Source organism: Molothrus aeneus, unplaced genomic scaffold (genome assembly GCF_037042795.1).
Source record: "Molothrus aeneus isolate 106 unplaced genomic scaffold, BPBGC_Maene_1.0 scaffold_98, whole genome shotgun sequence".
NCBI lineage: Eukaryota > Metazoa > Chordata > Aves > Passeriformes > Icteridae > Molothrus > Molothrus aeneus.
Genome location: NW_027099250.1, coordinates 12,139 through 84,227, shown reverse-complemented (window position 1 = coordinate 84,227; position 72,089 = coordinate 12,139).

Sequence of the window (72,089 nt, the reverse complement as noted above, 5' to 3'; positions counted from 1 at the left end):
ATGGGATGGCATATACTGTTTAGGACACCTGTGGTAGTAGGAGACCACCCGAACAGGGTATCCCACCACCTGTGCTCGCCATCTTGCTTTACCCTCTCTATAACCCGGTGTATTTTTCCTACGTCATGATGAACAGTCACTAGGGTTTTCTGTCCGCTTTCCTTGATTCTCTCGAGGATTTGGATCAGGTCTTGATGGAGCATCAGTTGTCTCACTAGAGTGAAGTTCATCCCAATCGGAGTGGGCATTAGCTTGTGAAGCAGTGTGTAGTTGGATTGTAATAGGTGGTGAGAGGTGACTTTTAGCTTCATGAGTAATATCACACCCTGTAATCTTAGTGAAGTTACAAGCACAGAAGTTTGAGTGATTCTTTGTATCCACCGCAATATCATCTACAAGCACAGAATAACAAATAGTTCTAAAACACGCAAATCCATTGCCTATGTATATAAGAACTGTTTTAGAAGTCTCGTTAGGACGAATCTCAAAATGACAAATGTTTTGCTCCGTGTCTAAACAGATATCTTGAGCTATAATTCCATTGCCTTCACAGATGAACCCCAGTTGTTCTCGGATAATGCAAGATTCCAAATCAACAGTTTGCCATTTGTCATCAAACTGACGGGCCCATCCCCTATGTTCTATAGGATAGAGGACAGCTCCGTCATGGTTTATTCCTAATGCAATACCAGGAAAAACTAGATGTACAGAGGCATTGTGTATGGTCAAGACAAAAGCAGTAGCTGTATTTGAAATAGCATTCTAGGTAAAATTTACCAGTTTCCACCAGGATTGGAATTCTCTTTCAAAATCATTGGCATTGTCCCAGATTATTTTCCGAATTTCTGTGGGGAAAGTGCCTTCCTCGCCCTCTCTTATAATCAAGGCAGAAACTGACTGCATCCACAATTGTGCCTGGATACAGCTGAGGGCTAAGGAAACATTATTTTGTGCAGCACTGAGTGCATCAATCACCAATTTGTGATCGTTCACATTTACTCTTTCCCACTTTGGCAAAATGTTTGACAGCATCCACTGGTGTGTCCCCAAGGCTAACAGAGATGACTTCAGTGGTTGCTGTAATTTGGACAGATCTCTAGTCGTAGCAGCCAATTTGTTCATTAGTACTTCTGAATCAATGCTATTCAGGATTCCCAATTCTGTACCTAGAACACCAGTCACATCTCTAAGTTTCCTTGGTTTAAAAGAGCTGTGTTTCCGCAGCCAAATGGTCCAGCCTTCAAAGGATGTTTGCAAAAACGGAGAACAAGCTGGCTGGATGTCTGAAACATTGGTCTGCATCAGCAGTTCGACCTGTTTGAGAGACCATGCTGGATTGAATAATACTTGTTGTTGACCAGTTTTCCTGATTATATAAGGTCCAATTTTGAAAGTTTTTGGGGTGAGTATAACTGGTGGTACAGATGGAGTGATGATATTATGAGGTTCAGAAGTGGTAGAGTGCGTTTTAGTATCTATTATAAATTTAAAAGAAAGGCCCTGTGTATCATTCAACCAGAGACAGACTACCTCTGCAGTGTGAGTTAATGTGAAGTTTTGCCAACAGTCTCGTGTTATTGGGTATGCACAATCTGCTATTTGTTTATCCTCCTGACCCATGGAAACACTGATTGCAATCGCGTTAGTATGGTCAGACCCATTAACCATTCGACATCCAATATTAATTTGTTCTCCCACTACTCCTTGAAGCTGCCAGGTTTTCTGCTTCTTCCATTCGTGTCTAGCGTACGGCAGACTGTCATGCAGTCTAATGTTAGTAAACCTATACCTGTGGTATTCCCCATAGATCCGGTAGATTGCAAAAAGGCCTGAGACCAGTCAGCGGTCAGGGTCCCTTTATTGAGGGGGATCATGTTCTCTTTGTAAAGCTGATGAGGGTTTCCCCAGGCAGCCGGGAGGCTCAGCTCGCCAAGCAGGCCATGGGTCCTAGCAACAAATTTCTTTCTCCTTTTGTACTCATATCTCTTTTACCTGGGGCTTTCCTGTGCTCCGTTCCTGTTCCTGTGCTCCGTTGCTCTCCCCCACTACTCCTTACCTCTCTGCCTCACCTGCCAGCCCGGGTGCGTCGCTCTGCAGGGATCATTATCTTCTCGGCAGTAGGGGTAGTCTTCAGGGGTGCATTATTTGGGCTATCTCCTTAACTCCTGCCCCCACTCCTAAGGGCAGGCTGTCAGGCCTCCAGGCAAAGGGTCTCCTGTAAAGGATTTCTTTGATTTTATGACAGACTCTCTGCCGTCCCTAGCGAGCTTTACAGGGCCTGAGTCCCACACCTACTTAGGGTCCACCCTCTGCCTTTTTATTCCCTTTCTCCTGTCTTCCTAGAGTTACGTCGTTCTTCCCTACGTTCTCTACGTTTTTGTTGTTTATAGACTCGGGAATAGCGACGAATCGTGCTATTCCACTCGTCAGGCCTCACTTGCCACCCCAGAGGAACGTGGATTCCCTTCTTACACAAGGTAGTTAATATGACTGTCTGGTTTTGGCATGTGATCCTATGCAATTGGTGTTGGAATTCCCATGCCAGGGCTCAATCTCTTCTCTGTTCTAGATTTTCAACTAGTGACGCTGCTTCTCTGTCAGGGATCTCCTGCTCTCCAGGGATCCTTATAAATTCTCTTAAGGCCCTTAATGGATTTGCTCTTCTCCAATCCCAATCACAAGTAAGACACCATGTGCTCCCCACCAAATGTGACTGGAAAATCCACCATTTGTCTTTACAGCCCCCGCAAAAGATTTTTACCCATGCCCAACAAGAAGATTCCTGACATTTAAGACACTCGGTGTAATTTAATAATTCTCGCCTCACTTCAGCCACTACTGAAAGAGCAAGCGTCAGTTCATTCCAGGTTTTCCACGGCAGAGGGCACTTGAACTCCTGTTCCAGTTCCTGTAGGGGTTTTCTTACCAAGAGTCTCAATCGGTATAGTTCTCTGTCCCCTAATTCAGCCATTCACGTTCCCAGCTGGCGCAGGTTCCTGTGCCTTCTGAAGGGTGAGCTGTAGATCTCCAGGGCGACTGGTCACCTCCCAAGGGGTGTCTGCAGTGCTGGGTCCTTTCACTCGACTGGCATGTGTCCAGCCTTTTTCAGCAGTTGGGATGGCTGTTTCTGTGGTAAACAGGACAACATAGGGACCTTCCCATTGGGGTGTTAAGGATGTCTCTTTCCAAGTCTTAATTAGGACCCTATCTCCTGGTTTAAGCTTATGCATTATTATATCCAAAGGGGGTCTTTGTACCAGTAGCCCTTTTCGTCTTAATTCCTCCCTCCATTTCATTAACTGTTGTATGTAACCCTGAATTTGACTATCTTGGATGCAAGGATGGTTCCCCGGAAGTTCTAAGTCATAAGGCATTCCATAAAGCATTTCAAAAGAAGAGATTCCCACATCCGTCCTAGGTTGGGTTCTAATGTTTAGCAATGCCATGGGTAAACATCTGACCCAAGACATTTTAGTTTCTACCATGAGCTTGGTGAGTTGCTTCTTGATTTCTCCATTTGCCCTTTCCACCCTCCCTGAGCTTTGAGGGTGCCAAGGGGTGTGATATTGCCATTTAGTGCCTAAGGCCCTGGTTACCTCTCTCAGTACTATGTTTGCAAAATGGGGACCTGTATCATAGTCTAATATTTCTACTAGTCCATACCTAGGGATTATTTCTTCCAGCAGGGTTTTAATCACCACATTTGCAGTAGCCCGCGATGTAGGATATGCTTCTACAAAGCGGGTTAGATGATCTACCAGTACCAATAAGTACTTGTATCTCCCTACTTTCGGTAGCTCGGTGAAATCTATTTGTATGTGTGAAAAAGGTCGGTATGCTAATTCCCTTCCTCCTGGAATCCTTTCTCGAGCCTGATGTCTGTTAACTCTTTGGCATGTTATACATCCCCTAACTACTTGTTTTGCTATATCGTAAATTCCTATACACATGTACTTAATAGTAAACTGATCTACTTGGGTAGGCTTGGGTTCCCCAATGAGTCTGGTCATGCAGCTGCTGCACTATTCTTCGGGCCATAGATTTTGGCAGTACCTCCCTATCGTCTGGCAATTTTCGAATACCCCCATTCTCTTTTATTCCCATTTTGTCTAATTTCTCCTTTTCCTGGGCTGTAAAGCTCAGGACTCGAACTTTCTCATCATCTCGCATTCTCCTTATCCCCTGATCCTGGAATTTTCGGAGGGCAGCTTCCTTTGCCTCTCTGTCTGCTGTGTTGTTTCCTCTGATCAAATGGGAGAGACCCTTTTGATGTCCTTTAACATGTACTATTGCTATTTTCTTTGGGCCTCTTAAAGCTTGTAGTACCTGAGTAATCAGTTCCTGATGTATTAATTCTCTTCCTCGGGAGTTTATTAATCCTCTTTCTTCCCAAATTTTCCCAAAGGTATGTACCACTCCAAAGGCGTATTTTGAGTCTGTGTAGATGGTCCCAACCTTAGCTTCCAAGAATTTTAGAGCCCGCAATACTGCATACAGCTCACAGGCCTGGGCTGACCAACTAGGACTCAAAGGTCCGGATTTTATTATTTCCAAATTTTTACCTCCTACAATTGCATATCCAGAGGTTCGCTTTCCCTCAACAACTCTAGAGGACCCATCCACAAATAACTTTTCTCTCTCTTCCAGTTCTTCCTCTTCGAGGTCCGGCCTAATTTTTGTTTGTTTTTCTATGCTATGTAGGCAGTCGTGAGTTAAATCCTCCTGTGGATCTCCAAACAAGAATTCAGCGGGGTTTTGCAGAGAGGTGGTTTCAAGTATAAACCGAGGGGATGAGAGTGAAATGCCCTCGTATTTCAGAAGTCTTGAGTCTGTTATCCATTTTTCTGCCTTTTGTTGCAATACTGCCCGTATGTTATGGGGGGTAAAGACTTTCAGTTCTCCTCCATAGGTAATTTTGAGAGCTTCTTCCACTAAGAGGGCTGTTGCCACTATAATCTGCAAACATGTTGGCCATCCTCTACTTACGGGGTCTAGTATTTTAGAAATAAATGCTACTGGTTTTCGACTGCCGGCCCAGTCCTGAGCCAGTACCCCAAATGCTACTCCTGCCTCAGTGTTAACAAACAAATAAAAGGGTCTCCTAACATCCGGGAGGCTTAGCACCGGGGCATTAGCCAATTCCTCTTTTAATTGTTTTAATGATTCATCATCCTTCTCAGTCAGTTTTATCAAACCTTCAGCAGTTAGTTTTTCATACAAAAATTTTACTTTACCCCTAAAGTTTTCAATCCATTCTCTGCAGTATCCTACAAGACCCAATAGCTGCCTGATTTGTCTCGTATTTCTTGGGGGAGGAAGGGAGAGGATTCCCTTAACCCTCCCTGGGTCTAGTGTTTTAGTTCCTTTACTAAGTCGGTGTCCTAGGTACTTCACTTCTTCTTCTACGAATTGCAATTTACTTTTGGACACCTTCAGCCCCTGGATGCTTAAAAAGTTCAGAAGCTTAATGCTTTCTTCTCTAACTGATTCCCCGCTTTTTCCAGCAATTAAAAGGTCATCTACATATTGAACAATGGTTATTCCTTGGTTCAGGGTATAGGATTTCATTATTTGCTCTAGTGCCTGCCCAAACAAATTCGGGGATTCTGTGAATCCCTGTGGGAGCACTGTCCACCTTAGTTGTTGCTTTCGGCGGGTATCGGGATCTTCCCATTCAAATGCAAAATAATCTCTACATTCTTCTTTCAAGGGGCACGCCCAAAAGGCATCTTTCAAATCTATAACACTATACCAGTGATCATCTGGTTTCAACTGACTGAGCAATGTGTGGGGGTTCGCTACTACAGGGAACCGGGCAATGGTTCTCCTATTTATTTCCCTTAGATCATGTACTAATCGGTATTTTCCGTCTGGTTTCTTTACAGGTAAGATGGGGGTGTTGAAGGGAGACATGCAAGGTTCCAAGAGCCCTTGTTGTATTAACCGTTCTACCTCTGGTTTTAGTCCCCTTCACCCCTCATCTGACATGGGATATTGTTTTATCCTTACTGGGATTTCTGGGCTTTGAATGTTGACTGTGAAGGGCTCTATATTCAATCTTCCTGCTGTATGGCTCTATATTCAATCTTCCTGCTGTATCAGGGGTATACCAGACTTCTGGGTTGATTTTCTCTTCGTCAGTGACCCGTAAGAGGCACAACCTGACTTTCAGCTGTTTTTCTTCAATAGTTATGTTTATCCCTAATTCCACCAATAAATCTCTTCCTAATAAATTGTAATCAGCTTCAGGGACCAGTAGCAGTGATCCTACCCCTATTTTCTTCTCTGATTCTATTAAGACATCTTTAATTACAGGAACCTTGAAGGGTTCTCCTTTTGCCCCAATAACCTGTAGTGTGGAAGATGAAATCTTACATCCAGGGGACAAAGATTGAACTGTTGATCTCTCAGCCCCTGTATCTACAAGGAAGGTTATGGGGGTTTGTTGGGGACCCACCTTAAGTTTTACCAAGGGCTCCGATGACATTTGCGTCCCCAATAGACAGAGCCCTTGACCCCCCTAATCCTCTTGGAACATTTTCTCATCCCTAAGCCTCTTTCGACATTCCCTCTTCATGTGTCCTTTTCCACCACAATAGTAGCACACTGTTCCTTCTCTCCCTCCAGTTGGGGGTCCTCCTAAATCCCGGGGACCTCTCCTCATGCCACTTCTTTCTCGTGCTGGAAGGTTGTTTCATTGTCCCTCCCTGACTGCCGCCACCATCATCCGAACCTGTCTTTTGTGTGCCTCATCCTCCCGTCTAACATATACCTTCTGAGCCTCCCTGAGCAATTCATCAAGTCCTCTGTCCTGCCAATCCTCTAACTTTTCTAATTTCTTTTGAACATCCTCCCATGATTTGGCTACAATCTGTGTTTTAAGGAGCGCTTGCCCCATTGGCATCTCTGGGTCCACCCCTGAGTAGAACTGAAAACTCTTCCTTAATCTTTCCAACCATTCAGTGGGGATCTCATCTTTTCCTTGGCACTCTTTGAATGCCTTGCTTATATTTTGTCCCCGGGGCACAGCCTCTCGTATGCCCTGGATTATGATGGTTCTTAAATCCTGCATATGACCACGATGGTTGGGGTCCTGATTGTTCCAGTTGGGATTTTGCAAGGGCCATTTCACATCAGCCACGGGACCTTGAACATGTTGGGTGTCCCAAATCCTCATTCCTGCCCTTCTAATCATCCCTCTCTCCTCTGTTGTAAATAGGATTCCTAGAATGGATTGCATCTCTACCCAAGTATATATGTTTGGCCCTAGGAACTGATCCACTCTTTCTGCTACTCCTATGGGGTCTTCTAATAATTTTCCCATCTCTTTCTTAAACTCACGGACATCTCCTGAGTTCAAGGGGACAGTGACAAACCCCATCCCAGCTTGAGGTCCTCCTAATGCTATTTCTCTGAGAGGGAACAACCCACTGCTCTCTCCTTCCTCAATTACTGTTCTCATCTGACTCCGAGTACGCCTCCTGCAATCTGGGGAGTCCGTGACCTGCTGTCTATTAGGGGCCGATGCCAGGAATGCGTTTAGGGGGGGTTCAGGGGGAGCTGGTGGTATATACGGGGGAGGATAAATAGGAACATATTCCTCCGGTCGAGACTTTTTCTTTTTTTCCTCCTCCCCTTGACTTCCCTTAAGGGGGAACAGCCTAGCTGTTTGTTCATTACTTTCTACCAACCATAATTTAGCATATGCACTCTCCTCCGAGTTCACCGGCTCTTTAGAATTCGCATAAATGTTCAGGGCTTGACAGACCCAATCCTCGAAGGATCCGAAAACGGGCCAGTATATACTTCCTGAATCCAGATTCTTGCCTCCCCACACTACCATACAATAATTTATCATTTTTGCCTTATCCTTCCCCTTTCTGGAGGGGAAAGTCATCCCAATACTTAATCATTAATCCTAACGGACTGTCCTTAGGTATTGGGGGTAACTGGGGACCCTCCCCCATGGGATCAGAAGGCTTGCTTTTCTTCTGCCCCATCTTCCAAGGCACCTCCACACACACACACACACACACAAAACCCCTCGGTTGTGGCTCGCTCCCTCGTGGGCTATGAGAACCGCACTACTAGAGGGTCCCTCTCACGTCGTCCGCAGTTGGACATCTCATTCACCGTGCCCCGGGATCCCAACCCCAACCGAGCGGTTCACCTCGTATACTCACGCGTCCTGCGTTGTCGCTCGGATCTTTGTGCACAAAGTTTACAGGGTTACCGATGTTTTCCTTGCTTATTCTTGAATTTAGGTTCGTCAGTCCAGATGAGGGGTCGGGTGAGAAGGCCAGGGCCACCAGGTGGTGGGGCGCCCCGCCAGGATTCTCAAACCAACCCCATTTTCTGGATCCGAGTCAGGGCACCAAATTGTGATAAATGAATTCACTGGATTCAAGGATCATACAATTATAAATTTATTATTATTATTATGCAAGCAAGAATAAGCAAAGTTCAGCACTGAGCGGCCGGGAGTCTCCACTCCTCTAGGCTCGCACCGTTCCTATCCCCAAAGTCCACTTTTTATTGCCTTTTTCTCCCGGGTCCAGGGATGACGTGGTCTGTCTTTTGCGCTTGCTCGTTCAGTTGCTAGGGGGTCTTTTTCTGCCTTCTGGTGGTCGTGGGATGAAGGCTCCAAGTCTTCCTCTTTTAACCGCTGAGTGAACTTTTCCTTCTAAGGCATACCTATACAGTGGAATTTTCAGAACACTATACGATTGCTGCAAGCCTAAGCAATTCTTGTGAGTTTAGGGATTGTTATTACAGCTCTCCTCTGTGACCTCTTAGGTGAATTTTTCTTTACCATGGAATTCCCAAAGCACTGTATGATTCCTGCAAGCCAAGCAACCATACGTGAACCATATGTGGCTATACATTTCAAATCAAGCGGTTTTAGCTATTTAGTTATTGCTTTGATATTGTATAATTAATTAGCTATTGATTAAATTAATGAACAAACATATTGCTACTTATTACAATTTGGTTCCAATAATAGCGCATAAGCAATGGATAACTGCGGGCCATGGAGTGCAGGACCCTTGCCACCTCACGTACGAGCTTTCCAAGTGAAGATTCCCCCCTTTTATGCCATGTGTCAATGTCATCTCCTCCCATTTTTGATTCATCACACTTCTACCTCCACCCTCATCACCACCTTTACCACGCATGCTCCACTACTCGTTTTGGTTGTCGCACAAGTCCTTGGGGGTTGTTGTTTGATGAAGGCCTCTCTTCTTCCTCAATGTCCTTTAATTCACCTTTGGGTTATACATGCACACCAAGCCAGTACAATGTAATCCAAAACTAACATATTACTACATTTAAGAATCAAAGCAATAAATCTCCTATAGCTGGCATTTTCCTGGGACCCAACAAGATTTTCCCTTCTTTCTGTTAATTTTTAGTAACTGTTATCTCTTGCATTTTCCTCCTGTCCTTGAACCTCTGCAGGGAGGGGGGGGGGGGGTGGAACCCCTCCTCTCCCTTTTTTCTTGGCATTACAACTTTTAACTGTTTTATTATTATTTCCAAATATTAATTACTGCATCCATATTGATTACTGTTTCAATTTTGTCAGCACGAATCATACCTATTTACCACAGCTCTGTTCCTCTCTCTTGCAGCCCTTGAAAGCCTGACGGAGGACATGAGCAGTGCTGTGTCAGAGCTGGCATTTCAAACACTGCATGTCCTCCGAGCAACAGCCAGTGGGTGATATTCCATCTTCCAGAGGCTGCACGATCAGCTGCGCAGGGCATGGATCACTCGGCCTCGTCTGTCACGGCTCGGCTGGCTGCACTGCTGGAGCTCTGAGGAGAGCTGATCTGGGAGGCTCTCTTTGCTGGGACAGCCTGAGCCAGTGGGGATTTTTAGTTTTCTGTAAGATTTTTCTGTTCTTCCATTCTATTTTTTACCCTATGTAAATATAGACTGTGTTATAATACAAAGAATCTCAGGAGATTTTTTTTGCTGCCCAGGGTCTGTAGGGCAGAGGGGAAGCAGGGGAAAAGGGTGCTTGTGCTCAGCCAGCTCCCAGGCATGCGGTGGGCAAGGGGAAATGGCCAGAAGCCCCTTGGCCTTTGGTGGTTCTGCTGAAGCCTTTGTGCTGCCCACAGAGCGGCTGGGCCGGGGCCGGAGCTGCGGGGATCCCTGCCAGAGCAGTGCCTGGAGATGGCCACAAGCCCTGTGCCAGGCAGGAAGCGCCATCCGTGTCCTCCCGCCTGTGTGCTGCTGGCTGCCTTGCCGAGGGCTCCCAGGTGCCTCTGGATGGGGCTGCTCTGGAGCTGCTGTGGGGCTGCGGTGCTGCTGCCGGGCAGCTTGGCCGGGCTGGGGCAGGGCCTGAGGGGCTGGGGCGCTGGCAAGCCCTGAGCAATGGGCTGTCAGAGGCCACAAGCAGCCCCCTGGCAGCCGCCTTGCTCCTGACAGCTGGGTGCTCTGGCACTTCCACAGTGGGCGGTGTGAGGGACCCTCTGGAATCAGGTGTGGAACCCTGGCCCTGGCCTTTCAGGGCTGTGAGGCCAGGAGTTGTGGGGCTGGGCGTGTGCCCTCCCTGTGCTCCAGACTGGAGCCCCCGGCCCGTCAGCCTTAGGCATGGAGCTCCACTGTCTGCTCTCTGAGTCTTGTTCCTGTTGCTGTAGGGGAGGCCGGGTTCTGTGGCTATAGGCCCCATTGAGCCAGAAGAGCAGCAGCTTTGAGCCCAGAGGGGCCACAGAAAGGCCCTCTGGACAAAGGGCATTGCTGGCATTCCCAGGGCAGGGACACATGAGAGTGGCAGGCACTTTCGGGTGCCATGCTGGCTTTGCACTGGGCCACCTCCCTGTGTGCAGGGCTGGCTCTTTGCTTTGCTGTCCTTGGCCTTTTGCCGTCGTGCTCCTTTGGCTGCCTGCAGTGAGGGGCAGCCCTGTAAGGAGGGTGAAAGGCCCTGTCTCCAACATCTCAAGGGGGAAATGGAGCTCTCCCGGCCCTCAGCCCACGCTGTAAGCAGAGCAGAGCCTGTTCCCCAGCCCTGATGGATTTCTGCCTGCTGCTGGTCCCTGGCCACCATGACCCACTGCACTCGCTCTGAGTTACCCATAGGATGGCTGGTGCCTCTTGATTTGCTGACGGGACGTGAGGGTCACTGAGAGAAAAGCGGGTGTCCCAGTGTTGAGGGCACATGGGGTCACTGAGCAGACTTGAGGCTTCCCCAGCAGGTTGCAGGTGCCTTTCTGTCACTGAAGGGAAGGCAGATGCCCCATGGGTCGCTGATGTAATGAGTTAATGTCTTAGTTTGTTCATCAAGACTATAAGAGGGGGGAAAAGCCAATAATAGAAAAACTGCAAGAATAGATGTGACCAACTAATAATGTTGCAAGATGATTAAAACGGGCTAATATATTGCAAAATAACTGTCATAAGGCTTAAACCACAAACTGTCAGAAGCTAATATGTTGAAAGGCTAACTAAGCAAATGTGTAACTATATGTAGCTATGTACCTATATATGGTAAAGGCTATTGTAAGACCTCGAGGAAGAGGATGGGAGCCTTCGTCCAGACGACCATCAGAAGGCAGAATAAGACCCCCTAGCAACTATCGGCGCAGATGCAGAGAACGCCGGAAGGACACCCAACAACAACAGATAAAAAGGAGGACTGAACTGCAGAGTGGTGTGGGCTGAAGGCGGAGCGGTGACTCCCCGGCTACACCCAGCGCTCCCGGGTGGGTGCAAGCCTTTTGTTGGCTGCACCCAGCACTGTAATTTGCCTATTATCGCTTGCTCTATCAATTAATAAATTACATTTTATTTGGACTCACTTGTCGGTGGTTGGTTCCTCACCGCAACTTATAACAAATTGGTGCCGTGACTTGGATCGGGAAAATTCTTGGAGAAGAGAACCTGTCGGGGAGGCGCCCCACCTCACGGTGGCCCCAAGGTTGCCATTCTCCAGGACCCCTGACTGACGAACCCAAATTCAATAATAGGCAAATTGAAGGCCGGCAACCCCATAATTTTTGTGCACGAAGCCCGGACAAGACGCAGCGAGGAGCGTGAGTATAAGCCCTGGGTAGCGCCCGGTTGGGGTTGGGATCCCAGAGTGTAGCACTCCCGGAGTGCGGTGTGTGAGATGTCCTCTGGACGGTGCGAGTGCGGACCCCTTATAGTGCGGTTCCCAAGTACCTGCGAGGGACTGGGCCACGAACGGGGGGAAGCGAGAGAGTGTGTGGAAGAAGACGCTCTGGGAGGGGACAAGGGGAGAGTAAACCCTCTAAAGACACTCCGGAGGATGGGACAGGGGAAGAGCAAGCCCCCTAATTCCATAAAGAAAGGACTTCGTATAGGGCTCCCCTCAATACCTCCAGATAGCCCTTTAGGCTTGATAAGTAAGTATGATCCATTATTGTATGGAGGTTTGGGGAGGGAAACAGATCATGGCAGATAGCCTTTACCGGCCTGTGTTTGGAGCATTTGAGGATTGGATCTGTCAAGCCCTGAACACATATGTTAATTCAAAGGAACCATTTAGTGCAGAGGAAAGTGAATATGCTGCCCTGTGGATTGTTGGTGAGACCCGTTTTTCCCTATTTGTACTAAAATCTAAGAAAAAAGAAGAAGAGATCAGGAGATAATTGGGAAATGCCTGATCTTTCTCCTCCACCTTATTTACCACCCCTACAAAATCCTGATCTACCACCCTCTCCTGTTGGGCAAGCTTTGCTGAAAATGCAATTTGTAGCCAAGGCATGGGTGGATATTAGAAAGAAGCTAGAGAAGATGGAGGATTGGCAGGACAGGGGCTTAGATGAATTGTTAAGGGAGGCCCAGAAGGTGTATGTTAGAAGGGAGGATCAAAGTCACAAGCAAATGAGGATAATGGTGGAAGCAGTACGAGAGGGTCAAGAGAGGGGGCAGATGAGTCAGAGGGTTCCAGGTATACAAAAGAAAGATCAAGCAAGAGAAAAGGGGGGTGGGGTCGTTTGCTATTACTGCGGGAAGAAAGGACACATGCGACAGGAATGCCGCGAAAGGCAAGCAGATGAGAAACAGTTTCGGGACTAGGGGTGTCAGGGGCTCTACTTGCTGGGGAAAAGAGAAACAACAGAGCCCCTGGTAAAGCTTAAAATAGGTCCCCAGCAACAGGTATACGAATTCCGTGTGGATTCGGGTGCCGAACGATCTACGGTACAAACTCTCCCTAAAGGATGTAATTTGTCTGTAGAAGTAGTGCAGGTAGTGGGAGCTAAGGGGGAACCCTTTGGTGTACCTATGATAAAAGATGTGGTAATTGAAGGGCCTTCTAAAATAGGAATAGGGTCCTTATTGTTGGTCCCAGAAGACGATTATAATCTTTTGGGGTGGGACCTTATGATTGAATTAGGAATAGGGATAGAGATAATTGAAGATAAATTAAGCATAAAATTATGCCCTTTAAGGATCAGTGATGAAGAAGAAATTAACCCAGAAGTTTGGTACACTCCAGACACTGTGGGCAGATTGGATATTCCTCCTTTTGAGATAACCATTAAAAATCCCAAAATTCCTATCAGGGTAAAGCAGTACCCCCTATCCAGCGAAGGGAGGAAGGGATTAAAACCAGAAATGTAACGGCTATTGCAAGAGGGGTTGCTTGAACCTTGCATGTCACCCTTCAATACTCCCATACTACCTGTTTGAAAATCAGATGGGAGCTATAGGTTAGTACATGATTTGAGAGAAATTAATAAAAGAACAGTTGAAAGGTTCCCTGTGGTAGCTAATCCATATACCTTACTCAGTAAACTGGGGCCTGAGGACAGATATTACACAGTGGCAGACCTTAAGGACGCATTTTGGGCTTGCCCACTTAAGGAAACATCATGAGATTTTTTTGCATTTGAATGGGAAGACCCAGACACACACCGCAAGCAACAACTTCGATGGACAGTATTGCCCCAGGGATTTACAGAATCCCCTAATCTGTTCGGACAAGCGTTAGAACAGATCCTGCAGGAATATCACCCCGAGGAAGGGACCACCTTAATTCAGTATGTGGACGATTTGCTAATAGCAGGAAAAGAGGAAGAATCAGTAAGAAAGGGAAGTATAAAGTTGTTAAATTTCCTTAGCCTAAAAGGGCTAAAAGTTTCAAAATCTAAATTGCAGTTTGTAGAGAAAGAGGTAAAATATTTAGGACACAGGTTAATTGAGGGAACAAAAAAGTTGGATCCTGACAGGGTCCAGGGTATACTCTCCCTTCGTGCCCCAAGGAGTAAAAGGCAAGTTAGACAACTGTTGGGGCTATTCGGATATTGTAGACAGTGGATTGAAAATTTTAGTAGGAAAACCAAATTCCTGTATGATAAGCTCACAAAGGAGGGACTAGTTAAGTGGTCTAAGGAAGATGAGGAACGACTGGACATATTAAAGACGGAGCTGGTGAACGCTCCGGTTCTCAGCCTCCCCGACCTCAGAAAGCCTTTTTATCTGTTTGTCAATATAGAGGAAGGTACTGCATATGGGGTATTAGCACAAAATTGGGCAGGGAGTAAAAAGCCTGTGGCATATCTTTCCAAATTATTGGATCCTGTTAGTCGGGGATGGCCAACTTGTCTCCAAGTAATAGGGGCAGCAGCACTATTGGTGGAGGAAGCCAGCAAGGTTACCTTTGGAGCAGAGCTGCATGTACCATCTCCACATAATATTAGGGGACTTTTACAACAAAAGGCTGAAAAATGGATCACGGATGCGAGGCTCTTGAAATATGAAGGGATACTAATAGCATCCCCAAAATTAAAATTAGGCACTACATCCCTTCAGAACCCAGCCCAGTTCCTTCACGGGGAACCTGAAGAAGAACTCACTCACGACTGTCTGCAGAACATTGAGGAACAAACAAAAGTTCGCCCCGACCAGAAGAAGAGGAGTTAGAAATGGGAGCTAGGCTGTTTGTGGATGGGTCCTCTCGAGTAGTGGAAGGGAAAAGAAGGTCAGGGTATGCGATAGTGGATGGCAAAACCCTTTCAGTGGTAGAATCAGGACCCTTGAGCCCTAGCTGGTCAGCCCAGGCGTGCGAACTCTACGCTGTCTTACGAGATTTGGAACAGCTTAAGGGCAAAACCGGAACTATCTATACAGATTCTAAATATGCGTTTGGCATCGTGCACACTTTTGGAACGATTTGAGAGGAAAGGGGATTAATCAGTTCCCAGGGCAAGGGGTTAATTCATGAGGAACTAATACGAAGAACCCTTAAAGCCATAAGAGGCCCTGCAGAGATAGAGGTCGTGCATGTTAAGGGCCACCAAACAGGAATTGGAGCCACTACCTGAGGGAATAATTTAGTGGACCAGGAAGCTAAAAGAGCAGCTTTGATGACACTCCAAGAACGTAGTATTGTGAGATCTAGAGAAAATTGTTCTACATGTGGTAAAGACTTAGAGGAGACCCCCTGTTATGCTTGCTGGAAGACTTTTGGGACCGAGGCTATAAGGTGTTCTGTTGGTATCATGGCTCAAAATATATCCTAACTTTCTCTGCAAAGGAACAGGAGAAATTAAAGCAGATGGGAATACAAGAAAAAGAAGGGAGTTGGTTGTTGCAGGATGGGAGGGAAGTGGTCCCAAAGGCCTTAGCCCTAAGAATACTCCAGGCAATACATGAGAAAACACACTGGGGCACACAAGCATTAATTGATCAGTTTGCTATAAAATACATGTGTATTGGGTTGCATAACTTGGCAAAGGAGATTACTCACTGGTGCCTCACCTGTCAGAAGGTTAACAAACAGCACCAGAAGTCCCGGGTAATGGGGGGGAGGGAGTTGGCCCATAGACCATTCTCCCATGTACAGACAGATTTTACAGAATTACCTAAAGTAGAACGATACAAATACTTATTGGTCCTGGTAGATCACCTGACCCCCTTAGCAGAAGCCTTTCCCACTGCTCAAACAACAACCCATGTGGTGGTTAAAACAATACTTGAGGAAATAATTCCTAGATATGGCTTGATTGAAGTAATAGATTCTGACAGGGGCCCTCATTTTGCTTCCAAGGTAGCAAAAGAAGTTTTTACTGCTTTAGGACCACAATGGCAATATCACACCCCATGGCACCCTCAGAGTTCAGGCAGAGTAGAGAGAATGGATGGAGAAATAAAGAGGCAATTGACTAAAATAATGATAGAAACGAGAATGTCCTGGCCCAAATGTTTACCACTGGCCTTACTGAATATCCGTACCCAGCCACGGACAGATGTAGGGATTTCCCCATTTGAGATGTTATATGGAATGCCATATGACATGGAGGCACCGGCAGATCATCCTTGTCTGGAAAATGTACAGATAAACCAATATCTAACCCATTTGATGAATAGGAGAAGGGAGCTCCGGGATAAAGGGTTACTAGTGCAGAGACCCCCCTTAGATGTTGCCCTCCATCAAATCAAACCTGGGGATAAAGTGTTGATCAAGACCTGGAAAGAAGCTTCCTTAACACCTTGTTGGGAAGGTCCGTATGTGGTATTGCTTACCACAGAAACTGCCATTTGAATGGCTGAGAAAGGGTGGACTCATGCTAGTCGAGTAAAGGGACCAGTTGAATCTGAGCACACATGGAAAGTAATGAGTCAGCCCGGAAATCTAAAGGTTAAGCTCAAAAGAGACTAGTCCTCACCTAGATCAAGAGGACCTTTTGGTTCTCCCCAGCAGGAACTGCAAAAAGAAAAAAAAAAAAAAAACAAACCAAAAAACCAGGAACCAGCGTAGTGAATGTGTTGAACAGATTTCGGCCAGTTTGGCTTGGACTCTGAATATTAAGACATTGTACCCTAGAGACTTTGAAACAAAACAAATGTATTGACAAATGGAACTACCAATGTGGCAGCCTGTCCTACTTGATGATAGAGTGTGTCCAGAGGCACGTGAGAGGGAGCAATTTTGCTGGAATCTCTTGGAAGAACGAATCCTCCAATGGTGTAGGGATATGCTATCTTTAGAGTCTGAAAGGGTAACCTTCAAGACATACAATCAGAATATTTTTCAAAACAGTTCAAAACATTTAAATATTTAAAATGTACAAAATGCACCTTTTGTACCCCTCGGATCCTGCTCGAATGTGGTAAATGTAGAGCACTAAAATTGATTTATGCTAGACGTTTATTTTATAATTTATGTGCGGAGTTATCATGAACACCGAAGGAACTCTATGTGGGAAAGACAATTAGAGTGGTTTATTGGTGGGCCCGGGTCTGTTCAGAATATACATCAATTATTCGAGAACAGAGAAGAGGCTTACCGGGCAGTCAACGCCAACGCAATCTGCACATATGTTACTCTTTTAGTTTATTGTAAGAAATCACACATAATCACTTTTGAGTGTGATAAAAATGTATTTGTGCCTTATCCTTATTCTGTACTTAGCATTAAGTGGTATGCCGAGAACGAATATTGGCGACATCGTCGCCTGCGGGTTTATTCCCGAAGACCAACAAAAAATTATGGATGCTAGATATATTGCAGAATTGGGGGGTGGGAATGTTATCCTTTTGTATGCCTTTGTTTGCAGGATTTGCCAAAAACGGTGGTGGGTCCAATACCGCCGAGAAAGACCTCCGGCTGGTATTTCTAGAGGGTGTTAAAAGGGGAATTAACAGAAACCATTCTAAGATTAGGGGAGCTTTTGGGGGAGTGGGTAAGATATGAATTTTTACAGGCAATAGGGAATCTTTACTAAGGGGTCTAAATTCAGAGGCACGTTGCTCTCATGCTAGTAAACCCACTCCCTTCATAAAAAGGAATTATGCTGGAAATGGATGCCCCGTATTATTGCAGTTCTCCTTTGGAAAAGGAATTGGGAACTGTATTGAGAAAGGCAAGATCAAAATTGATCCCTGAGCAAATACCTCTGCTGCCAAGAAGACGGTTCACCCCGTGGCCCGATGCAACCGGATCGACGGGTGAGGCAGAGAGGAAAAGGTAAAGGGACCTGCGACCCACGGTGGAGCGTGCTTACTGCCTCTCGAATACTGAAGTTCCCTTGAGGACTAACACACTCCAGGAATCCGAAAGGACAGCTCCCCAGGGAAATTAAAGAGTATGTAAAATCTTTAGAATAGATCCCCACCCTTTTTGGCAAATCTGTGATAGGGAACATAGGAATAAGTAACTAGAAATATAGAGGGGGGGAGAACATGTAATTCAAGCAGCTACGAGATTCACTTAAATCTATTATAAGGGTTTTGTTTGCAGAACTGGATCCTTGAACGCTCCCACAACCCGTATATCCCAGGTTTTTTTAGAAAAAGCAGCCAATCATCAAGCAGATCAGCAATTTTCAAGGAATCTTACAAGCGGCAATGGTACCTCTATGTGATCTTATTTTCAAGATTAATCAGCAGAGGGCAGACTGATACAGAATATGACCCTTACCAGCCATTTAAGTGGGTTCTACACCACCTTTCAGATGAAATTGTTATCAAAGAAACTATTACATCAACCGACGCATCTTTTGAATTTAGAGTAAAGGACATTTTTCCCCTACGACTGGGATTTCCTCTTTTTGGAGAACAAGCACTGCACCAAACCTATTGGTGTCCTGCTTCTAACCCAGGCAAAAGTTACTGTAATTATCCTGGATATGGGTACTGCGGATATTGGGGTTGTGAGACCATTGTAACAAGTAATAGATGGCAACCACAGCAACCTGATAAGTTCCTGCAAGTCAAGTACGCTCCCCGTGGCTGTCGCGAACCACTGTTCGATAGTAGCAAACAGATATACACGCCCCGGGATGGGAGAAAGCACACTTGCACGGGTTATACTATGACAATTCTGCAACCAACCCATAAGAGTTGGGCCACGGGAAGAGTAAGGTCGGTATTTGCTCGCACCTTTCGCGATATTTGGGTGAACATACAAATTGTCCGACTTTTACCATCGGTACCCCGACCAATTGGACCCAATCCAATTCTTACAGCAGGTGGGCCCAAAAAGGGAGCCACGGCTAGTCACAAGGTTACTTTTAATAATCCCTTAGAGACTTCAGCTTTTTACGAGCCGTTTCTTAGTGTATTAAATGCTCCCTTTTTATCACTGAATCAATCTAACCCAAACCTTACGAAATCATGCTGGCTATGTTATGATGTGAAGCCCCCCCTTTTATGAAGATATTGTCCTCAATATCCCCTTTAACTACTCAACAACGGAGAATCCACACCAGTGCAGGTGGGACACTCCCCGGAGAGGAACTACCCTAACTCAGGTCACAGGCCAAAGCAAATGTTTCGGTAATGCAGCCTCAGCAAGGCGGATGGGCAATTTCTGCACCGAATTTATCATGCCTAAGAGTAAGAACTATAAATGGGCAATTCCGGCCACATCAGGAATGTGGGTTTGCCAGCGATCTGGGGTAAGCCCTGTATACTCCTTGATAGATTCGATAATGCTAATGACTTTTGTATTCAAGTTTTAATCATCCCAAAGGTCTTGTACCACAAGGAAGAGGAGATGTATCACCCCTTAGAAGAACCAGACCGAATCCAAAAAAGGGAGGTAATAACGGGAATAACCATAGCAATGCTCCTCGGTTTAGGTGCTACCGGCGCAGCCACAGGTATCTCAGCCCTTGCAACTCAACAGCAAGGGCTCTCCCAACTACAGATGACTATTGATGAGGACCTACAGAGAACAGAGAAATCAATTTCCTTCCTCAAAAAATCTCTCTCTTCACTTTCAGAAATCACCCTGCAGAACAGACGAGGGTTAGACCTATTGTTCATGCAGCAAGGAGGGCTATGTGCCGCTCTAAGAGAAGAGTGTTGTTTTTACGTGGACCATACCGGAGCGGTCCGAGACTCAATGGCTGAATTGAGGGAAAGGCTGGCACAAAGGAAGAGAGAAAGAGAGGCCCAACAAGGATAGTTCCAGTATTGGTTCAACCAATCCCCATGGTTAACCACCCTACTCTCTACAATAGCAGGACCAGCAATTATGATAATTCTTGGGCTAACTTTTGGACCCTGCATATTTAATAAAATACTTAAGATAGTGAAAGGAAGGTTAGAGGCAGCCCATCTCCTTTTAATCAAGACCAAATATGAACGGGTAGAAAATATAGAATTGGGAGAGGAAGCTACCTTGAGTCAGCTTGCATTAAGACGATTTGATGAACAAAATGGGTAAAAGAAAAAAAGGGGGGAATTGTAATGAGTTAATGTCTTAGTTTGTTCATCAAGACTATAGAAGGGGGAAAAGCCAATAATAGAAAAACCGCAAGGATAGATGTGACCAACTAATATGTTGCAAGATGAATATAATGGGCTAATATATTGCAAAATAACTGTCATAAGGCTTAAACCACAAACTGTCAGAAGCTAATATGTTGAAAGGCTAACTAAGCAAACGTGTAACTATATGTAGCTATGTACCTATATATGGTAAAGGCTATTGTAAGACCTCGAGGAAGAGGACGGGAGCCTTCGTCCAGACGACCATCAGAAGGCAGAATAAGACCCCCTAGCAACTATCGGCGCAGATGCAGAGAACGCCGGAAGGACACCCAACAACAACAGATAAAAAGGAGGACTGAACTGTGGAGTGGTGTGGGCTGAAGGCAGAGCAGTGACTCCCTGGCTACACCCAGCGCTCCCGGGTGGGTGCAAGCCTTTTGTTGGCTTCACTCAGTGCTGTAATTTGCCTATTATCGCTTGCTTTATCAATTAATAAATTACATTTTATTTGGACTCACTTGTCGGTGGTTGGTTCCTCACCGCAACTTATAACATTGGCTCTATTCCTTTCCTATCTTCTAATCTTTAAGGCTATTGCTTTCTGACTGCTGGCCTAACTCTTGTCTGTAGCTCGATTTTTACAGGCTCTGCTCGTTTTGATTTTCCTGGCCTATCGGTATCCCCTACTCTTGGGTACATCTGATTCAATACTTGCTCTAAAGAGTTGTTATTGTTTGTTGGTCTTGTGTCAATTGTCAGTCCTAATGCTAAAACCAATTTGTCTTCAGGTACCTTAAATTTCATTTTTCTTTTTTTAAACTGAACTGTCGCTTCTAAATTCTCCAGCTAATCCCTGCCTAGTGTAGATTTGGGTGAGTTTGGTAAATCAAGAAACTGATGTATTCCCATTTTCTTCTTGATTTTACATTTAAGCAGTTTCAGGAAGAATGCATTGTTCTGGCTGGCCAGTGGCTCCTCTTGCTTGAAGACAGTTTTCACTTTTGGGTATCAATGCTTGATTCAAGAGTGAAAATGTGTCTCCAGTACTTACTAAAAATTCAACTTCTTTATCATTCTTCAGCTGTATTTTAACCAGTGGGCCTGCTAGGGTAAGATCTGCCAGTCTTGGTCATTTCTTATCACCTAGAGTGGCTACAAGAGTTTTGTGTACTGTGTCTGCTAACTCTGGGCACTGGCATTTCCAGTGTCCTTTCTTACAATATGCACATTGATTTGGCCCCAGCTTGGCCTGTGGCTGGTTTGAACCTCCTCTGCCTCTGGTATTTTGGCCCCTGCCTCTGCTTCATCCACGCCCGCATCCTCTCCCTGGAGCTGATCCAGAGCTGCCACCATGGCTGCAGGGAGTTCTTTTTCTTTTTCTCAGTCTTTATTATCTTACACCTTCTATGCTTTTTCATTAATGCCTTTAAGTCTCTCCTTACAGGCTCTTTCAGCTTCTGAAGTTCCTGCCTGACATCTGGGCTAGATTGCCCAAACATCAGGGAAAGGAACTGCTGCTTTCCCATATCCAACCAGGGATCCAGGGCTGTGCGTTTCCGTGCAGCTGCTCAGAGCCTGTGCACAAAGTCAGTGGGTGACTCGTGCTGTCCCTGTGTAACATTATATATTACTGACCAATTTATTGCTTCTGGAATGGCATTTTTAATACAAATTTGACTAGTTCCTGGTATCTGGCTAACATTGCACAGCTGCCTGCATCATTCGGGTCCCACAAAGGGTTTACAGTAGGAAACAGCTGGTCCACTGTACCTTGTCAGGCTCCACTAGCAATTTGTCCCTGCACATGGGCTCTGGCTACCTTTATCACCAACTCTTTTGCTGGTTTTCTTAGCTCTGTCATCATGAAATCAGTATCACCTCGGTCTGGGTCTCGATTCTTGACTATGAACTCAAATAGTTTGGCTACTTTGCTGGGGTTTTCTCTATAAGTTTTAACTTTTTCCTGCCAACTCTTCAGGTCACTAGTAGAAAAACAGAAGTTCACCCACATGGCTTCTCCTTGGGGACCCACTGCTTGCCTTAAGGGGTGACTAAAGGCAAAGCTTTCCTGGTTTTATTCCTTGTATGTGTTGTCGCTGGGGTCCCTGAAATTGTCCCCTCACCAGGATTATTCATCTCATCCTCACTGCCATTTGGGTTTCATTCAGGGTGCGGAGTGGTTGGGTGAGGGGGAGTGTACCCAAGCTGGCCTGGGGTAACTCAGCTGTAAGGCTTGGACAGCTAGAACACAATCTTCCTCATGCTTTTTAGCCAATTTCAAACATCTCTGCCCTATGCTACATGATGAACAACATCTCTTTATTTTCTGCCTGTTATTTCTTTCCAAAGTTAGGACTAAAGGGTCCTGTGGGGCCAAATCAAAGCCACATTCTTTCTGCCACTCAGGTTTATTCTCCAGGGTAGAAACCATGTCTGCATATATCACATGATCTCATTTTTCTTCTTTTCATAAAAATAACATCAACTGTCACAATGTATGATAATTTAAAGTTCCATTAGGGGGTCACTTTTCACCACTTTCTAACTGATACCAAGGCTACTACCATGGGGTAGAGTATTTAATCAGATTACCTTTCTTTGAAAAATTACCCTCTGGGATTCCTCCCAAATCTTTCTCATGTGCTAAAATACATTCCAGTGGGCTCTTTTTAATAACATTTTTACTTCTTGTGTTATTCATTCTTAATGCTATCTTAATTTCCAAACTTACCAGTATGTATTACTACTTCTTCTCTTTTCCTGCTCTTTATCCCCTGTATACTGCACTTACACACTGGGTGTCTCTGAGTCACCCAGCACCAATATTCTTTTTTATAGTCCTAACAAGCAATGAAAACAAAAGGATTACACATTCCACACAATCTACAAGGAACTGGGCTATGATTGGACATAAAACAAGTTCCTTAAAACACTGCCTAAAGTAAAACTCAGGAGTATATACTCATGTAAACCTAGAGTTCACAACCCTTGACTTTTGATGTAGTGTCTAAAAGCTTGAGTGACTGCTCGATGTTGTTCAAAGACTTCTCAGCCTCAGACGGGCTTGGTGCTGTGCCCATTTCCCCGGGACGTTGCAGTTTGTGTTTATTTATCAGTTACTGTATAACAGTTTGTTTTCATGTACCCTGTGTTTTCCCCAAGTTGATTTACCCCTAGGTTTTGCCCTCCCTCAAAGCTGTCCCTCATGCCATTCCCCACTCTCTGTTCCAGCTCCTTCCCTGCCTGTCAAGGTAACCCAGCTCTTTATTCCTGAACCTTCCCTGTCAGTTTTGTCTTGGACCAATCCCTGACTGCACCACCCCTTTGGAATTCCCCTATTGCAGGAAACCCAACTGGCCCATGGCACCTACCCTCTCCTCCCATCTGTCCTAATTAGTCCCAAGCAACTGATGTAATCCCCTCGCTCCTGCCCTGCAGATTCCTTCTTGGTCAATGGTTTGTATCCACCCCCTGAGTTGTACCCCTATAAAATCCCGTGCACAGAAGTGCTGGTGGCTCTTTGCTTCTGAATCCTTCCCTTGGGATAAACCTTTGCCTGTGGAACCTCACAATGGAGGAGCCTCCTCCTTCTCTTTTGCCTGCTCCGTGCTGCAGTTATTAGATCCTGAGCCACTAAGCAGTGGCTCATCAGGTTCAGCCGCAGGCAGAGCCCACGCCTTGGCCGTTCCCCACTCCTGGCACAGCGCCGGAGTTTTCCCCAGAGCCGGCCCGGGCTCCGCTGGGCTGCGTCATTGGGGAACCTGTGCCAGTGGTGCCTGACCATGCTCTGGGTGAAAAACCTTTTCCTGATATGGAAATGAAACTTGCCCTGTCCCAGCTCCCTGCCCTTTTCTCGAGTGCTGTCACTGCTCCCAACAGTGACGAGAGCTGCAGCAGCCCCTCTGATTCCCCTCAGGAGGATGTTGAAGACCACAGTGACGCCCTTTACTCTCTTCCAGGCTGAACAGATTAGAGTGGCCTCAGCTGCACCTAGGGCTGCCCCTCCAGACCACACTCCATCCTTGCAGTCCTCCTTTGCATTCTGGATAATGGCTTACTATCTTCTTATATTGTGGTGCCCAAAACTGCCCCTGTCTGCTTACAGCACTTCTCCTGGCTGCTGCTTCAGGGTGCAGGCACCATAATCAGAGACACTGAACAGCTTCTCCTCCCAGAGTTATCCTTATCCTCTGTACTTCCACGTGTCTGCCTTCATCTTCACTGGGGAACCTAACTATTTGTGGCCACCCATTGCTGTGCTCAGCAGGGACACAGTTTTGTTTGGACATGAGCTGCCACAGCTAGACAGGCAGCAACTGAAGCTGAGAATATCAGAGCCTGGGCAGATTCTATTTTTTCCAGAATGGAGGAAAGAGAGTGAGAAAAGCACAAGGAAACATCACAGTGTTACTTTGAAATCTAATTGCCCGGGGAAACTCAGAAATGGATGGTGTTGTGGTGCTACTGCAAATGCCTTCCATGAAAATAATACATTTCAGGAAGGAGCAACATCATCTGGCAGAGACCAAGTGTTGCCAGCAGTTTCTCCAGGTGCTCCGGCCATCATCCCCTGCAGGAAGGAGCACAGCCCCCAGTGCAGGTGGGCTTTGGCTCCCTGTGGCACAGAAGACGCCCGGGGGCACAGGTCTCTGGGGCAGGAGACGGGCACCAGCACTGCCAGGGCTCGGGGGGTGGCAGGTCTGCTTGGGCGGGGACTCTGCCACAGCTGCGGCTGTCAGCGCTGTCCGGGCCCCAGGGCTCAGAGCAGCATTCGTGCCTGGGCCCACACGTTCCTTGTGCGTCTCACACCCGCGGGTTTAGGATGGCCACGGGCCAGGACGTGTCCCAAGGAGGCCGTGCCAGCTTCCCTGGAAGGCCCCGTGCCCTTCCCAGCGTGGCTGCATCGGCAGCCCTGGGGGCTCCTTCTGCTGCCCTGAGCCCACAGAGCAGGGCAGCGTTTGCTGATGCTCTGAGCCCTTCCTAAAGATCCTGTGGGGATGCCTTAGACACCTGGGGCCAGGCATTCCTTCCAGCCTGGGCCACTTTGGCTGGGCTGGAGGCAGCCCCAGGGCAGGTGGCAGTGTGTGCAAGGGCCCTTTGTGACACGCTGCAGCACGGTCACCGTGCCATGGAACGGAACCCGGTGTCCAAGGGCCTTTTGTGACACGTGGTGACAAAGGAGCTGGTGGTGACAAGAGCATGCCACAGTGCTCGGAGCATGCGCCGGAACAGGACGGGACAGAGCAGTGCCGTGAGGAGCCCCAGCACAGCGCGCTCGTTCCTGTCCCACCCGGAGCTTTCCGAGTCGTTGTTCCTACAGGTGACCTCGTGGCCAGACTGCGGGACTTGGTGGCTCCTGGCCTTCCCGAGACATCTCTTTTGCAGGCATCTGTGGGGCCAGACTGAGGGACTTGTTTACTCAGAGCTTTTCCGAGACATCTCCCATCCCTGCAGCCGGTGGCCTCGAGGCAAAACCGTGGGATCTGGTGACCACAACAGTTTATGAGGAGCCTCCTGTCCTTGTGACAGGAGCCCTCAAACCCAGCGTGCAGGACTTGCAGTCCACCACTCTTCCTGACGCTTCCCTGTCTCAGGTGCCTTCAAGGCACAACTGCACAACTTGTTGACTTTGAGCTTTCCTCAGGCATCTCTCTGTAAGGTGCCCTCAAGGCCAGACTCTGACATGGCAGGCAGATTCCTCAGCCTGTTCAATGTGTTCAGGGGGAAAGAAAAGAAAAGGTCTGGAGCTGCTCCAGCACAACAGCCTGAAGATCTGGAGCAGATCCAGACACTGCAGGATGGTGAGCAGCAGAGCTGGGACACAGGGCTGATGGCTACAGCCAACTTAGCCCCATCCTATCCCATCCCATCCCATCCCATCCCATCCCATCCCATCCCATCCCATCCCATCCCATCCCATCCCATCCCATCCCATCCCATCCCTTTCCATCCCATCCCATCCCATCCCATCCCATCCCATCCCATCCCATCCCATCCTGTCCTGTCCCATCCCATCCCTGAGGACATGCTCATGGACAGGATGGAACAGGGGCTGGGCAGACACCCCGCAGTGGCCGTGCTCCATGCCCTGGGGCATCCCGGGGCTCTCCCTGCCTGGGGAGCGCAGGGCTGGGCTGTGTTCTCCGGCCTCTGCTGCAGCCCCTCAGCTCTGGCTGCGCTCGCTCTTTGCCAGGTGCAGCACTGGACAAGACACAAGAGCAGGAACCCGGCCCTGGCCACTTCCGCAAAACCCTGAAGGTACCTGCACCCACCCCCAGCTGGGCTGGGCCTGCTGTCCCTGCTCAGCCGAGTACCACGCTTGGAGCATGCCATGCAACGTCCCTGCCTTCCCTGTCCTTTGTTCTGCTGCAGAGGTTCCGGAAATTCTTGCACATTCGGCATAGGAAGACTGGCACCACAGCAGCTGAGGGCCCAGCCCAGCCTGACTCCAGGCTGACCAAGTTCCAGGCAAAGCCTCACGCCAGCCCTGAATGGACAGCACACTCAGGAATTAATGCAATGAATTATCAAAGGGTGAAGGCTGTTCACATGGCAATGACTGGGAACATGGCCATCAGAAACACTGACACCAGAATGACTCAGGGCATCACAAACACTGGCACCAGGTCAGCTCCCACTGGGATTCATACTCCCACTGAGGATTTTTTCAAGGAGAGTGCTATTTCTCCTCAGCAGCAGGTAAGCAGCCCGAGGCCAGGCCTGGAGGCCTGCCAGGACCGTGTGTCCCCTCAAGCCATGGTCACTGGGGCCCCTCAGCCTTTGAGGCCAGCACAGTGTGACCAGAAGGGAAGCCCTTCTTGGGGGAAGCTGGGCAAGTTGCTGCCTTGGACAGCACTCAAAATCACCCCCATGCCTCCTCCAGGTGCCAGCCATTGTGAGGAACATTCACCAGAGGCTGGTGTCCCATGGCACTGTGGATGCCAGGCTGCAAATTGACATTGTGAGGCTGGCTGAAGAACACCCTGCTGACGTGGTGCTGACCCTCCTCCGCTGTGCCCCAACGTGTGACAGGTACGGGGCCCACGTGCCTGCACAGCTCAGGGCTCACCAGCCTTTGGGGCCCATGGCCCTGCACGGCCTGTGCTATGGACTCTGCCAGACAGGCAGAGAGGTCCAGGACCCTGGGGCCCCTCTGTTTCCCGAGCCTGCTGCCAATGCTTCCTCCCTGCTCCTCAGGGCACCGGGGCTCTGTCACCTGGGCCCCCACAGCTGCACAGGGCACGGTACTGGGACTGAGATGCCCCTGACACAGAGCTCTGATCCCACAGAGCTGCTACAATGATATGGAGAGCCATAGGGTCATCGGGACCAGCAGTGGAGAAAGTGCTGCCAACACTGCTCTGTGTGATGGCAGATTGGCCTCTGCACAGCACACGCACCTCTGATGGGGACGACAGGGACGTTTTTGCCCTGGCTGTGAGTTTCTGGAACTGTCTTCTGCTTGCCCCTCAGTCACCTCCCCAGCAGCTCTCTGTCCTCTCTATGCCTCAGGCGCTGGGCTGAACCCTGGGCTAGGGGCAGGCTCAGGGGGCACCAGGCCCGCTGCTCCTCCTGCATCTGCCCTTGAGCCCTGCCCCATGGACACCTCGGCACTGAGCGCTGTCTAGGGCTGCTTCTTTTGCAGGCAACTCTGGTGATCTGGGTGATTGTCCAGGTGCCCGAGTGCCATGAAGCCATGATCCTTTATTCCTCCCGCCTGTTTGTGGCTCTGCTCTTCCATGTTGTCATCGCCACACAGCAGATGCCACCAGTGGAAGCTGGAAATTTCTGGAGAGCATGCCAGGAGGAGCACTGCCTTCCCAGCAATTCCAACAGGTCCCAGTCCTCCTGGCCTTCCCATGCCCTTGTGGCCAGTGGCAGTGCTCCCAGTGTGACCTGGGCTTTGCTCTGCACACAGGTTTGCAGTGCAGGCCATGAAGGCTCTGCTGTGCCGGCTGCGCTGTGACAATGAGGTGGTGGCTATGGAACGCAAGCGTGGCTGGGACACGCTGCTGTGTGCTCACACCCAGCACTATGCCGTGGGTCTGCTGGCCAGGTGAGACTCCCTGCTCCCCACTGCCCCCGGCATTTGTGCCCTGTGCCCCACTCAGTCCCTGTGGTCATGGGCCAGAGAGCCTCGTCACTGAGGGATGGCCAAGGAGACTGGAAAAGGCTGGGAGAGGAGGGTGTCCAGAAGTGGCCGCCTGCCAGAGCACCCACATGCCCTCCAGGGATGCTGGGGAAAAACCAGACCTCTGTGAGTCAGTCCTGGGAAAGGTTTGCTTCCCCACCTCAGGGTCTTGGTGCCTTTTTCCTCCTGCCAGGGAGATGCGCCTTACCTTGGTCCCTTTGTGCTCTCGCATCGCACTCCACTTGCTCAGGCAGCTCAGCAGGCAGGACCCATACCGGGATCTGCCCTTCCTGGCATTCTTTGTGGAGGTGAGCCTCAAGGCCAGCACTGCCTCCCAGCTCTCTGCCCTCTCACAGCCACAGCTGCCAGGACGGTGCCCGTGCCCTGTGCTGCTGCCTGGGCCCAGCCCTGTGTGGCTCTGGGCTCCTGCTGGCCAGCTCCCTGTCACTGCCCTGTGCCTTGCAGGTCCTCCAGTGCCTGGACTTGAGGAAATGTGGTGGCAGTGTCCTGAAGGTCTTGTTGAGGTTCCTGCACAGCAAGTGCAGGGAGAGGCATCGCCTGGCAACTCAGAGGCCTCGTGGTGCTCAGCAAGGATCCCTCGATGGTGAGAAGGGGGCAGCGGCTGAAGCTGCGCTGTCGAAAGCAGCTCCATGGGCAGGCAGGGCTTCAGGAGCTGAGGCAGCTGCTCCCAGCTCTCCTGCCTCACCTGCCCCAGGGCTTTGGCTCAGGCCTTTGGCCTGTGGGCCCTGCAGCAGCAGGGTGGCCTTGCAGTGCCAGGGTGGTGGTGGCGGTGCAGCCGTCCGTGGCTTCCCAGCACAGCCTTGTGTTCCACACAGGCCAGGAGAATGTGCTGTCTGTCTCCAAGCCTTCTGGAGCTGCTGGATGATGCAGAAGGAGAGGTGGTCTGCATGACCCTCTCTGTGTTCACGAATGTGCTCCAGCACAAAGGCATCCTGGTATCCAGCACCACTGCCCCAAAGCTGGCTGAGGCACTCCTGCTGCTCTTTGGCCACGTAAGGTTCTGCATCCTGAGCCACAGGCATCAGGTGTTTCCCAGAAACTTTGTGCCCTCTGGATTTTCAGGCCTTTGCCCAGCTGGGACTGGAGCAATTGATGTAGGTCTTTTGTTTCCTCTAGGACAACAGCCATGTGCAGGTGCTCTCCATTCAACTCTTCAGCAAGGTCATAGAATTGGTAGTGGATGAGGGAAAAAAGCCCCTGAGGACAATTGTGAGCAAGAGCCTGTATGAACTTTTAATTTACTGTCATGATAAGAACTGGGACGTGGCAAATGTGAGGTTTCCTGTGATGCTGGTGGATCTCTGGGAGGGGGCTTGGCTGCCTCCTGCCCTGGTGCCTCACGGGCTGAGGCCTCCTCCAGGCCTTGGCACAGGGATGTGGGTCCTGTTCCCTGGGCTGTGGGGCCATCTCTGGGTCTCTGCTGCTCTGCAGGCCTCTCGGGAAACGCTGATTCGTGTGGCTGAGTTCCTGAAGAGGAGGAAGCTCCTACAGCTGTTGAAGAAGCAGCCACCCTTGAGGGTTGATGAGTGCCTGGTAAGGAGGGCCTGGAAGTCCCAGGCTCAGCCCGGAGAAGGCCCCTGAGGGCGGTGCTCAGTGTGCGGGGCCGGGCAGCTGTGCCCCTGCCCGCTGCTGCAGCCAGAGGCCACGCGGGCTCTGCTCCAGGCTCCCGTGGGCCCCAGCCGGGTGCCCATGGAGCCCTGGCCTGGCGGGGCTGCGGGCCGGCACTGCGGCTCCCCGGGCAGCAGCCGGCCCTCTGCCCCCTGCCCTCGGGAGCCCTTGGCTAGCGGCTGCTGGCCGCACCTCAGGGCTGTGCGGCCAGGGGAGGCCGGGGCCGGGCGCAGGAAGCGCCCGGCCCACGGGCTGAGCCTGCGCCAACACTTCCCTCCTGCTGCTCTCTGCAGCTGGCAGAGCACAGGAGCAGAGCGGCCGAGCACCTGCGCCGGGCCCTGCACTACCTGCGGAGCCCACAGGAGCCCCTGTGAGAGGCGGCCATCAGGTTCATGGGTGAGCCACGAGCCCAGGCTCCCTCCCCGGCCCGGCCCGCCGCAGCTCGGTCCCAGCCCCGCCTGCTGCCCCGGCAGCGCCAGCCGGGCCCGGCGCTGTGGAGCCCCGCCCGGCCTGGGCATTGCTGCTGCCACCCTCTGGCAGCCGTGCCCTTGGACGGCAGCGTGCGGCAAGGGCCCGGGCTGAGCCCTGCCGGGCCAGCAGCCCGTGTGGCCACAGCGTCGGCAGCGCCGCCGGCAGGGAGCTATGCCGCTAGGGCCAAGATGAATTCTTTGTTCTCAGAGATGGCCAGGTTTCCCAGGATGAGGGAGCAGCAGCAAGAGCTCCAGGATCTCAGTCAGAGTGAGTGAGGGCAGCGGCCTGGGCAGGCGAGCTGCAATGCCTGAGCAGGGAGCTGCAATCCCTGTCCCGGCTGCAGTGGGCTTCCTTCCATGTGTTGACAAGAGGTGGCATAGGAAGAGCACACAGAGATTTCAGGGACACAGGCGGAATTCCTGGCCCGCAGCTTGCTGCTGATCCTGTTGGCAACACCTCTCTCTCAGCCATGGCAAGAGTTGGGTGGGGTGGCCCTGGCTGGATGCTTTCCTCAGGTCACTGCAGATCCAGGCTCTGACCATGGCTCTCTTTCTCTCTGTTCCAGGCCTAGAATCCCCAAAGAACAATGCCAGCCCATCCTGCTCTAACATTGAAAGTCATGCTAAAGTAGGCCTAAGACCTGAAGAAATAGGGGCCTTTTCTGGATCCAGTGAGCCAGTATCCCAAGAACAGCACCAGGAGACACTGAGGAGGACAGCATCTCCCATTGCCACTGGAGCTCTAGACATAGTTGAGGATTGGTACAGCTGAGCCTGTGGGAAGCTTGCGTGGCTTCAGCCCTCTCCCTGCCTGTAGATAGCTCCCTCCCATCAGACACTGTCCATCCACTTTTGCCCCTCCACCCTCTCTCCCTTTTGACAGTGTCATCACACCAGCCCTCAGACCATGCCTATTCCTATGTTTTCCTTCCACTCTTCCTTTTGATAGCTCCATTTCTCAAGCCCTCAGACCCTGCCTGCCCATTCCCTTTTCCCCTCCCATATCATCCCTTTTTTTACCTTTCATTAATAAACAGTTTGGCTTCTTCACTTTGCCTGCATCTCTGTGGAGCTGAAGCAAATCTGGAGCCCTGGGACACACAGGCCCCTGCTGCCGTTCTCTGCCATGCCGTGTTTTGTGCACAGACCCAGAGGAACTGGGGCAGGTCAGGCTGGAAAGGTCCCTGTGCTGAAGGTGCAGTTCCACAGCACCGTGCAGTTCCACATCTTGCTGAGCACACTGAAGGCCAGCAGTGGGACAAGGAGCCTGTGTGTGTCAGGGACCAAAGTCGTATCTAAGACCCTGCCATATTTGGTCCCCTGTTATGCTCAACAACAAGATAATGAAGAGCAGAGAATGAAGGAAACCTTATGGTTTAACTGGTGGGAATTTGACCCTTAAGGGAAACAATCGATTGGTCAATCAATGGGAAGTGAACCTGTGAAAGAGGAGCGATGCACAATGGAGCTGTGGTTGGCATGGAGGTGGTATCACAGGTCACTGCAGCCTCATCTCACGCACTGGCCAAGTGTGAGATGACCTTGTAACTGGAAAAACTCCACTCCAGAGGAGGAGATGTCAGGCCTGGTTCTGGCTAGGAGGGATGAAAAGGACAAAATGCCCATCCTTTTGGTGCAGGGGATGCCCTGAATGTGGGAGGCCTGCCTGCCCTTCCCACTGGAGCACCGTGCTGAGATACGCTGAGCACAGCCCAGTGCTCCTTGCTCCTCTCTGCTGACCCAGGAGCATTTGTCTGCTTTCGGGATGGCCCTGGCTGTGTCAGGGCTGTTCCGTGGTCATGAGACAGCCGGTCCTGTCCCGCTGGGTCCCAGCAGTGCCTGGCAGCAGCCCTGCACCCACGTCAGGATGCTGGCCAAGAGAGGCCCTGGAAGCTGAGGCAGCTGATTTGAGGCTTTTGCAGATCCACACAGGGGATGGCCACACACAAGAGATGGCCAACAGCAGTCCTGAGGGGCCTCCCCCATTCAAAGAAATCGGCAGACAAATGCATTGTGCGCCAAAAGCCCTTTTATTGAGCTGGCAGGAGGGCAGGGGTCTGCACCCCACTAAAATGCTGCTCTGCCACATGTAAATTTCAGTGGGATGATGTCAGAAATGTATATCAAAAATACCATCCATCTTGACTCTGCTGAGGTGATTCGATAGGCAGGGGGTTAGAAATACATTCTGTCAGTTCCTGTACTTGAAGCTAATGTCCAGGCACTGGCCAGGAGCGGCCTCCCTGCCCTAAAGCAGCACTTCTTCCTCATGGCTTCCCTGCACAGGGCTCATTTTACACTTGCCCTTAGTTCTTCTGGTAGAATGTGTCTAAAGCTTTTTGTCAAGTCCCTCTCCTGTCAAGTTAGGCCCACAAAGGTTTTTCTTATGCTAACTGGTGCTAAGTGCTTATGTAGGTCTGTGCTAAGTACTTGTTTACTTATGGGAATTGCTTGTGCTTATGTCAAACAAAGGCCTTGTTTCATTCTCCCCTTTATCCTGATGCAAATTCTTTTGCAAGATCCTCTGGACAGTCCACAGTACATATGTACTGTTCTGCTGCTGTTTTAATTTTCTACCACATCCATAGGTTTATGATGCTTAAGAGGAGGGTTAATTTTTTTAAAATTAGAACTGGTTTGCTGAGGAAGCTAAAAATCTGAGGAGCTGTTGGTGGTTCCAGATTTGTCCATCACAAGAAGACACCTGACTCATGATGTTCTCTTTCTTTCTCTATTTTGGTGATGATTTCGGTAACAACTTTGATACCAGATTTGAGTGTCCATCAGGCTCTGTGAGATGCATTTTGGACTCCTACCACTAACCATTCTATATTAGGCTGGTATGGCATTTGCTTTAGAACATTAGTGTCCTGTCCAGTTTGGAATTTGGGCGCTTGCTGATACCCATCATGTGCATTCTGCAGCATCTCTAGAGAAGTTCTTGTGTGGTGCAGCTGAAGTTGCATCCACTTTTGGTTGTGAAATTACAAATAGAGAAGTTAGTACCATTAGTAGTTTCATTAAAAGACTCAATTGTAATAGTTGTGCAAGTAGATCTCACACAGGCACAGCCCCTTCCCACATAACACACCTGTGATAGTGCATGGGTAACTGGGCTCATTTCAAAAATACAAGTGCTGCCCTCAGCATGCAGACACCGATCCTCTCTTTCAAGCACCGCATTTTTGCACACAAAATTCAGTGCGTCCCTTGGTACACATGCTTTGATACTAAGAGTTTGCCAGCTTCTAGTTTTCTTGTTGAAAATGGCCCAGACATTATGCTGAATGGGTCTGACAGTTACGTGAGTTCTTATAACTCCAAGGGCCAAAATTGAAATGACACGGTATTTTGTTGCATTCTTAATGGTAAACACAAAAGACTGCAGGGTTCTGTTCATTCTATGTGAAATTGGCCAATTGCAACCAAGTGTGGAAGTCTTTTTCAAATTGCTTTGTGGTTTCATTTTTAGCCATGATTTAGTTCATTCTTGTGGCAATTTCCCCAGCTCTCCTTTTTTTAAGTTTTCCTGAAATTACAGACCATAGCCACACACAGCTGAGCTTGTATACATTAAAATGCTTAAGAAATGTCACCCTGTAGTTTTCCCATAAAGCAACCAACTGCTTGAAAATCCTGCTGTGTATTGTTGGCCAGGGCGCTTAATAGGTTAGCTGCCAGGCTTTGGGTATGGGCAAGTGATAGCAGGGTTGATCTGAGAGGAGTTTGTATCTGTCCAATATAAGAGCTCACAGTGCTTACTTTCTTGAGTAATACTTCTTGATCAGTAGAATTTAATACTCCCAGTTCAGACCCAAACCATCCCCTTAAGTCTTTTTTATACCTATCATTTGGTGTCTGGGAATGTATCCACAGCTCCCATTCTTTTAGGCTTTGCTGTATGAGTGGGCAGTATTGCTGTTTAATTTTGGAGACATTAGCATGTATCTTTACCTCCAGCTTTTTCAGAGAGTACTGTGGATTTAGAGGCAACAATTGTTCATTTGTTTGTCTTACCCCAGAGTGAAAGACTATATTATTTCACTTATGGGTCCCATTCTACGGAGTTGTTTGCTGATGTAAAGTTGTTTGTTTTTATTTTAATTTTAAATGTCTGTTGTGTGACCCATTCCATTTCGCTCCTTGTCGAGTACCCAAGGCATGGTAACTGGTTTCTTCAGATACATTGCCTGCCTGTAGGCAAGAATTTCAGAAACCTTCAGAAACCTTACACTGGCCCCTGGTAGTATTACAAAGGATACTTTACGAAGTTCCCACTACAAATAGTTGAGTATTTTGAGTACCTCAGCCCATAAGAGGATGCAGCTGTGCTATTGGATTCCATGCATATCTGGGTTGCCATCACATGGTCATGAAATTGGACATGATATACCCTAATGGGATGATTGTGCTCCTGGCTACCCCTCCAGCTTGATTGGTTACTATTTCTGATGGCCTGGAATATCCCAAGAATGAAATTCAATTCTCAAAAGCAGATCCTGTATGAGACCTGTTCCATGTACTAAGCCTACAAGCAGGACAATTTCTAACTCTAGTCGCACAAGAGCTGCCTGTTGGAAACAATATTTGTTGGATCGGATTCCTGGTGGGCTCAATTCCTGGATCTCTGTGTGATGATGGTCCTCCCACCCCACCTGTGCGCCGCAGAAGAAGGGAACTATCTTGGCTAGGTTATAGTCTCCCATTTTAATTTGCATAGTGCAAAAATCCTGATGGGATTCACATGAAAATGAATTCACACACTGCTTGTTAGAAAGGTCGCAGATGTGCATGATCACTCAAGCAATCTTCTCTGAACGAGGTTTGTGAGTTTCAAATTTACAAGCCACAGAGATCCTGCTTTCAGGTGGGACAAGAAAGGCAGGCATGGAGTCAGGTTTTCCTCAATCTTTAACTGCTCAGTCATTAATCCTTAAAATTGCGTAAAGTGCTTCTAGCTTTTTAATCTCTTTTAGCCAGTTAGGTCCTGAATATTTTTGAGTGTTCCATCTACCAGGATCATGCAGGCCAAGGAGATCATTATGGTAGTAACAGTCCTCTGCTGTGGCTTGCATTCTGATTAGAAGTATCGGGAATGATGCTGTGAAATGCATCTTGGTTTCTCCTGTTCTTTCTGAGGTCCACTTTTGGACTCCACTTGCCTTTTGCAAAGCATTTTAATTCTGGAATAATGTATCCAAGAGATGAATGCTTTAAGCTTTAAAGGCTGTGTAAGTGATTAAAAGTACTAAATAGACTCCTTTCCATTTTGGGATAAGAGGCTTTCTACCTGGTCTACCTGGTCCCCAGGCTGGATATGTGGAGAGGAGCATCCTCTTGCTCATGTGCTCAAAATGTGTTGGTTTATTTTCTGCAGCTGTTGTGTTAGTTGGACAACATGGTTCTGGAGATACCCCTCTCCAACTTGTACAGTATCTTCCCCTTGCTAGTTTTGCTTATATGGTCTTCTGTACAGTATTTCAAAGGGATTCAGATTTTCTTTTGTTCTTGGTCTTATCAAATCCGTTATAAAGCCAAAGGTAGGGCCTGGGGCCAAGGTATGTTGGCCTCTGGTACAGTTTTGACTATCTGTTGTTTTACCGGATAATTAATCTTTTCCACCTGGCCGCTGGCCTGGGGCCAATCCAGTGTGTGTAGGTGTCAGTTGATTTGGAGATTATTGCAAAGTTGCTGTGCAATATCTGCTAGGAAACGTGGTCCTCAGTCAGAGGAGATGTGTAAAGGCACGCTGAACCAGGACATTATATTGTTTACCAAAATGTTGAAAACTTTGGCTTTATTTGTTTGGGTTGGGAATGCGTCAGGTCATGATGAGAAGGTATCAGTTAAAGGCAGAAGGTATTTATACCCCCCTTGTAGTAAACCCCATAGATTTAGGAAAAGCACCATGGAGAATATGAACAATAGGAATGCTGAAACAGCAAAAGAAAATTCCTGTTTCCCTGTCCTCCGCCCTTAACCTATCTCTGTAACCCTATAAGGCAATGTCATGTTAACCCCTTACCATTGGTCAAGCTTGGATCCTTTCCAACCCTATAAAAGAAGCATACTGTACCCCATTAGGGGAGAAAGAAGAAAAGCAGAGACCCTTCACGGACCTCCCCAAACAAAGCCATCTCTGTGGAACAGCCTGCGCCTTCTCCTTCTCCTCTCTCTCCGTCTGCTGCAGCCTCAAGCCCGGGGCACTATCAAGCAAGCAGAGCTGAAATCCTGAGAGCTTGCAATCGCTATAGAGCTGATAATCACCATGCTTGCTAGATGGCAGCCCCGCGGCGTTGGCATGAGTGAGCCAGCTTCGGGCACCCGGTCCCTACCCAGGGACTGAGCCCCTGAGCCCTATTGCTCTGCTTTATGATAAGGCCAATCAGAGGCTTTATCAGTATGTGACTTCTGTATAATTCTGAATGATGTTGCTCAAGACTGAGAGCTGCATAGTAATAAGAAATGGAAAAGCAATGATGAGAAAAATAATAGAGATACACAACAATGGAGAGGAGATTGGATTCTGGTTTGAGGCAGGATTTGGTTCCAATAAAATCTGCCTGGGAAGAGGGTTGGCTTAAACTGGCATTGTTTGCTTTCCTTTGAAGAACAACAATATCCAAACCAAAACAGATGAATATTCCTGGGGTAGAGGTTGGTAATTCAACTGCAAACCACAGGAGAGGAAGGATTGCAGGAACCACAAGAGGAAGACAAATTGTAGTCTCATCAAACAACAGAAAAGTCAGGTGCCTGTGTATAAATATACAACGTCTGTATTGAATTATTCCAGGAAAATGCGAGTCTGAGGTGAATCCCAGGTGTTTGACTTCATGAAAATTAGCAAGCCCTGATTAGATTTCCCTCTCAGTCAGTGAATATGAAATCCCTGGGCAGATGCCTCAGTTCTGGGTGTAGGTAGAGTTACTGTATTCAGGAACCTCTCCTCTGCATCTCCCATTTTTCTGAAAACAAGTCTCACACATTGGCCCCAGTGCCAGCACATGTCACCCTCTGAGCTGCACTGTTGAGATTTAGATTTCAGCCATGACTGAAGAACAACAAAGGCTCCTTTGTGATCCTACCCAGAGATACAGCCGGGAGCAGCTTCAGCAGCTGTTAGAGCACTGCCCGGGTCTTTATCAGAACAATCTCAATTGATGTTGGAAGGGGTTGAAAGTGCAAACACAGGTGGTTTTAATCCCCTTCTTCACTTAACCTCGGCAATGTAGCTCTTCTTTTGGCTGGCTTCAGCAGCCCAGCCATAGAATTCTAGAATGGTTTGGATTAGTGACGAACTTAATGAGCATCTCATTCCATCCCCCCTGCCTTCCACTATCCCAGGTTGATCCAAGCCCTGTCCAACTGGCCTGGAACACCTCCAGGGATGGAGCAGCCACAGCTTCTCTGGGCAGCCTGTACCAGGGCCTTGCCACCCTCACAGAAAATAATTTCTTCCCAATATCCATTGAAACCTGCCCTCTGTCAGGCTGAACCCACTCCCCTTTGTTCTGTCACTCCAGACCCTTGTCCAAAGTCCCTCTCCACGTCTCCTCAAGCACCTTCAGGCATTGGAAGGAGCTCAGAGGTCTCCCTGGAGCTTTCTCTTCTCCAAACCGAACAGTCCCAGCTGCTCCAGCCCTTTGAGCATCTTCACAGCCTCCTCTGGACTGGCTCCAGCAGCTCCACATCCTTCACCAATTCCAGCAAGCAGCCAGAGTTAAATAATTGAGAGACAAGAGCTACAAGGTTCATTAATTTTTATCAACACAATGCCATGACACAGGAAGCCTCAGGCCCTGTGGTTCCCTGAGACCAGCTCTGCATCCCTCCAGCGCTGCCAGGAGAAGGGGAGGGCATCACCAGGAGGGATCAGCATTGCCAGGGCAAAGGGTGGACAGAGACCTGCCCTGTCTGGGGTGGCAGGGTGGCTGACAGAGTCATTGGAATGGATCTGGGGGAGGGTTTGACATTCCAGGAGGACAAAGGCTGGAGTGTAAGGCACTGTCAGTTCCCGAGAGCGACCACCCGGTGGCATTTTGCATTTGTCATGAAACAAGCCCAAGTCCCACCTCTGCCTGCGTTCCAGGGAACAGTGAGATACGATCCGGGCTAAGGAGGCTGGAGTTAACTGCGTTTTCATTAAAGATTGGCTCTTTTCTAACAGGCCAGAAAGAAGCTCAGTTACACAGACAGGGGGAGCAAAGCCACCATGAGGGTTAGCAGCCAGCTAGACCCTGCAAGTCCTACCTACCACAGTTTGTTAAATGCTTTCTGGGTCGGAGCTCTTCCCTCTTATTTCTCATGTGAGAGAGACCAAAAAACAATGAGAAAATCAGAGCCTAAATGCACCGGGCACAGCTTTGCAATGGGCTCTGAACAGAGTCCACTGGCTGTAAAGGCCTCCCATTTACCTAATGCAAATCTTTATTCCTTCTCTAGAATTGCCCTGAATTGATTAAGATTTTTTAGAGCACAAGGTATTTTATTTCTCTTCAGAAAAGGGTTTCCCCTTTGTAATCCTATCCTAAATCCCCTTTCTTTTAACCTTAGCAGCTTCCCACCATTTTGCAACCCTTTTTTTAAACCCTTTTTTTTTCAAGCTCTCTGTATTTATTAAACCTTTGTGCTCTACAATATCAGATTCCTTATCTGCTTGGCTGGCTGATTTCTTGGGGTTCCTTTGTGAGCTTGGCAGTGAGATAGCAGCAGCACAGTTAGCAAAAAAAAAAGGGGGGGGAAAAGATCACCCCAAAAAATAAAAAAAAAAAAAAGGAAGGAACCTTCCTTAATTAAGGGAGGGCAGCAATACATGATGGTTTTCAAATATCCCCAAACTTTTTCCTGATTCTGTCAAGTATTTAGCATTAGCCTCTTTATAGTATTCAAGGGAACATGAAGGGGACTAGCAGGAATTAACCAAACTAAGTAGGTACCAGAAATCAAATAACAGATAATTTCTCTGAGACTGAAAAGGAAGAAAGTATTTTACAGTGCAATTCCAGCTGAAGGGACCTGGGAAATATCAACCTGCTTAACTTCAGGTATCTGAGCAGCTGCTGAGAAAGTGGCAGGACTGACCACATTTTTCAATAAAGCACAGGCTTTAGTGCCACAAAATCAGGGCCAAAAAGCAGAAAAACCCTTAATTTTTTTCTTAGTAACAAGCCCCACTAAAAGGGATCCCAGCACATCATTTCACTAGGGGAGGAAACAACACAGCAAGAAAGGGCTGATGTGGAAAATTCATGTCACCACATCCCGGGGGCTCAGCACACTTTTCCACACCATTCCTGGATGGGAAGCTGCTGCAGGGACGTGAGGTCCGTGCTTGGGAGCAGCAAAATCCGAGTGCTGGGCTGGCAGGGTGCCAGCAGCTGCTCCTGCTCCTCCTCTGAGTCACTGCCCCGTTACCTTGGCGAGCACAGCCACGAGTGCCTGAGAGCCGCTCCAGCGCGCAGAGAACGTCTTGTTTCCTGTTCCTCCAGCAGCACCACCCTGATTACACATTCTGCCCCCGCTGCTAATTAATTAAATAAAATCAGGAGCACATCAGCAGTTGCAGAAGGGACTCGCCAGTTGGCACACGCTGCCTCCAGCCCCCTCCACAGCATCCCTGTGGAACAGAGCTCTTTTTCCTCAGCATTTCAGGGCTGCTGTTCCCCCTCTCCCAATTTTTGCCCTGTTTCTGGAAGAAGGCACCATAAAGAAGTTATTTGCATTAGGAGGGAACGTGTTTTGGGCTGATTTTGGACAAGAAGCCGGGTGGGGACCTCATCCCTCTCCCCGATGCCTTGGGCTGCCACACTTTGGGTGGGAGTTTCTGCAGCAGCACCTGATCCTCTGCCAAGAAGCATTAAAGCCTCTGCTTTCACCTCACAGCACTAATTACTTCTCACAGGGCCTTTGATGCTGCTGAATAACTCATTCAATTCCCTCTAACCTGTCACAGCTCTGGCTGAGGACACAGGGCCCTTGCAGGCCCAGAGGCCTCATGCAAAGCCACCCTGGTGCCACCAGGCAGGCAGCGTGTGGCAGGATGGTCCCACCCAGGACACCACCCACAGGGCTGCAAAGAGAAGGGAAAGCTCTGTCAAACATGCTGTAAAATCAGGCCGAGACATTGCCCTTGACCAGCTGTCTCTCCAGGCCCTGCTTCCAGGGCTGGCTGCAGCAAATGGGCTCTTGTGCCAACAGATCTGTCAAAGCCCATGGCAGCAATTCCCAGCCCTGCCTACTCCAAGTGACATCATTTTGGTACCTGACTACTTCAAAGGTGAAAGCATATTCTCTCTAATTTGCTAAATTGACAAATTGACTCCTCTCAGGAGACAGTCTCATTGAAATCTTCTACTTCTTTAGCTTTGCACACTCAGCCCATTACATTGAAAGATTTTACCTTAATTTCTTCTCCAGGAAAGAAGTAATTGATCTTTCATTTGTGGCACTTTAAATGGGTATGTTGACTACAAAAATCCACTGCTCATCACATCGAAGGTTGATCCAATAGTGCCAATTACTCCAGTAATGGAGATCTTTAGAGGGATGGGTGGAAAGGAACAGCATCAAAATGGATGGGTGTGGGATCTCAGCACATCATTTCTGATGTTCAGAGATGCCAGGAGAACCCTTGGGGGTCTCGAAAATCCTGGAATGTTGCCAAGAGTGTCTGGTGGCTTGATTTTGATCCATCCACAGAAATAACAAGAGTTTGAGGACAAGAGAATCACTTTAGAGTATAAGGTGTAAAATAGACACATTTAGAAAGTGAAATATAGATTTTAAGGTTTTTTGGGTACAGGGGGGTTATGGAGACAAGATGGAGGGATCAGGGCGTGTCTTGTCCTTCTTCTTCCTTCTTCTTGTCCTCCATCTCCTGTGGTGATGTTGGCATTTGGGGATTGGTTTATGGTGAAGGTGCACTTGCCAACATGGGTGAAAAGCATTGGGAAATAAAGGTAAATATTGTGTACGTAGATATTAGTATAAAAAGACATGACCGCCCCGTGGGTGGTCAGAGAGTGCCTGTGACTGCTTGCAGATCAGACCTCTGTTGAGCAGACAGAAAATTTTGTAGATAAGAAATAATAAACAACCTGAAGACCGAAAAGCTGAAGAGTCCAGACTCATCCTTTAAAACGCGTGCCACCCAAGAACCACACTACTCGTGTCGGGGCAGAGACAGACAGCCGAACCCGACAGATGGGTCTTCCCAGAGGAAGAAGCAGAATCTGGGAAGACAGCACAGCTTTAAATTAGGATATCTGCTGGGCATGGCAAGACAAAGCATGACCCATTCCTCATCCTGTCTCTGGATGTCATTCAACCCACTCGTCCCCAGCTCTGGAGGGTGTGGTGCAAAGTCTGATCCTCACTCCCCTGGCAAATGACAGAGTTGAGCTGATCTCAGCCTGGAATCCCTGTGGATTGACAGCAAGGACTCCTACCAGATGGAACTCATGTCTTTGCAACAAGCACAGCATCCACTGGCAGGGAATGATTTGCTCTTCATCCTTCCCACTCTCCAGGCATTTCTCTAGGAAAATCCACTCTCTAGTGGGGACAAAGCAGTAGAGATGGAAGGTTCTGTGTGCCCCAAAAAGCCAATTGTTCATCCCACAGCTATGCCACTCACAGCCACCAGCTCTGCACAGAGCAGGCAGCAAACTGGTGACTACTGGCACTGCCTGTGGTCTGAACTGGGAGCTGTGGATCAAGCTTCAAGTGTTTTCTAGGGGGAAGTATTTTACCCAGTTCCCTACAGATTCTGGTTCTGGCTCAGTCCCACAGCACCTTTGAGGAGTGTTTAGGTCACAGGGTCTCCCCAGGCTGCAGCTGGAGCTTGGGGCCTCCTTCCAAACTACAGCACAGCAAAAAATATGTACTAAGGTCACAATGAAAAATCCTCTGCTGGGCCTTCTTTAGTGTCCTCTCAACTCCTAATTCTGATTGGAAAATGCTGGTTAGGAAGATCAGATTGATCAAAATCAGGACACTTTTGTGGATTTTTGTAAAAATGCCTTTTGAAGCTTTAAGATGGAGGGATTTTCACTGAAGTCATTATTACTCTTCCAAGTTTTTCAGCATCCTGTTGTTTTGATTTTCCACTCTTATCTCCTGCCAACTTTTACCTGCCCAGAGCCAATTGTTTTGCTGACAGCTGCCATGCCCATGTGCCATTTGCTGAGCATAACCTGCATGAGGCCTCAGGTGCTCACTAAGAAAAACTCACTTCTTCATATTCTTTGCAGAACCAGGGAAGATCTTGCTTGCTCTCAACACTCAGCAAAAAGCTTTTCCACCATATCTTGCAAAGAGAAACTCTGCCAGTAAAGAAAACATCCAAAATCTTGTTCTAAAGCTTGCACGGAGGTCTGCAAAGAGTTTGGCAAGAATGAAAGGTAGTTGTCCAAAACTCGTTCTTTTGAATATAATAACAATGGAAAAGGGAGGAGAGTGGTAAATACTGGTTTCTCTAAGTCTGAATGCTGCCCACACTGTGCCTGCATGGTGCGGCTTGCATCTTCGCCTTTGGGAAGCTGCCGCTCGCCGATTCTCCAGGAGGCGAAGAAGCGGCTTCTTCGCACACAGAGCATTGGGCCGGTCGCGGTGAACACCTAAGAGCGGCTTCTGCTGAAAGAAGCCGTGGACCGGCACTTAGCTTCGGAGAGCTGCGTATCTGCGTCTTCTGCGTGTCTTGCCGCTCTACACTCAGCAAAAAGCTTTTCCACCATATCTTGCAAAGAGAAACTCTGCCAGGAAAGAAAACATCCAAAATCTTGTTCTAAAGCTTGCACGGAGGTCTGCAAAGAGTTTGGCAAGAATGAAAGGTAGTTGTCCAAAACTCGTTCTTTTCCAATATAATAACAATAGAAAAGGCAGGAGAGTGGTAAAGTACTGGTTTCTCTAAGTCTGAATGCTGCCCACACTGTGCCTGCATGGTGCGGCTTGCATCTTCGCCTTTGGGAAGCTGCCGCTCGCCGAGTCTCCCGGAGGCGAAGAAGCGGCTTCTTCGCACACAGAGCATTGGGCCGGTCGCGGTGAGCACCTAAGAGCGGTTTGTGCCGAAAGAAGCCCGGGACCGGCACTTAGCTTCGGAGAGCTGCGTATCTGCGTCTTCTGCGTGTCTTGCCGCTCTACACTCAGCAAAAAGCTTTTCCACCATATCTTGCAAAGAGAAACTCTGCCAGGAAAGAAAACATCCAAAATCTTGTTCTAAAGCTTGCACGGAGGTCTGCAAAGAGTTTGGCAAGAATGAAAGGTAGTTGTCCAAAACTCGTTCTTTTCCAATATAATAACCATGGAAAAGGCAGGAGAGTGGTAAAGTACTGTTTTCTCTAAGTCTGAATGCTGCCCACACTGTGCCTGTGTGGTGCGGCTTGCATCTTCGCCTTTGGGAAGCTGCCGCTCGCCGAGTCTCCTGGAGGCGAAGAAGCGGCTTCTTCGCACACAGAGCATTGGGCCGGTCGCGGTGAGCACCTAAGAGCGGCTTCTGCCGAAAGAAGCCGTGGACCGGCACTTAGCTTCGGAGAGCTGCGTATCTGCGTCTTCTGCGTGTCTTGCAGCTCAACATTCAGCAAAAAGCTTTTCCACCATATCTTGCAAAGAGAAACTCTGCCAGGAAAGAAAACATCCCCGATCTTCTTCTAAAAGTTGCACAGAGGACTGCAGACTGTTTAACATGATGAAAAAGATAGTGTCCCAAAACTCCTTTTATTCGAATATAATGTGAATGAAACGGCAGGAGAATGCTAAAGTACTAGTTTCTATCAATTTGAAAGCTGCACACGCTATATCGGTGTGCTGCGGCTTGCATCTTCGCCTTTGGGAAGCTGCCGTTCTCTCCATCTCCCAGAGGCGAAGAAGCGGCTTCTTCGCGCACAGAGCATTGTGCCCGTGGCAGTGTTCTCCGGAGAGCGGCTTCTGATGAAAGACGTCCTGGCAGGGGGCTTAGTTTCGGAGAGCTCTTTACTCTGCCTTCTGCCTCTCTGGTCACATAAAACTTAGCAAAAAGCTTTTTTACTATGTCTTGCAAGGACAAACTCTGCCAGTACGGAAAGCATCTGCGCTCTTGTTCTAGAAGTTGCACGGAGGTCTGCAGAGTGTTTAGCAAGAAGCAAAAGAAAGTTGTCCAAAACTCCTTCTTTTTAATGGTAATGTGAATAGAAAAGGCAGGAGAGTGGTAAGGTACTGTTTTCTTTAGGTTTGAGAGCTGCACACACAATCCCCATGTTGTGCGACTTTTTTCTTCGCTTTTAAAGACGCGGCCGCGGTCTCCGTCTCCCGGAGGCGAAGAAGCCGCTTCTTTGCACACAGAGCATTGTGCCGGTCGCGCTGCGCTCCGGAGCACGGCTTCTGCGGAAAGACGCCCGGGAGCGGCCCTTACCTTCGGAGAGCTCCGTATCTCTGAATCTGTGTCTCTTGTCGCCTACATCTTAGCAAAAAGCTTTTCTACTATGTCTCGCAAGGAGAAACTCTCCCAGTACAAAAAGCATCCCGGATCTTTTTCTGGAAGTTGCACGGAGTGTCAGCAGAGTGTTAGGCAAGAAGCAAAAGAAAGTTGTCCAAAACCCCTTTTCTTCCAATGTTAATGTGAATTGAAAAGGCAGGAGAATGAGGAAGTGCTGTTTTCTGTCCGTTTGAAAGCTGTCACAAGGAGAAACTCTATCAGCACCTCAAGTTTTCCTCCATTTTACTCCCGATCTTTCTTTTGCTGTGCAGTCAAGAAGCACCCCACTTTCTTAGTTATGCTGCAGGTTGTCTTCAAATGGCTTTGCTTTCTGTCCCCTCCTCCCCATTTCTAACAGGCACAAGCACATTCCCTTCCCGGAACAAAATCCTGGTAATAGAGCCAGGAAGACTACGCTTTGACTTTGAGAACCAAAACCTATCTAAGAGAAAATAGTCCATTCTTTGAGACCCAATATCACACATCTGTGTGCAGGAGGAAGAGGGGTGCGTGCGTGCGTGAATGGGAAGTGTACTCGCCAACAAACTAGAGCCAATATTAGTAACCAACATGTAACAAGTGTGGATGTATCTAATTCCCGGCTCTTTTTTGGATCTTTTTTCTTCAAGGTTTTTTTGCTTTTAAAGATTTTCTAGTCATTTGAAAGATTCTTCTTGGTTTGTGTGAGAATAGAAATCTCCATAAAGCTTACTACGTAAAAGCAGGGTAATCTTTTGGACTTGATGATGACTATTTGGGAGATGATATTTCCATCTGCATAAATCAATTTCCTTGTTTTGGAAATATTTTTGTCACGGAAAGTAGTAAGTTTCAAGATGTGTTTTTAGAAGGTGTAAAAATTGAGATCCTCATTTGTATCAAAGCAATACAAAGAATATCCCTTAAAACCATCCACTCCATCATTTCATTTTTGTATTTTTGTCTTTTCAATAGCTAGTTCTCACTTTCAGGTGGCTTTTAAATGCCATGGTTTGACACAATTTTGTTATTCATTTCTAAGCTTCAAAATGATATTTAAGAAGAGTAATTTCCTGTAACTACTTGACAGTTTGCAAATTAACATCAAAGTGGAGGGAGGGAGGGAGGGAAGGAAGTGGCAGAAGGATGTGGCAGAAAGAAGGACATAGTGGAAGGAAGGCAGTGAAGGAAGGAAGTGGGGGAAGGAAAGAAAAGAAAGAAGGAAAGAGAGAAAAAGAAAGAAAGAAAGAAAGAAAGAAAGAAAGAAAGAAAGAAAGAAAGAAAGAAAGAAAGAAAGAAAGAAAGAAAGAAAGAAAGAAAGAAAGAAAGAAAGAAAGAAAGAAAGAAAGAAAGAAAGAAAGAAAGAAAGAAAGAAAGAAAGAAAGAAAGAAAGAAAGAAAGAAAGAAAGAAAGAAAAGGAAGGGAAAAAAGAAGGAACAAGGGAAAGGGGAAAGGGGGAAAGGGGGAAAGGGGGAAAGGGGGAAAGGGGGAAAGGGGGAAAGAAAGAAAGAAAGAAAGAAAGAAAGAAAGAAAGAAAGAAAGAAAGAAAGAAAGAAAGAAAGAAAGAAAGAAAGAAAGAAAGAAAGAAAGAAAGAAAGAAAGAAAGAGAGAAAGAGAGAGAAAGAGAGAAAGAGAGAAAGAGAGAAAGAGAGAAAGAGAGAAAGAGAGAAAGAAAGAAAGAAAGAAAGAAAGAAAGAAAGAAAGAAAGAAAGAAAGAAAGAAAGAAAGAAAGAAAGAAAGAAAGAAAGAAAGAAAGAAAGAGAGAGAAGGGAAGAAAATTCCCAAATGTCAGAAACGTTAAAGATGATAAAATACTTGCGTGTATGATAAAGAGCGAGGACTAGATATTAGATATAGTATTGCTAAATGGCACATAAATGTGAGACCCAAACAGTTCAACTCATTGGATAGCAGTTTCTCAGCATGAATATGTTATTTCTAGCTTCAACTTCTTACTGCTACTGTACAGAATGATTACCATAGAATAATGGAATGGTTGGCTTTGGAAGGGACCTTAAATTCACCTACCTCCTCCCCACCATGTCATTGTCAGGGACACCTTCCACTAGACCGCCTTAAGCTCAAAGACCCATTCAAGCTGGCCTTGATCACTTCCAGGAATTGGTCACCCACAACATGTTCTAGTGTCTCCCAACCATCTTGGCAAGGAATTTCTTCCCAATAGCCAAAGGAAACCTATACTCTTCAGGTTTTAAAGCCATCCACACTTTTCCTATTGCTCCGTGCCCTTGTGTAGCTCACTTGCCTCCTTCTGGTAGGCTGTCTTCAGCTACTGGAGAGCTGCTCTAACAATTTGCCCAGAGTCTGCTCTTCTCCAGGCTGAGAAAACGCCTGCGGGACTCTGACTTGATGACAGACTTCATGTGCTGCACTGGGGGCTCAGACCATTCTTCTTCTTGGAATTGTTGTAGGATGCTCAACCCCTGTTGACTGTGGTACAGGTACACAGTTCATTGTGGTACAGGTAATAAATAGATGATTGTTTTAATAAAGACACAATTGAAATGATAAGAGCTAAATTTTAACGCAAAATTAATTGGAGAAAGATTCCTAAACCTGTGGCCCGTTACCCCAGCCCATCCATTGATTGTAAATGACATTCCTTGCAGATGTTATGATACATGAACCAAAGCCAAGTGATGGATACTGCTTAAGATAGATGTTCTACCTGCTTACTGCAATATGGTCTTATCAGTCTAAAACAATCCCCCGAACATTAAGAACAAGAGATTACATCATGAAGTAATGAAGTGCTTTGGTTGAAAGTAAAAGGCATTTGAAAGAAATGGGTTTGGGGGCTAACGCAGCAAGATCTCAGAAATGGAGTGCCAGCTTAGTTCTCTGCTTCAGAGACAAGTGAAGCAATTCAGAAGTGTCCTCCTGTGAAAAAGGTTGACAGATCTTTCTGCACAACAGTTAACAGCCGGCATCAGAAATGTGTGCAAATAACATACTAGCCACTACAAGTTTGTCCTCCAGGAGTGGAAGGGCCACTCAGACGCATAGCAGTGGTCTTGCTGCTGTGCCTGTTCAAATAGACAGAAAAGAATGAGGAAAACAAATTTTTCCATCTAGTTTGTTTCAGTATTGGTACAAAGACTATTTTCCCGCCCTCAGGAGACAGCAAAAACAGTCAACAACTGAAATGCTTCAGAAATGGAAATGATCTGAATCACAAATATTTCTTTTCACATCAAATTTAAAGCCTAAGTCATAACTGTCAAACAGATAGAACTACTTAAAGATGAATGTACTATACATACTAAAATATTCCCAGAGATAACTATTGTGTCCTTAGTCTGTTTAAAAGTCTAGACTTCCTGGTAAAAAAACTTGTACAGCGCTGAGGTAGCTCCACGACATTCTCTTTTCAGATTAATTAAACTCTTCAGTCTCACCACCGTTACCAATGGATTTCTGTAAGTCCTTGAAAACCAGTAATTTCCCTTTTTTCCTTCTATGAAAAAAATGACAGTGACAAGAGTTATTTGCACTCCCTATTTTCTGAAACAAGCCTGAACATCAAGCCTTAAGAACTTTATCATGAGTTTTACTTCAAACTAAATTTTAAGAGAATGGCAGAAAGAATGGGAGCCTCAAGCAAAAGAATTTAGGCTTCTAATTCTTGGGTTGTCTTCTTACTTACCTAAGACAAGAAGTGGAAAGAGAATAGATTAGAGTTAGCAGCTGTTTAAGATTTGCACGTACTCTTCCACTCTTCCAAGAGGTCAAGGATGCTTTTCTGGCCCTCCCTCCCTCCACAAGCTGCAGCTTCCTTCAAAGCACATTCACCTGCTGTGCAATGGAGCTCCCCACGAGCTCCATTGTGTTCCTCCACGGTTCTCCAGGGACTGCTGGGAGACAACCTGCTTGATGATGATGTCCTCCAGGGACTGTGGGGGATTCTTTGCTGTGTCAACTGGAGCACCTTCTCCTCCTTCTTGTCTCACTTTAGTATCATGCAGCTGCTTCTCATACTTCTTTTTTCCCTCACTTGTCACTGCCTATTCATATGTTTTGTACTTTTGACAATATATTTTCACAATGACTGATGGGCTCGGTTGCAGAAATGTGTCTTGCTAGAAAATTGGATACTATAGAAAACCATGATTTTACAGCAAAGAATAGTGGAAGTACAAATATACTGCTAAAGAACCGGAAAATTGACAATCATTCATTGTAATACGTCCCCTCATTTTGCCTTCTTTCTCCTTAAGATCTGGAAAGACTACTGGGCACTGAAAAACACTACAGTGTTGTTTCAAAGAAAAGACTTTTTTAGGATTCTAAGGCGCATGTTCCAATTGCTTGAGAAAATTGAGAAAAGGCACTTTGTCTTTTGTGATAAATATCATTAGCCAGTAGGGACAAAGTCTGACCAACAAGAGCAGATCAAAATCTGATGAGACCAAGCAATATACCTTGAGTGGCCAGGACAGAACCATTGAGTCATTGAATCTGTTGAATTGGAAGGACCCCATCAGGATCATCATCAGTCCAACTCCTGGCCCTGCCTGGGGCCATCCTTGAGAATCACACCATATGCCTGAGAGCAATGTCCCAAACTCAGACAGGTGTGATGGTGTGACCACTCCCTGGAAAGACTCTTCCAGTGCCCAGCCATTCTCTGGTTAAAAACTTTTTCCGGATACCCAACCTAAACCTCCCCTGACTCAGCTGCATGCCATTTCTTTGAGTCCTGTCTTTGTAGACCTCATTTGAGGACTTTCTAATACCAAGGTGATTCTGCCCCAGAGCAGAGCAGAGCAGAGCAGAGCAGAGAAGAGCAGAGCAGAGCAGAGCAGAGCAGAGCAAGACAATCCCCTTCCTTGCCCAGCTGGTGATACTGTGCCTGATGCACCCCAGGACAGGCTTGGCCCTCCTGGCTGCCAGGGCACTGCTGATGCACATTCAGCTTGCCATTGGCCAGGAGCCTGGGTCCCTTTCTGCAGTGCTTCTCCCAGCCTCTTGCTCCCTCCCCAGTCTATACACCCACCAGGATTGCCCTGTTGCAGGTGCTGAATCCAGCACTTGCCCTTGTTCCACTCCATCTGGTTGGTGATTGCCTGTGGGAATCCTCAAAAACAGAGGGGTTTGGGAAAGCTGCAAAAGGAAGGCCTCAGAGACAGCAGAACTGTCATTGGAGCTAAGCAGTAGTCATAAGGTTTGTCAGCAGAAAAATTAGATGAGAAGTAGAAAAGTAAGGACAAATGGAACAATGGTCTGTGTATTAATGCTTGTCTAGAATAACTCCCTAAGCTACAGCAAAGTATATCTAGCGCGATGTTAGGTAGTTCTAAGCTTAATAATGGAGCTCTGTGCGTTGTATCTTAAGGCTTACAAGCAGGTCTTTTATTCGAAAGAAGCGAGCATCGTTCTAAGCCCAGGTACATGTCTTTATAGTGATTGGACAGAAGTACTGTCAATATGCTTTTGCTTTGTGTGATTGGTCAAAAAACTTTTCAAGTAAGTTGTAACATTAAGTTCTTTGTCTGCTGCTGGGGACGTGAGCTGCTGGCAGCTTCCCATTGTCATCACCATGTCATGAGACTGATGCTGGAAAAAAACCAGCTTGAGACGCCGTCCCCAGCAGTCCCGCCCCTTTTGTGATTTGTGCATAGACTCCCGGCCAGCAAGAATTGCCCATCTCTCCTATTTGGCAAGATCTCTCTGCAAGGTCTCTGTGCCCTCAAGGGAGTTAGTTCACAGCTCCTCCCAATGTAGTGTCTTTGGCAAACTGTCTTAATATTCCTTCAAGTGCTGTGTCCAGGTTGTTCAAAAGATGTTGAAGAGAACTGGCCCAATGATGATACTGTCTTAGCCACTGAAATAAGTGCTTCATACTTCCTCTTGTGCAGAAATCACAACAAATTTCTTTTCTATCCATGCAGATATCTTTTTTATGCTCATGCTTTTTATCCCAACAGCAGCTGACACGACATTTACAGGCACAGCAACAGCACACTTTTCCTGCTCTTACTAGACTTAACAATTTTGCAACCGGTCAATCGGTGACCTTTGCAACTAAAGTCAGACCTTCAGCATTTCTCATTAAATGAATGTCTTCAGAAGAAAACTTTGCTGCCTACTCTGTACGACTGAAGAATAGATGATAATGAGTTAGCATCACAATCAGTTAAGTACAGAGCCTATACTTTAGCAGGGAAAAAATTAAAAGAAGAGCTCTTTTATGCAACAACTATCTGAGAAACAAAACAACTAGGATCTTCCACAGGGTTCCCTGCAGTAGAAATGTACTTGTATGAATGCAGAAGATAAAAGATGTGGTTTTGAAAGGCTATGTCCTTGCTAAGCTAAATTGGATCTCATCCTGTAGATGAAAGATCAAGGAGCTCAAAGCGGAGCTAGAGAGACATGTCCAGATAATGAGACAGAGCAAAGCATTTTCCAAGATAATTAAGCATTCTGGTGGACTGGCCAGTTAGGTTAAATCTGCCACACCCATTCACTTTCGGGGACTGAACTGTGGAGTGCTAAACCGTATCTGCTGCTGTGCAAAGTAAAAGAGATCCATCCAAATTGTATGGTTAGTGTGAACACTCTCACTCTCAATTGTAAAACACTTCATAAGCTATTAATCAGTCTTAGGAACAAAATGAAATAAAGCTGTTATGCCATCTGGGAATGGGAAAACATGTTCAAAATACTTTTTTCTCTATGCTTTCTTCTTTTTTCTTTTTCTTTTTTTCTCTTTTCTTTTTTTTTTTTTTTTTTTTTTTTTTTAATCCCACATTATGTGATTGATAATTTCAACCATTCTGGAATGCTTTTAACAGATGAACCCAGCATAGTAGTTTTATTACAGGCTCTTGTCCCTTACATGCTTCAGGACAGGTTTGGAATATACTCCACAGTCAATTAGTGGTTTTTTATCTCTTTTCCCAGAGACAACTTTTAAAGGACTACTTAACCCCTAAAAATCATAATTTCTCTGGTTTCTCCAAGCTTTTTGAGAAAGCTGTTTTGGTTTTGTTTTGGTTTGTTGTTTGTTTTGTTTTATTGCATCATTCCTAATGTCTTCAGACCTACTACAAGAAGAAGTTAAAAATAGATCTTATTTGAAGAGACTGTTAAAGCTAATGAACTGCCAGTCTTGGTATTTGTATCTTTCTAAATCCTTTAAATTCCAAGGTTGCCTTCCTGAATCCTCAGTTACTTAGAAAACATTGTGTTTATAAAACAGACCCAGTTCAATTGCTTCTGCAAACTCACCTTCATTTTATAGGATTGTACTTCAAGAAATCTTGCTTCATTCAAACATTGAAAGTACAGATTTGACATCATCTGTGACCCTTCGATCTGTCTGAACTGTATTTCATTGTGTGAGTTTCTCAGTTGCTTCAAATAAGGACAGAATCTTTTCAATTTGCATAGCATGTTATCTGAAGATCTCCTGTCTGCTTTCTTCACTTGCTTTAATGGGAAGACAAGGGAAATACATTTTGAATGTTATCTTTTAGAGTCTACTTTTACCTACCAGTGTGCTTATATGGACTAGAACCAATGTCAGCTTGAAAGAAGGTATTGTCACGATCCGCTGATACCAAGGGGTTGGTTAACTGGTTGGTTGGTTAACTGATCTCGGAGTGCAACAGACAACCTGGAAAGGGGATTGCAGTATCAATCCAAACAAATGCACCTTTATAGAATGACCACAGCAAATGCCTGAAAGGAATCAGGGAGAGGAAAAGAATAAAAAAGAGGGGGAGAAAGAGAGAGGAGTATAGCTACCAAACATGGAGAGACTAAGTCCTCTTAGTCCAGCCGATAGAGTTTGCCTAGTCACGTTGGGAAGATCTCAAGTCCTGGTTAACTCAAGGTTCTATTATAGTCCATTGCTGAGGGGGGAAACAGAATCTTGAAATGGCTGAGATACAATCAAGAAGAAGAGGAAGTCTATTGAAATTGCTGAGGGGGAAAAAGATATTGAAGACGGGTACAGACAGTCCATGTTCTCAGCAGGATAAGTCAGTATCAGCAGTGAGTGGGACCCACTGTTTCAGGACTGCTTTCTGGGGGAAACCAGTCTAGGTCCGGTGAACACATCTGTAGGCAACACTCAGCAGGCATCCTGCTTCAGTCAGGCCAGCACCCCTGCATCAGAATTACAGGTGTCTCAGTCTCAGTCCTTGGTAGGGGGGCTTCAACCTCGGTGCCTCACGCTGGTAGTGGAGATGAAGGATTTTCCATGGGGGGGCTACCAAGTTGCCCCAGCAAGTTCATCTGGCCAAGAGGTGGGAAAATTCCTGGTCTATTGTCGTGAAGCAGGTGCAAGCATATAGGCCGGGTCGCCCTTTGGCAGGCCCTGCTAGAAGCAGTCACTGAAGACACAGCTGTGAACAATCACTTGGCAGGCCAGAATTCTGCTCAGGGGCCTCAGGATTTTTGGTGTTCATCCATTACTGGCAGGCCAGAATTCCCATCGGTGTCTTTAGGGTCCCAGTGTCTGTCCTGGGAATGGTCGTGAGGCAAATGAGGGGAACTTTAGACTGTCTTTCACACGTATCAGAAAATCTATTTACTGAAATGGCCAAAAAGAATGCATAACATTTACAATTGAGGGGGAAAAAGAAAACCAAACTCAAACCGTTGGAGCAATATCATTCTAGAGAATGCCATGTCTCTATGAAAAATACAAAAAAATTTCTGTTTTCAAACGCACCCACAAATCACCATTTTGCATCTTTTTTGTTGTTGTTGTTGTTGTTTGTTTTAAAGCTCTGGCACTTATCTGATTCCTTTTTGAGTTAGTTCAGCTCATTAATCTAGTAAGAAAGCTGCTAAAATTAAACTGAAAAACCTATGGGGAACAGGATGCCACTTCAGCCATGTTGTAGGGAAGCATTAGGTCAGCCTTCTGTCTTGTAGAAATATGTCTGTCATATAGGAAAATCAATGTGTAGCACTATCTTATTTTGAACTTTCTCATTGCTACTGGGTTCCTGAATGATCAAGATGGTTTAAACCAACAACAGGCAGCCCTCTAAGATACTCCCCAAACTATTGCAATGGAATAACTTGATCAGGTGAAGAGCTCGCTATGCAAAAGCTGAATATGATGTCAAGAATGCTTTGTTGTGGATTACCATTGTTTGGGATCATTTATCCCTTACCCTCCCATGTAGGTATAGGAAAAATTTAAGAAACCACAAGGCTTTTACAGCTGTTCTTGTATTTTGGGATCGTAAGGACTTGGGTTGGTAAACAAAACTGTGGTGAGTTTTACTATTGACTTTATCGCTGTTTCACTTTGAATTAACTGCTTTGCATTTCAGCTTACCCATCAGTATAATGAGAAGAAGAATATCTTCCTTCCTGCCCAAAAGATGTTGAATTATGCCTGTGATGTCACGGACTTAAAGACGAAAACCATTGTGATTGAAAGGAAGTATTGGCATGCCACAAGGTAACTGGAGTGAGCTGTGTTTCCTCCTCAGCTTCACTGTGATAGTAGAATTTTAATTAGCAGTTCCAAAACTTTGTCTTAGCATAGTCTGGTGACATATCTCAGTAGAGCAGTGTCCTAGGGTGACTTTATGATGTTGTATCCCCAGCCATCTGTTCTGTTAATGCTGGATATTATATTCTCTGCCTTCAAGACTGCTTCTGAGAGCAAAGGTGGGGAGAAGAAGAAGTACGGAGTTTGTTATCACAGGCTGCACTCACTCTTCTAAAAGCAACACTGCTCCACATTCTGTGCTGCACTGTGTTGTCTGGGCACTGATGGAGCAGAACAGAGTGTTCTTTGCTTTTCAGTTGGTTTAGCTGGCTGAGGCAGAGTTTTCCCTGGACTGTCTTTTTTCTTTCCCTTTTCTTGGAACTGTTCAAACCTGCTCCAGACTGGGACCTGGAGAGCACTGAGAGCTTGCACTTTGTGGCCTATGGGGGCCTACTCTGGGCAGCAGCCTTTCCTAGTGCCGGAGGGATTGATAACAGAGCAAGCATCCACAGGAGAGACTTTCTGAATTTGTTGTCTCTTCAGAGCGGCGATTGAGTTTTGTCATCTGGTATTGTTCATTTTTTGTGCTGGGGGGTGCTTTCCCTGGTAAATAAACAGATTTTTTCCACTTCTCTCAGAGGAAATGTTTCCCAGACCAGTTGAGGGGAGGGGCCGTGTAGGTGGGCTTTCTGGGGGGGGCCCCCTGAGACATAAACTTTAAAGAAATTTAGGGATTTTAGAGGAGCTGAGGTTTTAGTTAGAGATAAGCCTTATTAGAGTTTATCAAAATAAATAGGTAGGCCTTGTTGAAGTTAAGAGTTAGTAGTTAACTAATAATTGATTGCTTGTCAACATCATGTTTGCTTAGCTGGGTTTATCATGAAGAATATAGAAACTCATAAATAGCTTTTAGGAACATAAGACAATTGTAGGCCACCTCTGTTCTGAAACCAATTGAAGATGGGGAATGGGAGTTCTACCAATGGGTTCATTTGTCATATTTGCATTGAAAATGTAGAAAGTTCAGAACCAGGAAGACTTCATTTATTTCCTCATTTTGGAACCCCTCCCCATGAAAGGGACCACCGATTCATTTTGAGGAACAAACTACGTGTGCTTAATAGCTTTTGAACTAATTACCATACGAAGTGAGGAATGATGGGATGTACCTAAATTATGAATATGTATTTGTCTTTTGGGTATTCAATACTTGTATAGATAAAAAGACTCTGTTATCACCTCTAAATCACAGTGTGTATTTGGGAGCTATCCCGCACGCTGCCCAGCGTTGCAATAAACATACACTTTCTAATTTTGAACTGTTAGAGAGCCTTGGTCCGTCACAGTTGGATATCAGTACTAGATCAATATTTTTAATAAATCACCCCTTCTTGAGGATTGCTGCCAAATTTGCCCTAAACCAAGACAAGCAGGATCTGCGATTTAGAGAATGATGGAATCACTTTGGTTGGAAAAGACCTTTAAGAACATTGAGTCTAAATGTAATTAGCAAACACAACCATCAAGCAATGTTTTGCTGTCTGAAGAGAACATGGTTTATCTGGTAAGCTTTGCAAGTATTTGTGTCATCACAAGCATGCATGTCCAATGCATTAGATGGGTATATAATAAGAAACCTGTGCAAATCAACAGAATGATTCTCAGGGTAGGATATTGGCATGTTTCATCCTTCTTCCCGACTTCTTCCAATGAATTATTTTTACAAAGTAATGATTGGAATTGTTACTCTTTTGACGGTTCTTGTTGTATTACTGACATTTTTGGCATAGGAATGCCAAATAGGCTAATTCACCTAGTTTTTCAGATAAAGACCAAGATTTAGTGTTGCTTAAGCTGGAGGCAGAAATATTTAAATCTTCCAGCCTCCTTCTTAGTACCTAATTTCTATTACAATATCAGTGCACAATCTTGTCCCTTAAGGTCCAGCTAGCTCAGTTTATACTAACAGGGTGACATTAGTAGGGCTCACGTGATGCTGCACACAGAAGCCCTCGGGGTGCACCTCTAGCAGACAGTAATTCATGCACTTGGACCATCCCAGTGCTGACTTTGGATCACCAGAAGAGTAGAACTAGAGAGATTTGATGGAGAGCTCTCTGGAGGAAGTGGCCTGAAGAAGACAGCAGAAATCCCATCTGTGTGTTTGTACAAATAACGTGAATACCATTTACAGAAAAAGATCTTCAAATGGATCTAGCTTTTTCTGCAGACTATTTGTCAACTATATGCATTACATGGACAGTTCCACTGAGCATCTGAAATACAGCTGCGTTTAAGTGGATTGATTCAGGGTTGGAAAGCGGTGAAATAAAGCTTTTCAGGAATAGCTGACATCCAAGTCCCGCAGAAATTTACCTATTTTTAATGTCCAGATGCTTTTTAAAATCATGGGTGACCATTTAGCTACCTAATAGCTTTAATCAGAAATACAAAGAAAATTTTAAACTCCCATCTTTTATAGCTTGAATAGTTTTCTTTGTTTATTTCCTGGTTTCCAATTCAGGTCTACAAATCATATGATTAGGTAATGAGAACTCATGCTGTATAAAAATATTTCGTGCTATACTTCCAAGTCAAGGCCATGTTTTTCCCGGAACTGTTTAAAAAAATAAAATTCTATCTGGATTCTCTCTAGCCCACACTCATCATTATATAAAATCATTTAAATATTATATTTTGACTTTACATGGTGCAATTATATTCAGAAATCCAAGGCTCTATTGTTAGATTGTTTGTATGGTTTTCTGGCAATTCTAACTTCCCACAACCACTCTTGGCAGCTATATATTTTTGCAGCAAGGCATCACAGGGGTCTGTGAGAAGTTTGAATGTGAAGCAGAGCTAACATTAAAATACACGTGACATACTCGAAATATTTCACTTCCGAAAGTTACAGTTTGCTTAGATGGAAGGAAATATGAAATAAATAAACCTCCCACAACATTTCTAAATCTTGGAAATCTATTACCTGAACTTTGAGTCAGTTTGCAGGACAGGACTCTGTAGAAATGCAAATATGAAGTCCAAGGAATAGAGCAGAAGGTGTATTGGGCAGGGGTACAGAAGATTGCTCTGAAGGGTGATGTAAGCAAGATTGCATCCTATAAAGATAGCAGCTGCTTCTGCTGGTGCCAACATAGAGAATTTGCGCCACCAGCCTAGTTTTCTGGGGACATTTGACCTGTACACTCTTGAGGGCTTGTAGATGGGAATGAATGTGTCCTTTGATCTGTTTTTTTCTTTTGAATGTCTATGACCTGACTTGCTATTGTGTACTGTACTGTATCGTTTTAGAAACAGACACGTTTCATCTGTTTGAAAGCTGTAGTTGAAAGTGAGCTTGCAATCATGAGTTGGCTGTCAAAAGAATTAATTTTCTTCTTTAAGCAAAATATCAATAGAAACATTCCATCCACTCCTATGATACAGATTCCTTTTGAATTTACAGGGTAATTTGCATTAGTGAGTATACTGCATGTGCAATAAATACACCTTGCTTGGTTTCTAATGATGATAATAGTCCTCTTTGTATTACTCTAAGGATTGAACTCACCATCATTATTTTCCTGTTCTCATTGAACTGTAAAGGAAAAATAGTTTTGCATTAACCAAGGAGTAAAATGCATGGATTTAGCATCATTCTTGCAAGTAGTCCTCGATTCTGAAAATACCTCTCAGAAGCTGCATCAAATGGCAAAGCTAGACAGATGGCAGAATGCAGAACCTGCCATTTAGGATCAGGTACAAAATAACACCCAAGAAATTCTTCATGGATGCTGCATAAGTACAAAGACGCCGTTATTTAAAAGAGAAAAATAGTCAATGTGAAACGTGTTTGATGAATAAAAAGCTATGCTAATCAAGAGACTACAGTGCCAAGTGTGCTACAAGGCTTTTTTGTAATTAACATCATTCCCAGCATGAAAAAATACTATTTTTATTGTAGATTGCTTAAGAGTGCACAACAGTTTGGAAAAAAGTGCTTTGCTTTTTCTATTCATAGGAACTGTGTATCATGGTAAGAGATACTGTAAACAGGTTTTGGAAAACAATGTTATTTTGAAGATTCATTCTATTCAGAAATACTTCCCGTGAAAAAATTTGCTCTGCCTTCCATCCTGAAGACTCTTAAAGGAAAATGTCTTTGTTGCATTCTCTTCACACTAGTTCAGGAGCTCAGTCTTACCTGCATTCTAATGCTTTTTTATGTTCCTGATGGCATGGCTTAGACATCCTTGTCTCCATTACCATCATGATTTCCAGATCAAGTGATGAGAATTTTTCTTCAGGATTGGTGAAGTTAAGTGTCATAACATTTTTGTCAAGTCAATTTGAAGGGTTTTTTTTGCCAAAGGAATCTCTTCCTTCCTAATGAAAACCATTGGCAATAGCAAACCTACTCAGTTTTTCAGGAAGTCAAATAATACATCTCCACTGTACAAGGTCCTCCGTTTGTTTTTTTTTCACCAGAAGAAAACTGCTGTTTTCTTCTTCTTCTTCTTCTATCACCTTAGACTTACTTTCTTCCAAAATCTTTTTAAACCTTTAGATTACTTTCACAGTGTGCTATAGCATATGTATTTGAAAAGACCATTTGTACATATTCAAATGGCTTACTTCTAATCTATTAAGAAATGGCTGTACTTCTATTAAGGAAACATAAAGGTGCAGTAATATTTTTTCTTCTACAAAATTTAAAAAGCCCCAACTATTAAAAATGATACCAGCAAATGATGTCTGTAAGACTGAGGCAGGAGACTTTTTTCCAGAACAATGTGCAGTTCTTCCCAATTCTATTTTTCCCTCCGATTACTTTGTACAAAAATAGTTTTACACAGTCTTCTAATAGTGGCGTGTTACTAGTGGGGTAGAGTATTGCCCTGCCAGCATTGGAATTGACTCGACTGTAGTTGTGTTCAAATTTGCTGATGAGACAAGGTTTTTTTGCTGAACGCACTTCAGCAAGCAAGAGAGCTTCTTAGTCTTAAGATGCTATGAGTCCCAGAAGAAGATGAATGAGGTGATGACATGCCTTGTGTTCTGAAGAGAGATCAAAACTTATTTCTGGGGTCACCCCCCCTCTTGGTACAGAAAGCACACAGAGGGCTTTGAAGCAGCACTTTCACCCTCTTTGCATTCACTAGTAAATCGGAGACAGAGCTTGCCCCAAGGTTTGTGCAAAAATACTCTTTTGATGCAACTCTTAACCAGACAAAATCTCTGGGAAAATTTGCAGTGGCAGAAAGCAATTTTCCCTTCCTGGGAAATCTACTGAAATGGTTCAGAAGTTATTCCCATTCCCTGTTGCTAACCTCTGCTGTCTAGCTGTCCGATATGTTTGGGACCATGTTGAAATCATTCTAAACAATGTACTGATGCCGCACTGTTGAGTAAACATAGGTCTTTTCCATAGGTGTCAGGGAAAAATATTTCTGTTGGTAAAAATGATAGAAAACAATACCAGCATGGCAGAAAAACAATTACATCAATAGAATGAAGATGCCCAGAATTCTTCTTTTGAAGTTACACACAGTCAATATTTTCTAAAGAAGGTTGTGAAACTTAATAAGGAGTACATTCCACGTGACTGGTGCACAAGTTCATGTTTCCACCTTACAAAATACATATTATTAAAAGAAAAATGTTCTGCCTTGTAGAAAAGTAACCCATTCGTAATTTGATCAAAGATAGGATTAGATCAAGTATTCCTACAAGACAGTAGTAGTACTAGGAAAAGCCTTTTGGCGTCTATTTAACTACAGGAAACTTGAGAAAGCAGAAGAGTGTCCTTCCCTGCTGCAAGCTGTACTTCCTATTTGCTAGTGCTGCTTCAACATTGTCTAAAGAAAACTTGCCAAAATAAGACTATTGTATACAAGCAACTGTAACTATCCATTCCGTTCCAGCTAATTTTAACTAGCAAGTATGAGTCACACACTCTAATGGAATATTCTAATGCATAGATAGAGCATACCTTCACTAATAAATGGGGACTCTGGAAAAAGGAGCAAATGCAGTTGAATTTCAGGGAAGGAAATTATTGGAGTGCTAACTGCAGTCCCTCGACTTCACAAGAAATGATGTCTGGTAATCCCAACCAGAAACATATAGAAATCCATTTTCAAATGGGTTGCATCTATGGTCCTCTGCTCTTCCTATATGAAGAAACTGTGGTTTGAATCAATCTTCAAAATAGTATGCCTAAAGACCTTAGATGCCTCCAATTCTTTTGTTGGTTTTTTTTTTTTTTTCCAGAAGCAACTGTCTCAAAACCTTTTTAAAGCTGACATTTTCCCTTAAGATGCCATATTTTAAAAGAGCACCTTGTCATTTAACAGGGTATTCCAAACATCATTTACAAGTTTAGACTGAAAGTAACACTTTTCCTAGTAATCTTTCATTTTTTGCAGCTCAGTGCTAACATAGGCAGCAAAGAAGAGAACAGACCACAGCTCTTTCTGGAGCATCTTGAACAAATGCCCTTGCTTATGTTCTAATCATTCACTTCACCAAAAGACCTAATGATGAAGAAAAGGTTGTGAAAGCATTACTAGTAGTGCTACATGGCAATCCACGGGTGTGATTTCTCAAGCAGAATTTGTATCACATAGATGATACTTGGCAAACAGCAAATGAAGGGGTTTTCTTCAGCTCTCAGACTGATGTTACATGTCAGTAATTTAATAAAAAGATAACAAGAAGAAGGTTATTTTTTAACATGTGAATTTAATTACACTCCTGCCATGGACATCTGAATCTTATGAATAGACAGTGTCTGATTTAGAAAAAAATAAAGAATTACCACAGTTTAAAGAAACATAGGATCATAAACCCTTTGCTGATGGAACGTAGCCTATTCATTGGTTGAAATGAAGCAGGTAGACAGGACATATGAAATATTTTTTTGTGCATCAAACATTTATTTTCTAAAGTGATGCTGACAGATAGTGAACTCACCAACTTAGATATTGCACGGTAGATAAGGGTACATAACTTGCTCCATCAAGTAATCCCTTGGAACCATCATCCAAGGGGATTTTCCCCTGCATCTGTGAAAATATGCCTACCTTTTTCACAATACTTCTGCAGCAGCATTGTTAGGCCTGATCAGCTGGTATGGAGAGGGAATTATCGGCAGCAAGGTGACTGGCCAGGGCAATTTGCTTCAATGGATTTTGATCTCCCGGATATTTTGCAGACCTGCTTCAGCCCTGCTTGTCAAACACAGCCTTTAAAGGGTGCCAAACAATTGTTAGTCTGTACTGGGCCATATGCTCTTTATTCTCTCCCTCAACTTCTCCATCGCCTCTCATCTGTTTCACATGAGCTATGTTCAAGGTCCACAGGCTACTTTTCACAGAATCTTCAGGCCTGATGCAGTAAGAATGATGACTAGAACACAGCTGGGATCAATTTTCCAGTTTGGATAAAATGCATTCTGCACACAAATCCAATGAGAAGGTGTTCCCCCTATGCCCAGAAAAACCTTCACTAGTACTAGTGTTCTACCTAAACTGCAACTTAGTCTGAAAGAAAAGCTTTTTTCTGAGAGTGTCTAAGAGCTTTGTATGAAGCACAGATATTTGATATATGCAATTTTGAATACCAGAGGAAAAAGAAAACCGCACAAAGCTTTTAATGGTGCTGGTTTTAATTTTAAATTCCATGCACCTTTTCAAAAAGTGTCAGCTCAAATGCCCATCAACATATTTTAGTCACCTGTAAGTCAGTATTCATATAAAATGTGATTCAAATCAAAAGAATTTCAAACCTTTCCTCAAAGTTTATATGCCTAGATTTAATACTTCTGACACATATTAGATGAAAGGAAGACATTTTTTCCTGTGGGGGTGATGGAACACTGGAACAGGTTGCCCAGAGAAGTAGTGGGTGTCCCATCCCTGAAAGTATTCAAGGTCAGGTTGGATGGGGCTTTGAGCAGCAACACAGGAGACTCTTGATGGTAGAGAAACAAAGTTTGAATCTAGAAGAAACTCAGATTGAAGTATAGGAGCAAGTTTTCCCTCAGCTCTTGGGGTAAAATCAAAGTGTTACAAAATTACCTTGATCTGTGATTTTCACTACTGTAACAGGTTAATGAAAACTATGCAGAAGATAGCAAATTTTAAAAGAGAGAAGAATTACAGCATAAAATACATGGGATGGGTTTCTACATGGGACAAAATCTCTGTATTTCCACACTTCCTCATGTTAGGATTTCATCAAGTGCCAAAGAAGGCGGCAAAATATCATTCAGGACATTATTTACTGGGGTTCAGCCTGGCCTTTAGTAGGAATTGGGTTTGAACATAATGCAGATATACCACACACTTTCCCTTCACTGAAAAATTACTGTTTACAATGAATAAGCAATGAGGATATAAAATTGACTGAAAGCATCTTAAAAAGGTAAAGTATTTCATTGTAAATGATCTGTGATCCAAATAGTTCTTCCACCTTAGTGAGGGACAAAAGAATTCTTCCATATCATGATGGTTTAAAATTGTATAAACCAATGTTTTCTTCTGAAAAGATATTATCTATTTTTTTCTATCTTTAGAAGAAAATATTCCTAGACATACAACACATGAGAATGAAGTAATTGTAAAGAAACAAATAATATGAAAATATTCCCTACATATAATTAAATGAAAAGCTGTGTTTTAAATAGGAAGTAGATATTAAACAGAATTTTTACACCAGATATTTGAATTGTTGCACCAGCTATTTTGCCCACAAAGAGAGGTATTTAGCATTTCGGTCTTTTCCAAGGTGTTCATCATCTGCTATGCTGACCTCTGCGTGGGCCTAGGTGTGTGTGGAAGGGGGGCATGTGAAGGGGAGTGTGTATGTTTGCTTAACACTTGTTGTGGCAGATTCATGCCTCAGCTCCATCATTTGTTTTAGAAACTTCACAGAGAGTGGATATGAAGTTTAATATCAACAAGAGATCAATTCCCAAATCATCCATTTTACCCTACCTTATAAATCATATGCTTTGTTGCATATTTTATCAAATATACTTTCAAGCCACACGGAGAAATGAGAATGTGGAGAATCCCTCCAATGTCTTGCAACTTTTATGCAAACAGAGTTTCAAGAAAGGATCATTTCTTTTAAAGTACATCTGGGACAGGCATGATGGTGGTGTCAAGCTGCTGGAGTTTTTGTTGCTGGGAGAAGTCGTACAAAAGGATTGGTTTTTACATTGACTAGTTACTGAATCAAGTGCATGAATACATTGGAAATTCAACTGGGGGTTCCTTTTTCTAGCAGATTACTTCTAGAACGAGCTTGCAGACTGAAGCTGACTCTTTTGCTCTCTTTTTGTTTCTTACCTATTTTCTTGGCTTCTTTACCACTATCTACACAATTTTGGAACTTTTTTCCCAACTAAAATTGTTTCATAGTCTGATAATTAGGATACATTTTTTACAAGGAATTTTTAAAAATCTTTGTTTGAGTTAAGAAGGTTAAGGACTAAGGTCTTTTTCTTACCTTATCAATATTGGGATGAAATTGATAAATAAAGACTAACTCTTTCTTTTTATTTTCAACCCAAGTAGATAGTTCCCATACATTAATACATTTTGTGGACCAATATTTGCCATTCTGATGTAAGTTGTCCCTTCTTAACAATATACATTCTGTGACTATGTTGACAACACTATTGGTGAAGATCCTAACTGGTCTTAAACACACATAGGGAGAAATTTGCTCAGCCAGTGTCAGTCTTAAGCATGCCTATCAGAAGATCTTTCTATAGCTGGGGAATTTTCCCATGAAAGGGATTCAGTTATGGAAGAGACACTTATCCCAGAGTTTTGCATTCTTCTTGAGCACTACTTAAGGAACTTAGATCCCATGTCCATTTGGATCTCTCTCTGCACAGATCTTTGTCATGCCAGTGCTTGAAATGCATCTCTAAGAGAATTCACTAGCACAGAATGAACGAGAGTGGAAGGCGTCAGTGGGGCTCACCAGGTCCAACCCCCCTGCTTAAACCAGGCTACCTAGAGCCTCTTGCCCAGGATTATATCTGGGTGTACTTTTCATGTCTTCAAAGATCCAGGCTCCACAATCTTTCTGGGCAGTCTGTGCCGTGGTTCAGTCGCCCTCACAGTAAAAAATCATTTGCTGATGTGCAGAGGCAATCTCCTGTATTTCAGTGTGTGCCTACTGCCTCTTGTCTTTTCACTGAGCATCCTTGAAAAGACACTGGTTCCCTCCTCTTTGCACTATTCCTTCTGGGATGTATGTGTGCTGCCACCTAGAGAAATGTCAAAAACCTTCCTGAAGCCCAGGCAGACAATATTCCCTTCATCTACCGGGCAAGTTGATTCATCAGAGGAGTTTAAAAAGTTGTTCAGCATGAAGTTCCCCTGGTAAATCCATGCTGACTATGTTATTTTGTCCTCCTTCATGTGCCTGGCAATGCTTTCCAGCAATAGCTGCTCCATCAACTTCCTGGGGATAAAAATGACGCTGGCTGGCTGGCTTGTACTTTTCCAAGTCCTCCTAGTTGCCTTTTTCCAAGATGGGTGACATTTGCTTTCGTCCAGTCTTTGGGCACTTTCCTCAGTCACTATGATCCATCAAACATCATTAGGAGTGGCCTCAGAATAACATCTGCTAACACCCTTGAGACCTGTGGCCGCATCTCAACAGGGCCTGTGGACTTCATGGAATACGTACCAATTCAGTGACTATGCCCATAAAAGTTTGCAAGGGATAAGAGAACGTATTAACAGGTACCTGAAGAGTGAGTGAAAAACTATGGAAGCAATCCAAAAGGACAAAGACTTGAGTTCCCTTTTCAGACAAAGCATCCTATCGTGGAGCTGAGCAGCTTTAGATCTAGGGAAGCTTCCCCTCTGAAAGGATGCAGAAGACATTCTTTTACCCGTATCCACTAATAAAATGTATTGACCATTCACTTGCAATACAAAAAAACTAAATTATTTCCAAAATTGTTGCCGCCTAACTAGACAATCATGTACTGGCTGGGTATTCCCCTAACAGATGACAGCACCTGCTTGATGCCTCTTATGCCTACAGACTATTTGAATTAGGTCATCTGAGTGAAGCCATTCATTATATTGAACAATAAGTTTTTGAGAAATAAAAGAATTAAAAGACACTTAAAAGTATATCAAGGGAATCGCAGAAGTTAATAAATAACCTAAAATACACTATTAGGAAGAGCTTTGATCAGATATTTGGATAAGTTAATAAATAACCTAAAATACACTGTTAGGGAGCCCTAACTATTGATCAGATATCTAGATAAGTTAACCAAAAAACACACACAGAAGAAACTTTGGAATTAGAATATTTGAAGAGGAAACATTGGAATTAGAATATTTGAAGAGAAAAGCAGAAATGGAAGCCAATAAGTTAAAGTGACCTGCCAAGCCATTAGAATCAAGCCAACTACAACAATAACTTCTGCCAAGCCATGGAAAGACATGCCAAGAATAACAGGAAACTGCCCAAATTAGGAAAAGCTTAAAATTTAACTAAGGAAGACCAAGAATTCCTGGAAGACTCCGACTGTACTCCTGCCTACCTATGAATATGCATGTAATAATGATGTAATCCTTTTTCAAAATTGTATAAAAACCTGCTTTTGCTGTACACAATTCGGAAATCCATTTAGCGATTTCTCCAACGCGTTGCCAATAAATACCTCCTGCCTATAGACCTCAAATCCAGTCTCTGGGCAGCTTATTCTCGCCTTTTGGGGCAAAATTCGGCATCATTTTTGGCGACCGCGGCAGGACAGAAAAGGGTCCGTCCGAGCCTTGACTCGGGGGACCGGGACCTCTTCAGGGCCCCTGACGGAATTCTGTCAGAAGAGACCCCCATCCCCCAGCCAACGCGCATCGGTGGACAAGAACTTTCTGCATCTCCTGCTCCAAATTAAGAGGTATTTATCTTTGCTTATAGGTTTTATGGTAAAGCGCTTTATTGGGGAACGAGGGTCAGACGTGACCGCTCGAAGGGATTCCAGGGGACGCCCTGGTAAAAAAAAAAAATCCCAGCTGGGTTAGAGTCCCGGTAATAGAAACGCAGGTTAGAGTCCTGCTGGAAGGAATATTGGAAACGCAGGTTAGAGTCCTGCTGGAAGGAATATTTGTTTTTCATTTATCTTGGTATTTTTGGGTTCTTCTTATTGTGTGGGAAACTGTTTTAATATTGTGTTTAATGTTATATTTACTGTGAATTAATTGCGCTCTGAGACCGGGAGAGAGGTCGGTCAGTTTGTGGTGTTCTATGTGTCTGTTGCAAATCTTACAGGAGACATTTTCGGTCAGTTTGTGGTGTTCTATGTGTCTGTTGCAAATCTTACAGGAGACATCTTGTCACTCTATGTAATCTTGTAGATAAAGGTGTATGGGTATGGATGAGAGTGAATGAGACGCAGCATCGCTGCGAAGCGAGAGGGAGTCCCACTCCGCAGTTCCTGTTCTTCGCGAGAAGCCAGGTTGGAAACGGACAAAGCGATTGGAAATTGTGTGTGTGAAGTGTTGCAATAAATTGGCAAACAGTACTTGCGGGAAAGGGACTGATCCGGTTAAACAGTAAACACAGCCACAGGGAATAGTAATGGGAGGTCAACAGAGTAAGGACGTAAATATGAAAACCCCCTTAGGATGTATCCTAAAGCACTGGAAGGACTTGGGAGGGATTCCGGGGGGAAACATAAGTAAAAAGACACTCCTTAAATATTGCACACAGTGGTGGCCATTGTATAAGTTAGATGACGATGAGAAATGGCCGCCGGAGGGAACAACTAATTATAACACTATCTTACAACTGATGCTTTTCCTTCGTCGACTTAATAAATGGGACGAAGTGATGTATGCTGATATGTTCTTTACCTTAAGAAATAAACCGGAGTGGCAAAAAGAGTGCGGGGTAAACGTAGCACCTCAGGACCCCCTAGTACTAGCCCTGGAAAAAGATAAGAAAGGCTCAAAGCCTAAAGAACGTTGCTGTGATGCATGTAGCATTGGGCAACGATGTCTTAAGTTAACAAGAAGGGACAGTGGGAAGGAGAGCGAAATAAGCCTGTGGGAATACCATCCATTCGCCCCAGGACGGGAAGGGCCTCTTCCCAGGCCAAAAGAGGAACAAGGGGATCCTAGCCCATTAAAGGAACTGGAACGATGGTGGAAATCTAAGTTTGGGCACAGCCCTCAGAAGCTTGACAACAGTTGGGAGGGGGGTGGCCCATTAAAATCGGGGACTAACAAGGGGGAAAGCAGCCCACAGGGACTGGATAGTCCACAGGGGTCGGGGAGCTACAGGGATGTTGGCAGCCCACCCAGACTAGAAGTTGAGAGGGAAGAGGGCAGTCCACATGGGGAAGAGAGCCGAGGGGAGACACGCAGCCTGCCCGAACTAAGTCCATGTGGGGATAGTGGCACACCTGGGAATGGAAGTTTAAGGAAATCAGGTACCTGTAGAATGGAAACCAGCACACCGAGGACTGGAGACAAAGGTGACTCACTGGGGGGCGACATCTCTAAGTTGAAATATAGTGAAAAGAATGACAATGAGACATGCGAAAGGGGGGCCGAGAACAACTCACAGAAGCTGAATATAGTAATTCGTATAGAGGATAAGAGAGATGGAAGGGGAACAGAAGATGAGGAGGACGGTAGCCCGGAACAGGATAGGCACCGGCAGATGCGGGAAGAAAGGCGACAGATGCAGAGTGAGAGGCGGTTGGAAGAAGATCCCGGGGAGGGGACTAGTCACTCGTATTATACCAGATCTGTGGCACGGAGGGAAGCAGAGCAAAGAGAGGAGGGGAACCATACGATAGCTCCTCTCCGACAACTTATGCCAATGGTAGGGGAGAGGACTAGAATAAAGGTGCCGTTCTCAACAAGTGATCTGAACAATTGGAGGGATGAGGCAAGGAACTTCAGGAGGAATCCAGAGGGAGTAGCGAAGAGGTTTGAATTAATGGCAAAGAATTTGGATATTGATTGGGAAGATATAGAGGTGATGTTGTCAGAGTTGACAGATACAGAAAGGGAACTCGTATTGGAAACAGGAAAGCGACATGCTCAAGTGTTATCAGGGAGACTAGAAGATAATTTCCCCAGCAGTAAACCAGAATGGGACCCGGGCAATGAAGAGCATTATCGGAGGCTGGTGCAGTATAGAAAACTGATAGCGATGGGCTTGCGTAATGCGATCCCTAAGGCTATCAATTGGTCGATGCTATATGACATCAGGCAGGGAAAAGATGAGACCCCATCAGAGTTTTTGGATAGACTTCGGGCAGCCATGAGACAATACACACCCCTGGACCCAGCAACGGAAGAAGGGAAACAACACCTGTTGGGATTAATGATGGGACAGAGTAACCCGGACATTAGGAAGAGATTACAAAAGCTTGAGCATCCAGCAAACAAAAACCTGGAGGCGTTGCTGAATGAGGCGTGGAAAGTGTATAATAATAGAGAAATAGAGGAAAAGAAAAAGGAAGATAAGAGGCTAGGTCGAATAGTGGCTGCAGCAATAACAGCTCAAAATACAAACCATTTGGGACCTAATACCAGGGGGAGGGGAAGAGGCTACCCAGTGGGAGGGGGAGGGAGGTTCCAACCCCACCCAGCTAGAATAGGGCCAAACCAGTGTGCCTATTGCTTCCAAACGGGACACTGGAAACGTGAGTGCCCTCAACTAAGAGAAAGATCAATGGACACTACTACTATCGCACATCAGGGCAGTGAATGAGGGGGACCGGTGGGCCGTACCCTAGCAGACCCACTGGTTAAAATGGAGCTAGGGGAAGGTAAAAAGGAATTGGATTTTTTGATTGATACAGGAGCAACATTTTCGGTTTTAAATCAAGAATTGGTACCTAAGAGTGATGAATTTGTACAAGTTGTGGGAGCAACAGGCCAACCAGAAAAAGCTTACTTTTTGAGACCTATCAAATACAAAATTGGGAAACAAATGGGGATTCACCAGTTTCTGTATTTGCCAAATTCACCAAAGCCTCTATTAGGAAGAGACTTACTGGAGAACTTGGGAGCCGTAATAAAATTCAACAAAGACAAATTGGAATTTCAAGTAAGGGAACAGCAACTGATTACAGCCCTAAGCCTAACAATCAGTTGTATAGAACCGAAGCCTGAAAGTCACAATATTGAGCGTATCCTGAGTGAAACATATCCATTAGTATGGGCTACTGATATACCTGGGAAATCACAACAAGCAACACCTATCATTATTGAACTTATACCTGGAGCAAGGCCGGTAAGTAGGAAACAATACCCACTGAGGTTAGAAGATAGAAAGGGAATTGAGCCCATAATCACAAGGTTTTTAGAATTGGGGTTATTGATAGAATGTGAATCGGATTTTAACACCCCAATCCTGCCAGTAAAGAAACCTAATGGAACTTATAGATTAGTCCAAGACCTGAGGGCAGTAAATGAAATAACCAAGACACTACATCCAGTAGTTGCTAACCCTTACACACTCTTAACTAAATTAAAAGATAATTTGACATGGTTCACAGTGTTAGATTTAAAAGACGCATTCTTCTGCCTTCCTTTAGCTCCGGAGAGCCAAAAGATCTTTGCATTTGAATGGGAATCTGTAGATAGGGGAAGAAAAACCCAACTCACCTGGACGGTGTTGCCACAAGGATATAAAAACAGTCCTACAATTTTTGGGAATCAACTAGCCAAAGAACTAGAACAGTGGGAAAGGCCGCTGGGAGATGGTACTCTTTTGCAATATGTAGATGACCTCCTAATAGCAACAGAAACAGAAGAAGAATGCATTGAATGGACTATTTCCCTGTTAAATTTTCTGGGTTTAAATGGATATCGAGTTTCTCAACAGAAAGCACAGCTGGTACAAGAAGAAGTGGTGTATCTGGGATATGAAGTTTCCAGAGGACAGCGATCCCTGGGAGCAGCCAGGAAAGAAGCCATCTGCCAAATGCCTAAACCAGAGACGGTAAGAGATTTGCGTGCCTTCCTGGGGATGACCGGTTGGTGTCGGCTATGGATCTATCAATACGGAATACTCGCCAAACCACTCTATGATTTACTAAAGGAAAGTAAGGGTGTTCTAGTTTGGACTCCCGAGGCAAAGGGAGCCTATAAGAGACTGAAACAGGAACTCATGAGAGCACCAGCCTTGGGTCTTCCAGACGTGACAAAACCATTCTGGCTGTTTTCTCATGAGCGACAAGGAATGGCCCTAGGAGTCCTAGCACAACAGTTAGGACCGCACAAAAGGGCTGTGGCCTACTCCTCCAAACAGTTGGATGAAGTGAGTAAAGGATGGCCTGGCTGTCTAAGAGCAGTAGCCGCAGTGATAATCAACATTGAAGAAGCCAGAAAGCTCACTCTGGGCCAGAAAATGACTGTGTTAGTAGCTCACACTGTGTCTGCTGTGTTAGAGCAGAAAGGAAACCACTGGCTGTCACCTTCCAGATTCCTAAAGTACCAAGCTATCTTGGCTGAGTCAGATGATGTTACTATCCAGGTAACTAACGTTGTGAACCCAGCTTCATTCCTAGAAGGGAAGACTTCAGCAGAACCCATCGAGCATGACTGCCTGGAAACAATCGAAGCCGTTTACTCCAGTCGCCCGGATCTCAAAGAAGAGCCATTCGAAGATGCAGATGACTGGTTCTCGGATGGTAGCAGCTTCGTAAAACAAGGAGTAAGAATGGCTGGTTATGCAGTAACTACCACAGAAGAGGTAATCGAGTCAAACCCTTTGCCTGCAGGGACCTCAGCCCAGAAGGCAGAATTGATAGCTCTGACTCGAGCTCTGGAATTGGCAGAGAACATGCGAATAAATATCTGGACAGACTCTAAATATGCCTTTTCTGTTGTGCACGCTCATGGAGCCATCTGGAAAGAAAGAGGACTGTTGACTACTCAAGGGAAAACAGTCAAACATGCGGAGGAAATCCTACGATTGCTAGAAGCAGTCCAACTCCCAGCACAAGTGGCCATAATGCATTGTAAAGGACACCTAAAAGGTAACACTACTCCAGAAGTTGGGAATAGAAAGGCAGATGCAGAAGCTAAATTAGCTGCTGCAAGGACCGGAGAGGTAAATATAACAGCTCTAATACCAGGAGAGCTGGATGTAAACCTCCAACCAAATTATCAGGAATCAGATCATAGATGGATTCAAAGGAATAAAGGTAAACTGTTAGACAGTGGATGGGGACAATTGGAGACAGGACAGTTGATAATACCAGGGAACCTAATGTGGCAGATTGTAAAGACGGAGCATGAAAAGGCCTATTGGGGTCTAGATCCGCTTTACCAATATTTGCAAGCCAGGATAGCAGGACCGAAACTATTTACTACCATAAAACACGTTACATCCCAGTGCGAGCGGTGTCTGAAAAACAACCCAAATACGGGAACCAAGGTACACCAAGGAGCCATCAATCGAGGTAAATTCCCAGGTGAAGTATGGCAAATTGATTTTTCTGAACTCCCAAGAAAAGGGGGGTTTCGGTATTTGTTGGTATTAACTGATACATTTTCTGGGTGGCCTGAAGCATTCCCTTGTAGGACAAATAAGGAAAGGGAAGTAACTAAAGTACTGTTGAATGAAATTATTCCACGGTTTGGGGTACCGAAGAGCATTTCTTCGGATAGGGGTACACATTTCTGTGCAAAAGTGGTGAGAGCAATAAGCAAAGCATTACAAATCAAATGGCAATTA